At 45.6% G+C, this 72,089-nt stretch overlaps 2 protein-coding genes, 1 non-coding gene and 1 pseudogene across 3 annotated transcripts; 2 read left to right on the forward strand and 2 right to left on the reverse strand.

Annotated features, from left to right (window-relative positions):
- Positions 1 to 34,286: 34,286 nt before the first annotated feature.
- Positions 34,287 to 43,626, reverse strand: LOC109773256 (DExH-box ATP-dependent RNA helicase DExH12-like; annotated as a pseudogene).
- Positions 43,627 to 52,068: 8,442 nt separating this feature from the next.
- On the forward strand, positions 52,069 to 56,656 carry LOC109773255 (pyruvate dehydrogenase E1 component subunit alpha-2, mitochondrial). Its single transcript, XM_020331952.4, has 8 exons — positions 52,069 to 53,068; positions 53,161 to 53,240; positions 53,374 to 53,451; positions 55,387 to 55,482; positions 55,572 to 55,643; positions 55,794 to 55,847; positions 55,935 to 56,000; positions 56,234 to 56,656. The coding sequence occupies exons 1-8, from the start codon at positions 52,375 to 52,377 to the stop codon at positions 56,276 to 56,278; spliced, it is 1,185 nt and encodes a 394-aa protein (XP_020187541.1). The 5' UTR covers positions 52,069 to 52,374; the 3' UTR covers positions 56,279 to 56,656.
- Positions 53,728 to 53,801, forward strand: TRNAV-CAC (transfer RNA valine (anticodon CAC)). The gene has a single exon. It is a non-coding gene; the product is annotated as a tRNA-Val (tRNA).
- Positions 56,657 to 69,030: 12,374 nt separating the features above from the next.
- On the reverse strand, positions 69,031 to 70,265 carry LOC109773259 (polygalacturonase inhibitor 2-like). Its single transcript, XM_020331956.4, has one exon. The coding sequence runs from the start codon at positions 70,246 to 70,248 to the stop codon at positions 69,247 to 69,249; it is 1,002 nt and encodes a 333-aa protein (XP_020187545.1). The 5' UTR covers positions 70,249 to 70,265; the 3' UTR covers positions 69,031 to 69,246.
- Between the last annotated feature and the right edge of the window lie 1,824 nt (positions 70,266 to 72,089).

Raw genomic sequence — 72,089 nt, forward strand, 5'->3', positions numbered from 1 at the left:
TGTCGCTTTATTGTATGAAATGCAATCGCCATGCAATTGCTTTACTTTATCACTAAGCGGTAGCGATAGTCGTAGAACCAATAGTTGGTGAGACGACAACGATGCTTCGATGGAGATCAAGGTGTCAAGCCGGTGACGATGGTGATCATGACGATGTTTTGGAGATGGAGATCAAAGGCACAAGATGATGATGGCCATATCATATCACTTATATTGATTGCATGTGACGTTTATCTTTTATGCATCTTATTTTGCTTAGTTCGGTGGTAGCATTATAAGATGATCTCTCACTAAATTTCAAGGTATAAGTGTTCTCCCTGAGAATGCACCATTGCGACAGTTCTTCGTGCCGAGACACCACGTGATGATCGGGTGTGATAAGCTCTACGTTCACATACAACGGGTGCAAGCCAGTTTTGCACACGCAGAATACTTGCGTTAAACTTGACAAGCCTAGCATATGCAGATATGGCCTCGGAGCACTGAGACCGAAAGATCGAGCGTGAATCATATAGTAGATATGATCAACATAGTGATGTTCAGCATTGAAAACTACTCCATCTCACGTGATGATCGGACATGGTTTAGTTGATATGGATCACGTGATCACTTAGATGATTAGAGGGATGTCTATCTAAGTGGGAGTTCTTAAGTAATATGATTAATTGAACATTAATTTATCATGAACTTAGTCCTGATAGTATTTGCATAACTATGTTGTAGATCAATAGCTCGCGATGTAGCTCCCCGTTTATTTTCGATATGTTCCTAGAGAAAAACTATGTTGAAAGATGATAGTAGCAATGATACGGACTAGGTCCGTGATCTGAGGATTATCCTCATTGCTGCACAGAATAATTATGTCCTTGATGCACCGCTAGGTGACGGACCTATTGCAGGAGCAGATGCATACGTTATGAACGTTTGGCAAAGCTCGGTATGATGACTACTTGATATTTTAGTGCACCATGCTTTACGACTTAGAACCGAGACTTCAAAACGTTTTGAAACGCCACAGAGCATATGAGATGTTCCAAGAGTTGAAATTGGAATTTCAGACTCATGCCCGAGTCGAGAGGTATGATACCTCGGACAGTACTTTGCCTACAAGATGGAGGAGAATAGCTCAACCAGTGAGCATGTGCACAGATTGTCTGGGTACTACAATTGCTTGAATCAAGTGGGAGTTAATCTTCCAGATAAGATAGTAATTAACAAAGTTCTCTAGTCACTACCACCAAGTTACTAGAACTTAGTGATGAACTATAATATGCAAGGGATGACAAAAGTAATTCCCAAGCTCTTCGCGATGCTGAAATCGGCGAAGGTAGAAACCAAGAAATAGCATCAAGTGTTGATGGTTAACAAGACCACTAGTTTCAAGAAAAGGGCAAAGGGAAAGAAAGAGGAACTTCAAAGAAGAATAGCAAGCAAGTTGCTGCTCCCATGAAGAAGCTCAAAGCTAAACCCAAGCCTGGAACTGAGTGCTTCTACTGCAAAGGAAATGGTCACTGGAAGTGGAACTGCCCTAGATACTTGGCGGATAAGGAGGATGGCAAAGTGAACAAAAGTATATTTGATATACATGTTATTAATGTGTACTTTACTAGTGTTTATAGCAACCCCTCAGTATTTGATACTGGTTTAGTTGCTAAGAGTAGTAACTAAAAAACAGGAGTTGCAGAATGAACACAGACTAGTTATGGGCAAAGTGATGATGTGTGTTGGAAATGATTCCAAGGTTGATAAGATCACCATCGCACACTCCCTCTACCTTCGAGATTAGTGTTAGACCAAAATAAATGTTATCTGGTGTTTGCGTTGAGCATGAATATGATTGGATCATGTTTATTGCAATACGGTTATTCATTTAAGTCAAAGAATAATTGCTATTCTATTTACATGAATAAAACCTTCTGTGGTCATACACCCAAGGTGAATGGTTTATTGAATCTCGATTGTAGTGATACGCATATTCATGATATTGATGCCAAAAGATGCAAAGTTGATAATGATAGTGCAACATATTTGTGGCACTGCTGTTTAGGTCATATTGGTGTAAAGCGCATGAAGAAACTCCATGCTGATGGGCTTTTGGAATCACTTGATGCTTGCGAACCATGCCTCATGGGCAAGATGACTAAGACTCCGTTCTCCGGAACAATGGAGCGAGCAACTGACTTATTGGAAATAATACATAATGATGTATGCGGTCCGATGAGTGTTGATGCTCACGGCGGGTATCGTTATTTTCTGACCTTCACAAATGAATTGAGCAGATATGAGTATATCTACTTGATAAAACATAAGTCTGAAACGTTTGAAAAGTTCAAAGAATTTCAGAGTGAAGTGGAAAATCATCGTAACAAGAAAATAAAGTTTCTACGATCTGATCGCGGAGGCGAATATTTGAGTTACGAGTTTGGTCTTCATTTGAAACAATGTGGAATAGTTTCACAACTCACGCCACCTGGAACACCATAGAGTAATGGTGTGTCCGGATGTCAGAACCGTACTTTATTAGATATGGTGCGATCTATGATTTCTCTTACCAATTTATCACTATCGTTTTGGGGTTATGCATTAGAGACAGCTGCATTCATGTTAAATAGGGCACCATCTAAATCCGTTGAGACGACACCATATGAACTATGGTTTGGAAAGAAACCCAAGTTGTCGTTTCTTAAAGTTTGAGGTTGCGATGCTTATGTGAAAAAGTTTCAGCCTGATAAGCTCAAACCCAAATCGGAGAAGTGCGTCTTCATAGAATACCCGAAAAGAAACTGTTGGGTACACCTTCTATCACAGATCCGAAGGCAAGATCTTTGTTGCTAAGAATGGATCCTTTCTAGAGAAGGAGTTCCTCTCGAAAGAAGTGAGTGGGAGGAAAGTAGAACTTGATGAGGTAATTGTACCTGCTCCCGAATTGGAAAGTAGTTCTTCACAGAAATCAGTTCCTGTGATTTCTACACCAATTAGTGAGGAAGCTAATGATGATGATCATGAAACTTCAGATCAAGTTACTACCGAACCTCGTAAGTCAACCAGAGTATGATCCGCACCAGAGTGGTACGGTATTCCTGTTCTGGAAGTCATGTTACTAGACCATGATGAACCTACGAACTATGAGGAAGCGATGATGAGCCCAGATTCCGCGAAATGGCTTGAGGCCATGAAATCTGAGAAGGGATCCATGTATGAGAACAAAGTGTGGACTTTGGTTGACTTGCCCGATGATCGGCAAGCCATAGAGAATAAATGGATCTTCAAGAGGAAGACAGACGCTGATAGTAGTGTTACTATCTACAATGCTCGACTAGTCGAAAAAAGGTTTTGGACAAGTCAAAGGTGTTGACTACGATGAGATTTTCTCACTCGTATCGATGCTTAAAGTCTGTCCGAATCATGTTAGCAATTGCCACATTTATGAAATCTGGCAAATGGATGTCAAAACTACATTCCTTAATGGATTTCTTAAAGAAGAGTTGTATATGATGCAACAAGAAGGTTTTGTCAATCCTAAAGGTGCTAGCAAAAGTATGCAAGCTCCAGCGATCCATCGATGGACTGGTACAAGCATCTCGGAGTTGGAATATACGCTTTGATAAGTTGAACAAATCATATAGTTTTATACAGACTTGCGGTGAAGCCTGTATTTACAAGAAAGTGAGTGGGAGCACTACAGCCTTTCTGAGAAATATATGTGAATGACATATTGTTGATCGGAAATGATGTAAAATTTTATGGAAAGCATAATGGAGTGTTTGAAAGGAGTTTTTCAAAGAAAGACCTGGGTGAAGCTGCTTACATATTGGGCATCAAGATCTATAGAGATAGATCAAGACACTTGATAAGATTTTTTTCAATGAGTACATACCTTGACAAGATTTTTGAAGTAGTTCAAAATGGAACAGTCAAAGAAGGAGTTCTTGCCTGTATTGCAAGGTGTAAAGTTGAGTAAGACTCAAAACATGAACACGGCAGAAAATAGAAAGAGAATGAAAGTCATTCCCTATGCCTCAGCCATAGGTTCTATAAAGTATGCTATGCTATGTACCAAACCTATTGTGTACCTTGCCATGAGTTTGGCAAGGGGGTACGATATTGATCCAGGAGTGGATCACTTGACATCGGTCAAAATTATCCTTAGAAGACTAAGGAGATATTTCTCGGTTATGGAGGTGATAAAAGTTTCGTTGTAAAGAGTTACGCCGACGCAAGCTTTTTCACCGATCCGGATGACTGTGAGTCTCAATCTGGATACATATTGAAAGTGGGAACAATTAGCTAGAGTAGCTCCATGCAGAGCATTGTAGACATAGAAAATTTGTAAAATACATATGGCTCTAAATGTGACAGACCCATTGACTAAGCTTCTCTCACAAGCAAAACATGACCACACCTTAGTACTCTTTGGGTGTTAATCACATAGCGATGTGAACTAGATTATTCACTCTAGTAAAACCCTTTGGGTATTAGTCACATGGCGATGTGAACTAATCACATGGTGATGTGAACTATTGGTGTTAAATCACATGGGGAGTTGCATAATCTCATAGTCAGAGGAACATGTATAAGTCATGAAGAAAGCAATAGCAATAAAACTTAACGATCATTATGCTAAGCTAACGGATGGGTCTTGTCCATCACATCATTCTCTAATGATGTGATCCCGTTCATCAAATGAGAACACATGTCTATGGTCAGGAAACATAACCATCTTTGATTAACGAGCTAGTCAAGTAGAGGCATACTAGGGACACTATGTTTTGTCTATGTATTCGCACATGTACTAAGTTTCCTGTTAATACAATTCTAGCATGAATAATAAACATTTGTCATGATATAAGGAAATATAAATAACAACTTTATTATTGCCTCTAGGGCATATTTCCTTCAGTCTCCCACTTGCACTAGAGTCAATAATCTAGTTCACATCGCCATGTGATTTAACACCAATAGTTCACATCACCATGTGATTAGTTCACATCGCCATGTGACTAATACCCAAAGGGTTTTACTAGAGTCAATAATCTAGTTCACATCGCTATGTGATTAACACCCAAAGAGTACTAAGGTGTGATCATGTTTTACTTGTGAGAGAAGCTTAGTCAATGGGTCTGTCACATTTAGAGCCGTATGTATTTTACAAATTTTCTATGTCTACAATGCTCTGCATGGAGCTACTCTAGCTAATTGCTCCCACTATCAATATGTATCCAGATTGAGACTCACAGTCATCCGGATCGGTGAAAAAGCTTGCATCGGCATAACTCTTTACGACGAACTTTTTATCACCTCCATAACCAAGAAATATTTCCTTAGTCTTCTAAGGATAATTTTGACCGCTGTCAAGTGATCCACTCCTGGATCAATATCGTACCCCCTTGCCAAACACATGGCAAGGTACACAATAGGTTTGGTACACAGCATAGCATACTTTATAGAACCTATGGCTGAGGCATAGGGAATGACTTTCATTCTCTTTCTATTTTCTGCCGTGTTCGTGTTTTGAGTCTTACTCAACTTTACACCTTGCAATACAGGCAAGAACTCCTTTGACTGTTCCATTTTGAACTACTTCAAAAATCTTGTCAAGGTATGTACTCATTGAAAAAAATCTTATCAAGTGTCTTGATCTATCTCTATAGATCTTGATGCCCAATATGTAAGCAGCTTCACCGAGGTCTTTCTTTGAAAAACTCCTTTCAAACACTCCATTATGCTTTCCATAAAATTTTACATCATTTCCGATCAACAATATGTCATTCACATATATTTCTCAAAAAGGCTGTAGTGCTCCCACTCACTTTCTTGTAAATACAGGCTTCACCGCAAGTCTGTATAAAACTATATGCTTTGTTCAACTTATCAAAGCGTATATTCCAACTCCGAGATGCTTGTACCAGTCCATCGATGGATCGCTGGAGCTTGCATATTTTTGCTAGCACCTTTAGGATTGACAAAACCTTCTTGTTGCATCATATACAACTCTTCTTTAAGAAATCCATTAAGGAATGTAGTTTTGACATCCATTTGCCAGATTTCATAAATGTGGCAATTGCTAACATGATTCGGACAGACTTTAAGCATCGATACGAGTGAGAAAATCTCATCGTAGTCAACACCTTTAACTTGTCCAAAACCTTTTTTCGACTAGTCGAGTTTTGTAGATAGTAACACTACTATCAGCGTTTGTCTTCCTCTTGAAGATCCATTTATTCTCTATGGCTTGCCGATCATCGGGCAAGTCAACCAAAGTCCACACTTTGTTCTCATACATGGATCCCTTCTCAGATTTCATGGCCTCAAGCCATTTCGCGGAATCTGGGCTCATCATCGCTTCCTCATAGTTCGTAGGTTCATCATGGTCTAGTAACATGACTTCCAGAACAGGAATACCGTACCACTCTGGTGCGGATCGTACTCTGGTTGACTTACGAGGTTCGGTAGTAACTTGATCTGAAGTTTCATGATCATCATCATTAGCTTCCTCACTAATTGGTGTAGAAATCACAGGAGCTGATTTCTGTGAAGAACTACTTTCCAATTCGGAGCAGGTACAATTACCTCATCAAGTTCTACTTTCCTCCCACTCACTTCTTTCGAGAGAAAACTCCTTCTCTAGAAAGGATCCATTCTTAGCAACAAAGATCTTGCCTTCGGATCTGTGATAGAAGGTGTACCCAACAGTTTCTTTTCGGGTATTCTATGAAGACGCACTTCTCCGATTTGGGTTTGAGCTTATCAGGCTGAAACTTTTTCACATAAGCATCGCAACCTCAAACTTTAAGAAACGACAACTTGGGTTTCTTGCCAAACCATAGTTCATATGGTGTCGTCTCAACGGATTTAGATGGTGCCCTATTTAACGTGAATGCACCTGTCTCTAATGCATAACCCCAAAATGATAGTGATACATCGGTAAGAGACATCATAGATCGCACCATATCTAATAAAGTATGGTTCTGACATCCGGACACACCATTACTCTATGGTGTTCCAGGTGGCGTGAGTTGTGAAACTATTCCACATTGTTTCAAATGAAGACCAAACTCGTAACTCAAATATTCGCCTCCGCGATCAGATAATAGAAACTTTATTTTCTTGTTACGATGATTTTCCACTTCACTCTGAAATTCTTTGAACTTTTCAAACATTTCAGACTTATGTTTCATCAAGTAGATATACTCATATCTGCTCAATTCATCTGTGAAGGTCAGAAAATAACGATACCCGCCGTGAGCATCAACACTCATCGGACCGCATACATCATTATGTATTATTTCCAATAAGTCAGTTGCTCGCTCCATTGTTTCGGAGAACGGAGTCTTAGTCATCTTGCCCATGAGGCATGGTTCGCAAGCATCAAGTGATTCCAAAAGCCCATCAGCATGGAGTTTCTTCATGCGCTTTACACCAATATGACCTAAACGGCAGTGCCACAAATATGTTGCACTATCATTATCAACTTTGCATCTTTTGGCATCAATATCATGAATATGTGTATCACTACAATCGAGATTCAATAAACCATTCACCTTGGGTGTATGACCACAGAAGGTTTTATTCATGTAAACAGAATAACAATTATTGTTTGACTTAAATGAATAACCGTATTGCAATAAACATGATCCAATCATATTATGCTCAACGCAAACACCAAATAACATTTATTTTAGGTTCAACACTAATCCCAAAGGTAAAGGGAGTGTGCGATGGTGATCTTATCAACCTTGGAATCACTTCCAATACACATCGTCACCTTGTCCTCAACTAGTCTTTGTTCATTTTGTAACTCCTGTTTCGAGTTACTAATCATAGCAACTAAACCAGTATCAAATACCCAGGGGCTACTATGAACACTAGTAAAGTACACATCAATAACATGTATATCATATATACTTTTGTTCACTTTGCCATCCTTCTTATCCGCCAAGTATTTGGGGCAGTTCCAATTCCAGTGACCATTTCCTTCGCAGTAGAAGCACTCAGTTTCAGGCTTGGGTCTAGCTTTGGGCTTTCTTCATGGGAGTGGCAACTTGCTTGCCATTCTTCTTGAAGTTCCCTTTCTTTCCCTTGCCCTTTTACTTGAATCAACACTTGATGCTTTTCTTGATCTCTACCTTCGCTGATTTCAGCATCGCGAAGAGCTCAGGGAATAGTTTTTGTCATCCCTTGCATATTATAGTTCATCACGAAGTTCCAGTAACTTGGTGATAGTGACTAGAGAACTCTATCAATCACTATCTTATCTGGAAGATTAACTCCCACTTGATTCAAGCGATTGTAGTACTCAGACATTCTGAGCACATGCTCACTAGTTGAGCTATTCTCCTCCATCTTGTAGGCAAAGTACTTGTGAGAGGTCTCATACCTCCCGACTCGGGCATGAGTCTGAAATACCAATTTCAGCTCTTGGAACATTGATACGTCTCCAACGTATCTATAATTTTTGAATGTTCCATGCTATTATATTATCTGTTTTGGATGTTTAATGGGCTTTAATATACTCTTTTATATTATTTTTGGGACTAACCAATTAACCGAAGGCCTAGTGCAAATTGCTATTTTTTTTGCCTATTTTAGTGTTTCGCAGAAAAGGAATATCAAACGGAATCCAAACGGAACGAAACCTTCGCGAGGATCTTTCTTGGAACAAACGCAATCCAAGAGACTTGGAGTGGAAGTCAAAGATGCAACGAGGCGGCCACGAGGCAGGAGGGCGCGCCCAGGGGGGTAGGCGCGCCCCCACCCTCGTGGGCCCCTCGTAGCTCCACCGACCTACTTCTTTCGCCTATATATACTCTTGTACCCTGAAAACATCCAGGAGAGCCATGAAACCACTTTTCCACCGCCGCAACCATCTGTACCTGTGAGAACCCATCTTGGGGCCTTTTCCGGCGATCTGCCGGAGGGGGATTTGATCACGGAGGGCTTCTACATCAACACCATAGCCTCTCCGATGATGTGTGAGTAGTTTACCATAGACCTTCTGGTCCATAGTTATTAGCTAGATGGCTTCTTCTCTCTCTTTGGTTCTCAATACAAAGTTCGCCTCGTTGTTCTTGGAGATCTATTCGATGTAATACTTTTTGCGGTGTGTTTGCAGAGATCCGATGAATTGTGGGTTTATGATCAAGATTATCTATGAACAATATTTGATTCTTCTCTGAATTTCTATATGCATGATTTGTTATCTTTGCAAGTCTCTTTGAATTATCGGTTTAGTTTGGCCTACTAGATTGATCTTTTTTGCAATGGGAGAAGTGCTTAGCTTTGGGTTCAATCTTGCGGTGTCCTTTCCCAGTAATAGTAGGGGCAGCAAGGCACGTATTGTATTGTTGCCATCGAGGATAAAAAGATGGGGTTTATATCATATTGGTTGAGTTTATCCCTCTACATCATGTCATCTTGCCTAATGCGTTATTCTGTTCTTATGAACTTAATACTCTAGATGCGTGCTGGATAGCGGTCGATGTGTGGAGTAATAGTAGTAGATGCAGAATCGTTTCGGTCTACTTGACACGGACATGATGCCTATATTCATGATCATGCCTAGATATTCTCATAACTATGCGCTTTTCTATCAATTGCTCGGCAGTAATTTGTTCACCCACCGTAATATATGCTATCATGAGAGAAGCCACTAGTGAAACCTATGGCCCCCGGGACTATTTTACATCATATAAGTCTCCGATCTATAATTCTAGTTTACTATTTATTTTATTTTGCAATCTTTACTTTCTAATCTATACAACAAAAATACCAAAAATATTGATCTTACTATCTTTATCAGATATCACTTTTGCAATTGGCCGTGAAGGGATTGACAACCCCTTTATCGCGTTTGGTTGCAAGGTTCTTGATTGTTTGTGCAGGTACTAGGCGACTTGCGTGTAATCTCCTACTGGATTGATACCTTGGTTCTCAAAAACTGAGGGAAATACTTACGCTACTTTGCTGCATCACCCTTTCCTCTTCAAGGGAAAACCAACGCATGCTCAAGAGGTAGCAAGAAGGATTTCTGGCACCGTTGCCGGGGAGATCTACGCTCAAGTCAAGACATACCAAGTACCCATCACAAACTCTTATCCCTCGCATTACATTATTTGCCATTTCCCTCTCGTTTTCCTCTCCCCCACTTCACCCTTGCCATTTTATTCGCCCTTTTTCGTTCATCTCTTTTCGCTTGCTTCCTGTGTGCCCGTGTGTTAGATCGTTTATTTTGCCGTCATGGCCAGTCCTTCTATCATTGTTAGTACTCCCGATAATGAAGTTCTTAATTTTAAACTAAGGGAGGGAGAAAATCTAAAAGATGCTTGGTACAAAATTTGCAATGCTCAGAATAGATCCACTAGGAAGCAATCTACTTCCATTCTTCTTCGCAATTTTTATGTAGGCATCACTCCTTGGAACAGATATATTCTTGATACCATTACCGGAGGGAATTTCTTGGATAGCCATACTTTTGATTCCTATAATGCTATGATAGATTTGTTTGGCCCACCACCTCTTTTGGTTAATGGAACTATTTTAACTTTGGAACATGTGATGCAAAGGCTTGAAATTATTGAAAATAAAGTTACCACTGTAGAGTTGATCGAGATTTTGGATAAAAAGATCCACAACCAAATTACCCAATATGGATCTAAGGTAGGAGTTACTCTGAAAAATCTTAGGGAGAAGGAACCCATGGTTAATGAGAAGATAGACCAAGATTCCACTAGAATTGATAAACTTGAAGATATTATTACCAATTTGGGATCCGCCTTTTCTTCCGTTAAAAATACTTCAAATCCTCCTCCTACCAAAGTTTCCAAGTTTATTTATGTTCCTAAAAATAAGGGTGAATCTTCTAGTAAAGAAAATGAAGACCTCAAATCAATAAGTGTTCACCCCAATTTTTTCGATATCATTAAGGAACCTTTGGCTACAAATGAATTTCTTGATTTCTTGCCTAGGAGTTTGATCATTAATAAAACCAAAGAACCTCCTAATGGTCATATGTGTTCAATTGAAGAATTGCATACCGAAGATGACAATACCTAGATCTATTCTTGTTTTATGCCTAGCTAGGGGCGTTAAACGATAGCGTTTGTTGGGAGGCAACCAATTTTATTTTTGTTCCTTGCTTTTTGTTCCTGTTTAGTAAGAAATAATTCATCTAGCCTCTGTTTAGATGTGGTTTTATGTTTTAATTAGTGTTTGTGCCAAGTAGAACCTTTGGGAAGACTTGGGTGAAGTCTTTGTGATCTTGCTGTAAAAAACAGAAACTTTAGTGCTCACGAGATTAGCTGCTATTTTTTTACTGGAGAGTGCTTTTTGGTTGATTCTTTTTGCATATGATTAATAGATAAATTCCTCACGTCCACCAATTTATTTCAGAATTTTTGGAGTTCCAGAAGTATACGTTTGATACAGATTACTACAGACTGTTCTGTTTTTGACAGATTCTATTTTTCGTGTGTTGTTTGCTTATTTTGATGAATCTATGGCTAGTATCGGGGGGTATAAACAATAGAGAAGTTGGAATACAGTAGGTTTAACACCAATATAAATAAAGAATGAGTTCATTACAGTACCTTAAAGTGGTGATTTGTTTTCTTATACTAACGGAGCTCATGAGATTTTCTGTTTAAGTTTTGTGTTGTGAAGTTTTCAAGTTTTTGGGTAAAGATTTGATGGATTTAGGAATAAGGAGTGGCAAGAGCCAAGCTTGGGGATGCCCAAGGCACCCCAAGGTAAAATTGAAGGACAACCAAAAGCCTAAGCTTGGGGATGCCCCGGAAGGCATCCCCTCTTTCGTCTTCGTCTATCGGCAACTTTACTTGAGGCTATATTTTTATTCACCGCATGATATGTGTTTTGCTTGGAGCGTCTTGGATGATTTGAGTCTTTGATTTTTAGTTTACCACAATCATCCTTGCTGTACACACCTTTTGGGAGAGACACACATGAATCAGAATTTATTAGAATACTCTATGTGCTTCACTTATATCTTTTGAGCATAATTTTTGCTCTAGTGCTTCACTTATACCTTTTTAGAGCACGGTGGTGGTTTTATTTTATAGAAATTATTGATCTCTCATGCTTCACTTATATTATTTTGAGAGTCATGTTTGACACGAGAAAAATATCTAAGACTCCGGGAGAAGGGAAGGGAGTGTATTTCTCTCTTGTGCCAGGAAAGGGAAAAGTAAATATGCGGGCGTGCCAGTGTACCGTAGTACACAAAGAAAAGATGTACGGGAAACGAGTATTTCATTAATCTCACTGGAGTAATAAAATTACAAGATCCCATAAAGAAAACAAATGCGCTCTGTGGCCTACTAGCGCGGCCAGCCTGACTTTGGCGATTGCGGTCTCCTGGTTCCCGGGGCCTCGGAAGGCTCCCGGTTAATTACTCCCGCGGGTTGCTCCGTGAGATACCTCCGATTGAGCAGTGTGGTCGTCTTCGCGTCGTGTTCTCCATGCATGATGATGGTGATGTGTGTGTGGGCGGCTGAAGAGCCCGTGTCCTCATCGGTACATGTGCCGCAAGTAGTGTGACCTTTGAGGTGGCCACGTCCGCCCTCGCCGTCGTGCCTTGTCGGTCTTGGCGGCATTGGAGTAGTTGTGGTCGGGGTGGACTGGGTCGCACTCAGTTCGGATTTCCCGATGGCCGGTTGCTTCATCGGGGTGTGCAAGGGGCTACACCTTGCGGGAGTGATGGTTTGGGGAGATCGGCATCAGTGTAAAAACTGACACACGCTCACATTGGCGTGGCCGGGGTGGTTGGCGCCTCGTCTCGGCTAGACGCCAAGTATTTGGCGGTCCGACAAAACAAAGGGCGCCGCCTTAGAGGGCCGTGAAAAGAAGGGCATCGTAAAGGCCACATCGCCTTGGCTGGTGTACATCAAAAAGTGACATGTACGCCGGCAACGCTATCGACCTGTACGCCAAGGACCCGTTCACCATGGTGGGTGCGCCTCTCAAAGGAGGGACCGGTCTCGGGTGCATCGTCGTGAACTTTGTTTCCGCCAATGTCGCCCGCTCCAAGAAATCATGGCAAAAGACTTGTACGCCGGTGACTTGCGTCACCATGGACCTGTACACCGGAGATCTGTTCGCCCTGGACTTGTCTCAGGCTACGTCGGCGGCGAGCTCCGGTTCCGCCACGCCGTCTCCTCCGGGCAGCAAAAGCTAGATCCATTCACCGCGATCGGGACGCCATGGACCTGTGCACCGGAGACCTATACGTCGCGACCTGTACACCAGGACCTATTCGCCGGGGCCATGATAGAGCACCGGGGCTAGCGGTTGGGCTGCGTCGTTGTCGAGCTCTGAATCGTTGTCTTCTACAAGACCATCGTGACGAAGTGGGCGCGAGTGATGACGGTGATCTCCAGGGACACCGTCCTCCATGGCACCGGTTAATGACATCAACAGTGGGCGGCGTCGTGGTGTGCCACATGTCATCATCTTTCGTGGCACCATCATGATGGAGTGGATGTGAGAGGTGATGGTCACCTCCGTGCCATCGACCTCCATGGCGCCATCGCTGCCATCATCTGGTGCATGGTTTGCGACCGCGCGGCAGCAGGCGCGCCGTCGCCTCCTGGGGCGTTGCTTCTGGACCCTCCCGATGCCTCTTAGTGCGAGGACAGATGGATGTATGCCACCATCTTCTCCTTGGGTTCCTGCCCGCTACCCAGACGAAGCACGCAGGGGAAGCTGCTGCAAACCTCCATGCCCAGGTGCTGCTCCTGGACCCTTGTACGTATACGCCTGAGGTAAATACACCGTTGGTGCTTGAACTTGTCACGGATGTTCACTTTAGTGCCTAAACTTGAAAAATACATTGAACTAGTTTCATAACTTGGCATGAGCGTGCAAATACAGTTCAAATCTCTTCAGCATACGCACACGATGCTGACAAGGCATTCCGGCGTGGCATGGGGCCCGCTGTCAGCTACTGAATGGCAGGGCGTGCGGCCTATTTTTTGGAAAACCCCTTAAAACTATTTTCTTAGAAATAGGACCTCACAGATAAAGGGCTGAAATAAAACTGAAAGCTAGACTGGCAGGGAATCGAACCAGTGAACTACTGTTAGCTCGCGGCTAGCCAGTCGACCGCAGCACAGTTGTATAGTCAAAACTGGATTCATGACCATTATGTACACTAGGCGAAACAACATAAATTAAAGGAATTTAATAATCCAGCAAAAAATAGTGTCGGGTTTGTGATCCAAATATCCGACAAAATGTTATATATCAGCCTTGGATACCACTTCTACCAAAAAGGTCTCATGTTTCTAAAGTATAATTAATATTTATGACTATATAACAAACATGATTTCAAAAAGAATTTAAATTTTACATGTCATTTTAAAAATAATTCATGTGTTATTTTAAAACATATACATACAATTTAAATATTTACGAATTATAAAAATGTCTATTTTATTCAAATATTATTCATGTGAGGATCTGCAATCTGAGGATGCACTAGGTTCGCTTTTTTTTTAAACACACAAACTTTTATATATTATATAAACTTTTTAAAACAACACTTTTTTTTCTTAAAGTATGAACACTTTAATGTACTACATAAATATTTTATTTATAACATGGAAATGTTTAGAATTATATGGGAATCTATTTAAATATACAAAACTTTCTTAAATTATTTTAATATTTCATTAAAAATGTGAGCACTTTTAAAAATTGTAAAATTAATTTAATTTAATATTTAATGTTTTTATTTTTAAAATTATTTGTGGAGATATTTTATTAAATCATATGAATTTTTAATGTACTTTAATTTAATTATATATATATCATTTATAACACACAATTATAATTTACATAGTTTTACAAAAACTGGAAAAAACTGAAATGTTGAAAATGGTCCATTTTACACCACACGAGCGCATTGTGTTATATAAAGAGAAATTTATCCTTTGTAAAATTACATGTTCTTGGTTGGAGTGGTATTTGTGGCCGCTATATAGTATTAGGGTGCAGGTTCAAATAATTGACCCGGCACCATTTTTGATCGAATAAATTAATTTGTTTACGTTGTTCAACCTGTGTATAAAAAGCGTGTGAATATATATATATATATATATATATGACAACAAATTTCACCTTGTTTGCTGGTTAGCCACTCCCACATGAAGGTACAGGTAACAGGTTCGATCCCTCACCACAAGCGTGTGAATATATTTGTTTCTCACCGAGGTCTTTTATGTAAGGAGAAAACAATTCCAGGGGTTTTTCCACATAAACCAGGACATTTGGGGTGCCTCGTCAGGCCGTGGACGTATACATATAAGATGTGAACCGTATTTGCACGTCCATGCCAAGTTATGGAACCAGTTCAATGTATTTTTCAAATTCAGGCACTAAAGTGCACATTCATGGCAAGTTCAAGCCCCAGTGGTGTAATTACCTCTATACGCCTGATACACAAGAGAGATAGATGAATGTATTTATTGTTAGTTAACCTCAAAGGTGGTTCTCCATGTTCATCCGCAAGCCGGTCGGCACCAGCGTGTTCCGCTTGCTGCCCGTCCTCCTTGTCACCGGCGCAGCCGCCGAACAGGCAAGGGTACGTGTGTGTGCGCGAGGGCACCGGCGCCGGCCACGGCCTCGCGTCTTGACGTGTGTTGCCGCCACAGCGGCGAGCGCATGACTCCTTTTGCCTCCATCTCCTTGTCGCAAACGCTGCCGCCGGAAAGGGCCAGGGCGCGTGGGTCCCCCGACGAGCGTCCTGCGCCATGGTTTCCCTTCGGCCCCTCAAGGCTCATCTGCATGCCGACGCTGCCGCCATCGGGCGCGTCTTCTCTTCCTCCGTCCAGCGTCCTTAGACATCCTTAGATGATGTTATGGTGCAGATGCATGTCATGTTCTTAGCCCGGCGCTCGCGTTGCCGCCGCGGGCTCATCCACAGAAGTAGTGTGCGCGAGGGCGCCGGTGTCAAAGTGGTGACGGACGTGTTGTCGCCGTCGGCGTTCCGTCCGGGTATCCTCGACGATGCTGGGCGCGTCTCCTCCGTGTGAGCTGCATGCCTGCGTACATGAGGTTCTGTGGCTGGATATGTTGTTGCGGTCTGGTCTTCAAGCCCTCCGTGAGAACCTTCCTTCTAGCCTTCTTCTCCGCGAATCCTCGTCTTGGTCTCCTCAGGTGCAGCCGCCACCCGCTACCTTTAGGCGCGGGGTGCTTCTTGGCAACCTGCGCGTCTGCAAGTCCTCCCGAGGGTGCCTCCCCGGTTCCTCTTGATGCGATCTGGTATATTAATATGAAAAGAAATAGGAACGAGTGATTGAAGGGAATAGCACTGTATGTGCCCTTGCATGCACGTGTCATGCAACTCGAGATGTCTCCAACCCTCTGAAGGGCTAGCTTGACTTGACACGCAACGGCATGTGTTGCTGTCGCCGTCGTCGTGCTCGGAGCGGGTGTCGTTGCTGCCGTCGCGTCCTCTCGCCGGTCTTCTCGCATGTGTACTTGCACCGTCGCGAGCAAGTCACCGACCGTACGCGCTCTCGGCTGGCTGTCATCTCCGTCCCGATCTTGCCGATGCTGCCGCCAGGGGCGCATCTCCTCTGCCCTCCTCTGGAGGTGCGTGAGTCCCTCTATTGCCCTGCCTGAACCCTGGTAAAACAACCACAAAGAAAAGGAAGAGGGTGATGAGGGCATCGTTGCCACTGCCGACGCGCCGGTCAAGATTGGGCAGCTAATTCCGAGTCGTCCTCCCGGGCGCTGCCGCTTCTCGTCGCCTGATCGGCCTCGGCGTTGGTGCAGCAGCATCTTTTATGTACGTCTCCTCCGACAAGATGCCAACTCCATCGACGCTGCCGCACGGGCGCGTCTCCTCTTGGGTGTCTCTCGATGCCTTCCTCCCTGGCCGTCGTCCTCTCCCAGTGTCCTTAGACATCCTGCAAAATAGATGATAACATAAAGATCATTGCTTCACTGCCGTGTCTCGTCGTCGACGGCGCCGCCATGGGGGCGTCTTCTTCGACGTGGTTTCGCCGGCTGCCTCTTGCTTGGTATGTGTTCGTGGGCTGGCTCTTCCCCTTCTGGCCGCGTGTTGGTGAATGGCGGCGGCCTTGCGGCGTTTCTCTCCCCCGTGTCTCCCCCTTCTGCCGGTCGTGCTTTGTATGTGTATATATAGGCAGCAGGGTGGCTGGATGGATGGCGACGCGTAGCAAGGCCACGGCCGTTCGGCTGTTGCCGATTTTCTTGGACGGGATATCAACTACAACTAATCCATCTACCTTCGCTGCTTATCCCTTCATTATTTTTCTTGGCGCATACTTCTGCAAAAACAAAACCCCACATACATACCAAAGATCTTCTCCCGTGTATTGCTTACCCTTTTCCTTTTTTGGCTGCATATATATGTGGGTATTCAGAGATGTATAAATACACGCCGGCCAGGGTGCCGGTATACGGGTACTCAAAGAGAGTTATGTATATCTATAAGTTATCTCACGCGTGCATGGTATAGACGTGGATTTGGCCTTCCAAAGTGTAAGCCTGCATGTATGTAAGACTATACCACCGAGTATCTAGTGCAAGTATACATTAGTTAGTAACGTGAGCAAAACTCAAAGTGCATGCATGCACGTACAGCCGAATCGAGGATTGCCTATTGCGTATATGTATGTGCATGTACACCCGATCATAGATGTGTATAACTTGCACTTAAAAAGAAACTAAAATTAAACTTAGATTTTCTGAAAGCAGGAAGCGCAAAAACACGTCAAACAAGTCCTTTAGAACAGCATGGTAATTTACTTTGGCTATAAAATTAGTCCTAATATGATGGGCATCCAAGATGGGTATAATAAAAACTTCCATATAAAGTGCATTGAATACTATGAGAAGTTTGATACTTGATGATTGTTTTGAGATATGAAGATGGTAATATTAGAGTCGTGCTAGTTGAGTAATTCTGAATTTGAGAAATACTTGTGTTGGAGTTTGCAAGTCCCGTAGCATACACGTATGGTAACCGTTGTGTAACAAATTTGAAGCATGGGGTGTTTCTTTGATTGTCCTCCTTATGAGTGGCGGTCGGGGACGAGCGATGGTCTTTTCCTACCAATCTATCCCCCTAGGAGCATGCGCGTAGTGCTTGGTTTGATGACTTGTAGATTTTTGCAATAAGTATGTGAGTTCTTTATGACTAATGTTGAGTCCATGGATTATACGCACTCTCACTCTTCCATCATTGCTAGCCTCTTCGGTACCATGCATTGCCCTTTCTCACCTCGAGAGTTGGTGCAAACTTCGCCGGTGCATCCAAATCCCGTGATATGATACGCTCTATCACACATAAACCTCCTTATATCTTCCTCAAAACAGCCACCATACCTACCTATTATGGCATTTCCATAGCCATTCCGAGATATATTGCCATGCAACTTTCCACCGTTCCTTTTATTATGACACGCTTCATCATTGTCATATTGCCTTGCATGACCATGTAGTTGACATCATATTTGTGGCAAGGCCACCATGCATATTTTTCATACATGTCACTCTTGATTCATTGCCCATCCCGGTACACCGCCGGAGGCACTCATATAGAGTCATATTGTTCTAGTATTGAGTTGTAATCCTTGAGTTGTAAATAAATATAAGTGTGATGATCATCATTATTAGAGCATTGTCCCGTGTAAGGAAAAAGAGAAAGGCCAAAAAAAGAAGAAGAGAAAGGCCAAATAAAAAAGGAGAAAGGCCAAAAAAAGAGAAGGCCCAAAAAATGAGAGAAAAAGAGAGAAGGGACAATGCTACTATCCTTTTTCCACACTTGTGCTCCAAAGTAGCACCATGATCTTCATGATAGAGAGTTTCTTATTTTGTCACTTTCATATACTAGTGGGAATTTTTCATTATAGAACTTGGCTTGTATATTCCAACAATGGGCTTCCTCAAATGCCCTAGGTCTTCGTGAGCAAACAAGTTGGATGCACACCCACTTAGTTTCTTTTGTTGAGCTTTCATACATTTATAGCTCTAGTGCATTCGTTGCATGGCAATCCCTACTCCTCGCATTGACATCAATTGATGGGCATCTCCATAGCCCGTTGATTAGCCGCGTCGATGTGAGACTTTCTTTTTTTTGTCTTCTCCACACAACCTCCATCATCATATTCTATTCCACCCATAGTGCTATGTCCATGGCCCGCGCTCATGTATTGCGTGAAAGTTGAAAAAGTTTGAGAATACTAAAGTATGAAACAATTGCTTGGCTTGTCATCGGGGTTGTGCATAATGAGAGCATTTTGTGTGACGAAAATGAAGCATGGCCAAACTATATGATTTTGTAGGGATGAGCTTTCTTTGCCTATGTTATTTTGAGAAGACATAATTGCTTAGTTAGTATGCTTGAAGTATTATTATTTTTATGCCAATATTAAACTTTTGTCTTGAATCTTTAGGATCTGAACATTCATGCCACAATAAAGAAAATTACATTGAAAATTATGTTAGGTAGCATCCCACATCAAAAATTCTGTTTTTATCATTTACCTACTCGAGGACGAGCAGGAATTAAGCTTGGGGATGCTTGATACGTCTCCAACGTATCTATAATTTTTGAATGTTCCATGCTATTATCTTATCTATTTTGGATGTGTAATGGGCTTTAATATACTCTTTTATATTATTTTTGGGACTAACCTATTAACCGAAGGCCCAGTGCAAATTGCTGTTTTTTTTGCCTATTTCAATGTTTCGCAGAAAAGGAATATCAAACGGAATCCAAACGGAATGAAACCTTCGCGAGGATCTTTCTTGGAACAAACGCAATCCAGGAGACTTGGAGTGGAAGCCAGAGACGCAACGAGGCGGCCACGAGGAAGGAGGGCACGCCCGGGGGGGTAGGCGCGCCCCCCACCCTCGTGGGCCCCTCGTAGCTCCACTGACCTACTTCTTTCGCCTATATATACTCTTATACCCTGAAAACATCCAGGAGAGCCACGGAACCACTTTTCCACCACCGCAACCTTCTGTACCCGTGAGATCCCATCTTGGGGCCTTTTTCGGCGATCTACCGAAGGGGGATTCGATCACGGAGGGCTTCTACATCAACACCATAGCCTCTCCGATGATGTGTGAGTAGTTTACCACAGACCTTCGGGTCCATAGTTATTAGCTAGATGGCTTCTTCTCTCTCTTTGGTTCTCAATACAAAGTTCTCCTCGATGTTCTTGGAGATCTATTCGATGTAGTACTTTTTGCGGTGTGTTTGCCGAGATCCGATGAATTGTGGGTTTATGATCAAGATTATCTATGAACAATATTTGATTCTTCTCTGAATTCTTATATGCATGATTTGTTATCTTTGCAAGTTTCTACGAATTATCGGTTTAGTTTGGCCTACTAGATTGATCTTTCTTGCAATGGGAGAAGTGCTTAGCTTTGGGTTCAATCTTGCGGTGTCCTTTCCCAGTGACAGTAGGGGCAGCAAGACACGTATTGTATTGTTGCCATCGAGGATAAAAATATGGGGTTTTTATCATATTGCTTGAGTTTATCCCTCTACATCATGTCATCTTGCCTAATGCGTTACTCTGTTCTTATGAATTTAATACTCTAGATGCGTGCTGGATAGCGGTCGATGTGTGGAGTAATAGTAGTAGATGCAGAATCATTTCGGTCTACTTGACACAGACGTGATGCCTATATTCATGATCATGCCTAGATATTCTCATAACTATGCGCTTTTCTATCAATTGCTCGGCAGTAATTTGTTCACCCACCGTAATATATGATATCATGAGAGAAGCCACTAGTGAAACCTATGGCCCCCGGGTCTATTTTACATCATATAAGTTTCCGATCTATAATTCTAGTTTACTATTTATTTTATTTTGCAATCTTTACTTTCCAATCTATACAACAAAAATACCAAAAATATGTATCTTACTATCTTTATCAGATCTCACTTTTGCAAGTGGCCGTGAAGGGATTGACAACCCCTTTATCGCGTTGGTTGCAAGGTTCTTGATTGTTTGTGCAGGTACTAGGCAACTTGTGTGTAATCTCCTACTGGATTGATACCTTGGTTCTCAAAAACAGAGGGAAATACTTACGCTACTTTGCTGCATCACCCTTTCCTCTTCAAGGGAAAACCAACGCATCCTCAAGAGGTAGCAAACATCTCATATGCTCCGTGACATTTCAAAACATTTTTGAAGTCCCGGTTCTAAGTCGTAAAGCATGGTGCACTAAACTATCAAGTAGTCATCATACCGATCTTGTCAAACGTTCATAACGTCTGCATCTGCTCCTGCAATAGTTCTGTCACCTAGCGGTGCATCAAGGACATAATTCTTCTGTGCAGCAATGAGGATAATCCTTAGATCACGGACCAAGTCCGCATCATTGCTACTATCATCTTTCAACTTATTTTTCTCTAGGAACATATCAAAAATAAACGGGGAGCTACATCGCGAGCTATTGATCTACAACATAGTTATGCAAATACTATCAGGACTAAGTACATGATAAATTAAAGTTCAATTATTCATATTACTTAAGAACTCCCACTTAGATAGACATCACTCTAGTCATCTAAATGATCACATGATCCATATCAACTAAACCATGTCCGATCATCACATGAGATGGAATAGTTTTCAATGGTGAGCATCACTATGTTGATCATATCTACTATATGATTCACGTTCGATCTTTCGATCTCAGTGTTCCGAGGCCATATCTGCATATGCTAGGCTCGTCAAGTTTAACCTGAGTATTCTGCGTGTGCAAAACTGGCTTGCACCCGTTGTATGTGAACGTAGAGCTTATCACACCCTATCATCATGTGGTGTCTCAGCACGAAGAACTGTCGCAACAGTGCATACTCAGGGAGAACACTTACACCTTGAAATTTTAGTAAGGGGTCATCTTATAAAGCTACCGTCGTACTGAGCAAAATAAGATGCATAAAATCACATGCAATCAAAATATGTGACATGATATGGCCATCATCATCTTGTGCCTTTGATTTCCATCTCCAAAGTACCGTCATGATCTCCATCGTCACCGGCATGACACCATGATCTCCATCATCTTGATCTCTGTGAACGTGTCGTCACATGGTCGTCTCGCCAACTATTGCTTTTTGCAACTATTGCTTTTTGCAACTATTGCTATCGCATAGCGATAAAGTAAAGCAGTTACATGGCGCTTGCATCTTATGCAATAAAGAGACAACCATAAGGCTCCTGCCAGTTGCCGATAACTTTACAAAACATGATCATCTAATATAACAATTTATATCTCATCACATCTTCACCATATCACATCACAACATGCCCTGCAAAAACAAGTTAGACGCCTCTACTTTGTTGTTGCAAGTTTTACGTGGCTGCTATGGGCTTTAGCAAGAACCGTTCTTACCTACGCATCAAAACCACGATTTTTCATCAAGTGTGCTGTTTTAACCTTCAACAAGGACCAGGCGTAGTCAAACTCGATTCAACTAAAGCTGGAGAAACACACACCTACTAGTCACCTGTGTGTGAAGCACGGCGGTAGAACCAGTCTCATGAATGCGGTCATGTAATGTCGGTCCGGGTCGCTTCATCCAACAATACCGCCGAATCAAAGTATGACATGCTGGTAAGAAGTATGACTATTATCGCCCATAACTCTGTGTTCTACTCGTGCATATAACATGGTGACGGTGATGATGAAGTTACCGGCGCATGCAGGGCCTCGCCTAAGCACTACGACGATATGACCGAGGTGTGTAACTGTGGAGGGGGGCACCACACACGGCTAAGAAAAATCTTGGAGTGCTTTGGGGTGCCCCCTGCCCACGTATATAAAGGAGGGAGGAGGAGGAGGCCGGCCTAGGAGGGGCGCGCCTATAGGGGGAGTCCAACTAGGATTCCCAATCCTAGTTGGAGTCTCCTTCCTTTTCCAAGAGGGGAGAGAGGGAAGGAGTAGGAGACGGAGAAGGAAAGAGAAGGGGCACCGCCCCCTCCCTAGTCCAATTCGTACTTGCCATGGGGGGGGCGCGGCCACCCCTTGAGGCCCTTCTCTCCTTTCCCGTATGGCCCATTAAGGCACACTACTTCCCCCGGCGAAGTCCCGTAACACTCCGGTACTCCAAAAAATACCCGAATCACTCGGAACCTTTCCAATGTCCGAATATAGCCTTCCAATATATCAATATTTACCTGTCGACCATTTCGAGACTCCTCGTCATGTACGTGATCTCATCCGGGACTCCGAACAACCTTCGGTCATCAAATCACATAAACTCATAATACAAATCGTCATCGAACGTTAAGCGTGCGGACCCTACGGGTTCGAGAACTATGCAGACATGACCGAGACACATCTCCGCTCAATAACCAATAGCAGAACCTGGATACTCATATTGGCTCCTACATATTCTACGAAGATCTTTATCGGTCAAACCGCATAACAACATATGTTGTTCCCTTTGTCATCGGTATGTTACTTGCCCGAGATTCGATCGTTGGTATCACCATACCTAGTTCAATCTCGTTACCGACAAGTCTCTTTAATCGTTCTGTAATGCATCATCCCCCAACTAACTCATTAGTCACATTGCTTGCAAGGCTTATAGTGATGAGCATTACCAAGAGGGCCCAGAGATACCTCTCCGATACACGGAGTGACAAATCCTAATCTCGATCTATGCCAACTCAACAAACACCATCGGAGACACCTGTAGAGCATCTTTATAATCACCCAGTTACGTTGTGACGTTTGATAGCACACTAAGTGTTCCTCCGGTATTCGGGAGTTGCATAATCTCATAGTCATAGGAACATGTATAAGTCATGAAGAAAGCAATAGCAATACAACTTAACGATGATTATGCTAAGCTAACGGATGGGTCTTGTCCATCACATCATTCTCTAATGATGTGATCCCGTTCATCAAATGACAACACATGTCTATGGCTAGGAAACTTAGCCATCTTTGATTAACGAGCTAGTCAAGTAGAGGCATACTAGGGGTACTGTGTTTGTCTATGTATTCACACATGTACTAAGTTTCCGGTTAATACAATTCTAGCATGAATAATAAACATTTATCATGATATAAGGAAATATAAATAACAACTTTATTATTGCCTCTAGGGCATATTTCCTTCAATCATGAGTGCATATAATCCAAGTAGAGAAAGTATGTTAGCTCATGCCTCTCCCTCATATAAAATTACAAGAATGATTATCGGTACTTGTTATCGATTGCCTAGGGACAAATAACTTTCTTGTTGACACAAACCCTTTTACTAAACACCTAACTTTTATTATCTTGCAAGGTCCTTGTAGTTTTATTCTTGCAAAGTAGTTCTAGCATCACACCTACAAACTAGTTTCATACTTGTTTCCGGTAAAGCAAACGTCCAGTGTGCGTAGAGTTGTATCGGTGGTCGATAGAACTTGAGGGAATATTTGTTCTGCCTTTAGCTCCTTGTTGGGTTCGACACTCTTATTTATCGAAGAAGGCTACAAACGATCCCCTATACTTGTGGGTTATCATCAGTGCATGCACGCACAAATACAAAAACTCCTTGTTCCCCAAGAGGTCTAGCGAGGTTGTCAATCTCACTAGCTACCCTAGTTACAAAATAAATTAAATGCAACAGTGGAAAGATTGGATTGAAATTAAAAGGAAATTAAATGCAAGGAATTAAAAGAACGTGAATTGATATTAAAAGCTTTATGGGTGAAGATGGACCGGAATCCATAGGTTCACTAGCGGTCTCTCTCAAAAGATAAGCAATGGTGTGGTGAACAAATTATAGTTGAGCAGCAATTAAATTACAATATTTATGAGTATAAATAACCATGGCATAATCAACATGTGAGCATCACACATGTAAATCTATAGACTGTTATCCAACTGCATCTATATCTAATCTCCATCCCAAGACCACTATCCAACATGCATCTCAAAGTATTAAGTAAAACATAATATTGCAATAAGAACGGTGATATGAAGTAGATGATATATTATCTTCACCTTGCGTTCAATGTACAATTACCCAACCATTTTTTATCCCTAGCAGCAACAACACAATACAAGTATTTTCCACTTTCTGTCATTGCAGTAGCTTAGTTGCAAGATTGAACCCAACTATCATACACAACTCCATCCGAAGATCAAACTCCAAACTTGGCCAGAGATAGAGAGAATAGATCGAAGATCATATATGAATGAGAATTATGCAGCAAAGAAACCAAATAGACCTCAAAATAATTCATGAATAAATTTGATTATAAAGTGACAATTCATCGTATCATATCATAGCAAACACACTGCAAGAATTACATCAGATGGATCAAGATCATGTAGGACAGCTCATGTGATCTTTGTATTGAGAAGCCAGAGAGAGAGAGAGAGAGCCATCTAGCTATTGTTACAGACCCATAGTCCAAAGGAAACTACTTACGGGCGATCATGATGGCCTTCAAGTTTGATGGAAATGGCCACCGAGATGATTTCCCCCTCCGGGAGAGTACTAATAAAGGCCTTTAGATTGGACCGCGAAGAAATAGAGGTGTACAACGGCGAAAAAATAGGGCGATAAATTCCTGAGGGTTTTCGGAAGTGTATGAAGGCACAGAGACTGAGAGGCGGTAAATTGGCGCACCAGGGGGCCACGTAGCACAGCCACACACTCCCCTGATGTGCGAGGGTGGCACATGGGGCCCATAGACACACCCCTGGCTTAGGTCGGTGACCCCCAGAAGCCTCTGGACTTGAAACTTTTGCTGATTTTTTTGAGCCAGATAAAATCAATTTTCATGAAAAGTCCAAAAAACATCATTTGGCATTAGGCATTGGATTAATATTTTAGTCCAAAATAATAATAAAAATGATTTAAATTGCTTCCAAAAGTATGCTAATTTAATATAAATATGGCATGGAACAATAAAAAATTATAGAGACATTTGAGACGTATCAGCATCGCCAAGCTTAATTTGTACTCGTCCTCAAGTAGTACATGACAAAATAAATATTTTGAGTGTGAATGCACTTGCATAAAGTATAATCAATCTGATGTAATTAGGCATGATTTAAAGGATAGTGATGCACATCAATAAAATATAGTTGATACAAATTAAGTAAGCAACATCAAAATATGAAAGAAAAATCATTCTCGTGTTTTATGGATCAAGGCTTTCACATCAATGCTCATCGAACACTATAAGGTTTAAAACGAGTGTCAAGTGTATCATGAGACTTGATGCACAAAGGTAAATACAGTGGAGTAAATACAAAAGGCTACATGGCTATATATAAACACTCTAACAAGGTGAACCAGGTTTCTAAAATGAGTAGGAAGTGCGCTTATTCCCTTTATCTTTAATTGTCATGGCATTTTCATGGTTTGATGCTTTACTGAAGGCTATATTCTCATATACTGCAACTAGAACAAAAAAAATCATGTTATTTTTTATAGCAGCGATAATGAGCTTAAATTATCACATCTTTCATCAGTTAAACAAATACATGACGAATCAATCACCAATTGCGTGAAAAGGTTTAAAGATATAAAACCACATTGTTATAGGTTAGTACTCCCTCTGTTCCTAAATAGAAGTCTTTTTAGACATTTCAAATAGACTACAACATACAGATGTATGTAGTCATATTTTAGAGTGTAGATTCACTCATTTTACTCCGTATGTAGTCACTTGTTGGAATCTCTAAAAAGACTTATATTCGGGAACGGAGGGAGTAATAACTATGAGAGACTTCAGATCTTCTGCTTAATGGCATAAAACTCGCATTAAAGAAATGTTAGAAGGTTATGAGTTTTTAAGTATTAACCAAGTCTTCTAAAAGGTTTTGGATCTAAGTTGCTGAAGCAAATAACTTGAAGAAATTCATAGTCTAAACCTAATCATTGTAAAATGCATATGGTTGAATGTGATCATGATAGTTCATACAATGAGGTTGATGTCTATGCAGCTGAGTCTGCTTGGATCTCAAAGGCCAAACCACATACATGCAATGCTCTTAAGCCAATTCGCATGAATCATGATGAAGTGAAATTCAGTTTTGGTATATATAAATGTGGCAAGATATTTGATGATTGCTGCAAGATAAATTTATTAGAGTATAACATACCTTTTCATTGCTTGAAGAGCTAAAACGGCGAGTTTATTGCAAATATCATAATTCTTTTTTCTCATGTAATTAATGATTGTGATATTTTTCAACGACAAATACAATCAACTAGTATTAATTATGGATGTTTTAATTTCTCTTAAATGCAAGTGATAAGCATCCATTCCCAATGAACACTGTGAATTTGGAGGGGAAGAATGTTTTAATTTCACCCGGTGTAGCCGATTTCGCCAACAAAAATAATGTCATTGGTGAACCCAAAAAAATCAAAGAGAGCACTAAGAGCATCTCCACTCACGCCCCCGATAACCCCCCAGGGCGAGTTTTTTTATGCCGGCGCCGAAAAAAAAACCCAGTCGCCCCCCAGGATGCCGAATTCCACCGGCTAGGCCCATTTTTTGGCCCGGCGATCGCAGGCTGAACCCAGCGCACTAGGGGCGCTTGGGGGCTTCGGGGAAGGAAAAACGGCGCATGGGCCACCACTGTCAGGAGAAAAATGTTTTTTGCACGTCCAGCTTCGCCCCCCGCACGTACTACCCCTTCCGCCACCGTGCCGATCCCGGTGAAGCTTACCTGCCCACCGCCGCTAAGAAGGCCATTTTCCTGCCGGAAAAGAGAGGGTTCACCACCGCATCTCCATTCCGCTCCTGGAGCTTTCCGGCGCTCCGGCCAGGCAGGCGGGGATACCGGCGGCTTTGCGCCTACCATGCCCGCCAGGCATTCGGCGGTTTGTCTGCTCAGCAATGGACTCGAACGACAAGGAGGCGTTCGCGGCGCTGCTGGAGGAGGAAGCCGAGGCCGACGTTCAGGACGAAGAGCACCTCATGGTCCTCGCCGCTCTAGTTGGTCTATTCGCGAGCAATGCAAAGTCGCGGCGAGGTGGCTCGGCGCCAGGCCACTAGAAGAGCAAGCAGCGGCATCATTTGGAGGGCTATTGCTTGCTCTACGCCAACTATAGCTACTTCGCTGACGCTCCACTGCACTGCGAGAAAGTATTTCGGCGCCGTTGTCGGATGAGCCGAAAGCTCTTCCTTAGGATTGTGAATTCCATCCGGGAGTTCGACAGCTACTTCAATTGAAGAAGGATTACACCGGCACACTTGGATTCACCTCACTCCAGAAGTGCACGACAACTATGAGGATGCTTGCATACGGAGCTCCCGGTGATATACTGGAAGACTATGGACGCATGGCCGAGTCCACCACCATTGAGTGTTTGGACAAGTTCTGCAGGGTAGTGGTGGCAGTGTTTGGACCACAATACTTGCGATCACCCAATGCTGAAGACACTGCTCGGATCCTACCACAGAATGCAACAAGAGGATTTCCTGGGATGCTTGGAAGCATCGACTGCATGCACCGGGCATGAAAAAACTGTCCATTTGCTTGGCAGGGGATGTACAAAGGCGCCAAAGGAGTTTGCAGTGTGGTACTTGAGGCAGTGGCCACATAGGACCTCTGGATTTGGCACTCCTTCTTTAGTATGCCAGGAACTCACAATGACATCAACGTACTGAAGTGCTCGAATGTCTTTGCAAAGCTTGTTGAAGGTCATGCTCCTCCGGTGAACTTCGAGGTCAATGGGCACCACTACAACAAGGGATACTACCTAGCAGATGGCATCTATCCGAGATGGTCCACATTTGTGAAGACTATCTCAAACCCTGTGCCAGGAGGCAAGAACTCCTACTTTGCCAAGTGTTAGGAGGCTTGCAGGAAGGATGTCGAGCGGGCATTTGGTGTGCTCCAATCTCGATTTGTTGTTGTCTGGTACCCTGCTCCGACCTGGTCGAAAGATTAAATGTGGGAAGTCATGATTTGATGTGTCATCTTGCACGACATGATCATTGAGAGCAAGCAGGAAGAGACAGTGTTTGACACTAAACCATATTACAGGCAGGGTCCTCTTGCCCAAGTTGATCACCAGCTACCGGCAACCTAGGCTGCCTTCCTCAATATGTGTCAGGAGATCCGAGACCCACGGGTGCATCAAGAACTGCAACATGATCTGGTGGAGCACCTATGGAGGCTCAATGGCAACGCCTAGCTCGACGTGTGATGAAATATGAGTTTTTATTTGTGTTTGAGTTATGACTTTGATTCATTGAACTATTTGATTTGTATTGATTTCTGTGATGAACTATGCGATAAAAATTAGTTTTTTGTGAATTTGTGTCGAAACATGCCGAATGTGGCCCGCATTTGGGCCAAAATCGGCGGCTGCGGGGGGGGGGCGAACTTAGGGGGTCGGCTGGAAACCCGAGCCCCCCCCCCCCCCCCGCCGATTTTACCGCCGGTTGGCCCCCAGGTGGCGCTATTTCAGGCCCCTGGGTGGCCGAACAGCTGGAGATGCTCTAAGGTTTTGAGAAGGGAGGCTATACTCGACAAGCAACCCTGTGGCAAGGAGACATGAATATTACGATAAAAAAATCCTACACTTTGGCAAGCCAAATAGTCTAGAAGTGAATTATAGGATTTTTTATATTCAATGTCTTCCTTTCACCATGTTGCTTGTTAAGTACAACATCCCTTCCCAATGCCTTCTCGCCTTCTTTGGTTTTATTGGTTCACAGATAACAACACTATTTTTTGTTAGTGGGTTCAACTACATCGAGCCAAATTAATATCTGCTTCCCCTCCAAATCCATAATTTTCATCGGGAAGTGCAGCTTATCCACTTGCGTTTCAACAAAATTCAATCATCAATCATTAATAGCCGATTGTATCTGTTGTTGAAAAACATTGCACTCATTAGTCGCATGAGAGAAAGAATTATGATATTTGTGAAGTATGTGATATTCTAATAATGTAGCTTGCGGCAAAGCATCAAATATCTTATCAAAAGCAAATTTCATTTCTTCATCACAATTCTTGCCAATCCATTTAAAGACATTGCATGTATGTGGTTTGGCCTTTGAGGACCATACAAACTCAACAGCATATACCTCAACCACATTGCCCGTGCTATCATTACCATATTAAACCATATGCATTTTAGAACTATTGGATTTAGACCTACGAATTTCTTTAAGTTGTTTTCCTCATCTCTTTTGAGCCAAAACTTTTTGTAAGACTTGGTTAGTACTTATAAACTTATAATCTTCTAACCTATTTCTAATGTGAGTTTTTAAGCCATTAAGCACAAGATCTGTCAAACGTCTCCCAGTTATCACTAAGTTATAACATTGTTTTTATATATTTAAATCTTTTGACATGATCAGTGACCGATTCATCATGTTATTGGTTAATCGATGTAATATATGATAAATCAAGCTCATTATCGTCGTTGCTTAAAAATTATAATGAAATTTTTGTTCTAGTTGTGACCATATGAGAACAGGGTCGTGTGTAAAGCAACAAACCGTGAAAATGCAGTGAAAATTAAAGATAAAAGAAGTAAACACACTTTCAACTCATTAAAAAACACGCTTCACCTAATTGCACCAAATATTGGCTAGCATGCTCCCATGTTTTTTTCGTACCCTCACCATTAATCTTAACAAAATTGGGAACCTGATTACCCGAATAATATGAAACTTTGAAATACCTTACTCATAGCCTCCCTAAGTTTAGCCAAAGCTTTAACTTTTTTTAATCAAACGCACTTGTAGTGACGACATAGGTGGGGCCAGACTACCAACCATGGGTTTGGCGGAGTCCTAACCAAGCTCATGCATAGAGGTGGTGTAGCTAAATCTTGGTTCAACATTGCCACCAGACCTGACACACTCATGATTGGACTCCAGGTGCCAGGAAACGGAGTCCTACTCAAAGGAAGGGGAGTGCACAACCACTGGTGGAGCGCTGGGCATGTAGGGGGCAAAGCATCAAATATCTTATCAAAAGCGAATTTCATTTCTTCATCACAATTCTTGCCAATCCATTTAAAGGCATTGCATGTATGTGGTTTGGCCTTTGAGGACCATACAAACTCAGCAGCATATACCTCAACCACATTGCCCGTGCTATCATTACCATATTAAACCATATGCATTTTAGAACTATTGGATTTAGACCTGCGAATTTCTTTAAGTTGTTTTCCTCGTCTCTTTTGAGCCAAAACTTTTTGTAAGACTTGGTTAGTACTTATAAACTTATAATCTTCTAACCTATTTCTAATGTGAGTTTTTAAGCCATTAAACACAAGATCTGTCAAATGTCTCCCAGTTATCACTAAGTTATAACATTGTTTTTATATCTTTAAATCTTTTGACATGATCAGTGACCGATTCATCATGTTATTGGTTAATCGATGTAATATATGATAAATCAAGCTCATTATCGTCGTTGCTTAAAAATTATGATGAAATTTTTGTTCTAGTCGACCATATGAGAACAGGGCCGTGTGTAAAGCAACAAACCGTGAAAATGCAGTGAAAATTAAAGATAAAAGAAGTAAACACACTTTCAACTCATTAAAAAACACGATTCACCTAACTGCACCAAATATTGGCTAGCATGCTCCCATGTTTTTTTCGTATCCTCACCATTAATCTTAACAAAATTGGGAACCTGATTACCCGAATAATATGAAACTTTGAAATACCTTACTCATAGCCTCCCTAAGTTTAGCCAAAGCTTTAACTTTTTTTAATCAAACGCACTTGTAGTGACGACATAGGTGGGGCCAAACTACCAACCATGGGTTTGGCGGAGTCCTAACCAAGCTCATGCGTAGAGGTGGTGTAGCTAAATCTTGGTTCAACATTGCCACCGGACCTGACACTCATGATTGGACTCCAGGTGCCAGGAAACGGAGTCCTACTCAAAGGAAGGGGAGTGCACAGCCACTGGTGGAGCGCTGGGCATGTAGGGGGCAAAGCATCAAATATCTTATCAAAAGCGAATTTCATTTCTTCATCACAATTCTTGCCAATCCATTTAAAGGCATTGCATGTATGTGGTTTGGCCTTTGAGGACCATACAAAATCAGCAGCATATACCTCAACCACATTGCTCGTGCTATCATTACCATATTAAACCATATGCATTTTAGAACTATTGGATTTAGACCTACGAATTTCTTTAAGTTGTTTTCCTCATCTCTTTTGAGCCAAAACTTTTTGTAAGACTTGGTTAGTACTTATAAACTTATAATCTTCTAACCTATTTCTAATGTGAGTTTTTAAGCCATTAAGCACAAGATCTGTCAAATGTCTCCTAGTTATCACTAAGTTATAACATTGTTTTTATATCTTTAAATCTTTGACATGATCAGTGACCGATTCATCATGTTATTGGTTAATCGATGTAATATATGATAAATCAAGCTCATTATCGTCGTTGCTTAAAAATTATGATGAAATTTTTGTTCTAGTTGCGACCATATGAGAACAGGGCCGTGTGTAAAGCAACAAACCGTGAAAATGCAGTGAAAATTAAAGATAGAAGAAGTAAACACACTTTCAACTCATTAAAAAACACGCTTCACCTAATTTCACCAAATATTGGCTAGCATGCTCCCATGTTTTTTTCGTACCCTCACCATTAAACTTAACAAAATTGGGAACCTGATTACCCGAATAATATGAAACTTTGAAATACCTTACTCATCGCCTCCCTAAGTTTAGCCAAAGCTTTAACTTTTTTAATCAAACGCACTTGTAGTGACGACATAGGTGGGGCCAGACTACCAACCATGGGTTTGGCGGAGTCCTAACCAAGCTCATGCGTAGAGGTGGAGTAGCTAAATCTTGGTTCAACATTGCCACCAGACCTGACACACTCATGATTGGACTCCAGGTGCCAGGAAACGGAGTCCTACTCTAAGGAAGGGGAGTGCACAGCCACTGGTGGAGCGCTGGGCATGTAGGGGGCATCCCCCCCCCCCCCCCCCCCAAAAAAAAAACTTGGTCAAAATTGTGAAGAAAAATTTTCTAGGGTCCTCAGATTGGAAAAAATATCGTCTTTGGCCCTTTCGAACATCTATATATTGTGATTCGCCCCCTCAGAAGATTTGGGCTAGCTCCGCAAGAGCCGCACATTCGAGCAACTTCTCCCACTACTCATGGTAGATATTTGACGATTGTGTGTTATACAATCATCCGTCATCTCCTACATACTCCCCTATAAACTAATATAAGACCATTTAAATCACTACTTTAATGGTCTAAACGAGATTGTTGGACTTTCATACAAGAAAATGACTTCAATATTCGCCCAAAACCTACCCTGACTCATAGTAAGTTGGACAATCCAACCTACAAGGACCTCTGGTCGCTGGATGGCGGCCACTTGCCCGGGTCACTTGGTTCATTGACGAAAGCATATTCCCGTGCACGAGCATAAACAAGCTGCTGCTGGTATGTTGGGAGCTGTGACAAATGGATCAGCATGACATGGCTTGAATCGCGAAGATAAAAACACCATGGAAACAAGCTGCAGCTGGTTGTTGCGGGCTGTGGCCAACACCCGTGACATGACGTGAATCGCAAAGAGAAGAGCATTGTTTTTAACTGGACAAATTCTGTGGGTAGAGTTATCCCCTTATCTTTTTTTGGAACAATCCCCTTATCTTCATAGTCAACTTGCATCCTTTCGTCACCGTGGCTACACCACTTTAGATATTGCGTACAAGCAGTATACTATAGTAGACGCGTCACCCAGCGTAATCAGAAAGCACTGTCCCCAACTGCCGCTAAAAATAAAAAAGATCAGAGAAGAGGCTCACCGCTCAGGAGTGCCCCAGGCACTGCTAGTTTACGTCGATTGTTTCGTACTAATTCATCTCACTTTCGTCAGTTTTTGCCATAAATTCAGATCATTTGGCATCTTCCCTTGGAAACAAGTATTGTTGCTAAGTTCCCAGAGGACCCAAATATAACCTCAGCTACTCCTATACCAAGATTTCATCGACTTCATGAACAATTGCAGTCACCGATCCATGAGACTGCAAGTTGACCGAACAGATTGAAATCCGAAGCAAGGCGTTCTTTAATTTATTTTGTATAGGTACCACGGTGCATATTTGTGCCTAAAGACTATTAGGAACTAAATAAATGCCAGCGATCCAATGAAACATGGAACTGATCATCAAACCACCTCAAGTTGGCCTTTGATCAACAAAAATGGCAGGCCATGTGGCCGTGAGCTAGTCAAGTAGGAGTACTTTCTCCGTTGCAAACCGTGAGGCGCCCACACATCGCAAGACTTAGTTTTGACCAAAAAATTAGATAATTAATATGTGAGTTGACACACAAGTGATATTAACTATTCCAACAAGATCCTTTCTGTATCACTTGCTGGTCAAACCTAAATTTTGACATGCATGAACGGCCTTACATTTTGCCACGAATTAAGTACTGCGTGCACGTTCAGTCCTGCCACTCCTTCCAAATTCCAAAAAATGGAGGTCTTCTAGCAATCATCAAACATTCAAGAAAAGACGGATAGTAGTGTATTCTAGCAACAACGGAACATTCTAGAAAATATTGGCTAGTGTAATACAGTTAAGAATCCCTGCACAAATTCAGCTAAAACCAATAGGAACATAAGAGAGAAATTGACAAGATTCAGTTGTGCATTTGTCTTCTTATTTCAGATTCCAGTTTCAGTAGATTTTGATAGTTTTTTATTTTTCCAATTGCATCGAGTAGACTAACCCTTGAGATTATGTGCCAATTTTCTTTCAAAATTTTCATGACCATTAGAAAAGCTTACCAGAGTCGATACTTAGGAAAAACAAAAAAGGTGTTTGTACCAGTGGCACCCCCTCTTGACTGTTGACTTGACTCCACACTCTGTGCATTCTGCTATGCATCCAAAACAAAGAGGTGACTACTTTCGGAGAGAGAAAAAAAATAGTTGCAACTTTCAAAAAAGAAACGGTCGAGCACTTAACTAGTAGCTCATCACTATTTTAAACATCCGCTGCACCTCAGATCCTTGTTAACCTGTTCAAATTAGGATAGCATCAAGCCGTAGCATATGGACAAGTTTTGACACTATTCGAAGACCATAGTTATACAATTCGCGAGGCCTGTTCGTTCAGAGAGTTGTGGGAAATGGCTACACTGTAGAGTGCAGACGCCATGTATCAAACACATACATTGCTCATCCAACAGCGCCAAAACACTATACCCATGCACTATCATTCATGTTTTGACAGTTCAAAAATATATATGATTCAGGTTTTATGTTCATAAATCTGTTCTAGTATATCCACTTCGTGTCACAAACAACCCTAACAGACCAAGAAGCAACACCATGACATGCAAGAATATAGATCTGGTGGTGCAAGTATTGAGCCGTTTGGCTTGCATTCTCCAGGAATAGCAGTGCATACAAGAAACTCAGCATCAGACGTTACCTGAGCAACTACTTCTCTTCGGATCAATCCCCTCCGGCATCCTTCACGTTCACAGTGAACACGTATTCCTGATCAATGCCCAGATAGGAATCTGACATCAAGAAAACCATGTAATCCTTCTTCCCTGCTTCTGCAGGAGCGACGAACTCGAGCTTGAGGCTAGCCCTTTGCAGCACTGCAACCCACTTGATTGCCAGCAACTGGTCGCTGGAGCTATCACCAATCACGAGCCACCAGCCTTCCAGCCTGGGCTTAGGATACCTCGGGGCATGAACTGGCCCAACCTCAGATGGCAAGTTCGTCATGTCACGCTCTAGAGTAACCTGCAAAGTTACAATGCCACTGGCTCTAATATCATCACCTTCACAGACTTCATACGACATTCCGATATTCGGGAGCCGTTCGATGAATCAGTGATGTCCTTGAGCTGAGAGTTTGGTAACTGCAGCAGGTTCTGCATCTTGTCTGCACTCAGCTCGGCAAGATCAAAGATGCTCTCAATGCCATTTTCCTGCCATCTCTCAGTTAACTCCTTGGTGAAGTGGGGGAGTTGAAGCAGCATAGAATCACGATCCCACATGCCTTGTGTCACCATCTGACTAAGCTCCATTGCCTTAAGAGCCAGGCTGAGCCATCCATTGCTGGAGATAACATCAACCAATGACTTGATCAATCTAGGTGCAGGAAGGAGTATCTCCCGTTGGCCGGCTGCCAGGTTCCCTACAACCGTTTGCCTCGAGAAATGTGCTTGCAGCAGCGCGTTCGCCTTGACGTGTACATCATCATTCTTAGAATTCTCAGCAGAAAATCTCTGGTGACGAACTAGCGTCTCAATGGATTCTTCCTCACCTCGGCAACTTGGAAGCTCTGCATATTCTGATGCAGAAGCTAGAATCTCCAGGAGACCTTTCATCTTAGTCTTCTGGGTTATCATTGAACTGAACCGTTCGATAGTCTTGTAGCTGATGTAGTAGTACGAGGCTATGAGACCAAGGTTGAGGGGCTTCAGAAACGTATCCTCTTCTATAACCACACACTTGCTTGACTCAAGGTCGTCCAATACTGTCTCCACTAGCTCAGAAAGATGATCAGACACATGCCTGTGACCTGTTCCCTGCAGATTGTAGTAGTTAGGGTTCTTGGTCAGCCTCCGGTACATGAAAGTCCAAGTAAGATAATCCACAGCAGCTTGCTTGTTTTCTACAACACCACAAACAACTTCAGCATTCATATGATCATGCAAATTATGGTGAAGATGGCTCTCAACAGGGAAGGCCTCTGAAAGGAACTTCCTGTGGTATTCCTTGCGAGGTGCATGGCACAATATAAGATAGTTTTAAATAGCGCGCTAAGCCTCTTAGCGGCGGACCTTTTCTAAATGCTATAGCGAGCTATTTAAAATGTTTGTTCATTTGTTTGGATCAAAGTCTCTCAGCGCAAGACCTTCTGTAAATGCTATAGCGTGCTATAGCGGAGCTATAGCGGGCTATTTAAAACAGTGAATATAACACATTTCCCTGAGTTATCTTGAAGAGGCCTGCTGGCATGACCCATCATTTGTAGCAGATCACTGACTGGATAGTCAGTGACACTGCCCCACCCATCAGAATACTGTGTTCCCATCACAACAACCAAATGGGAAGGCAGTGATCTTCCCCAGCACATTGTGCTGCTCACGACACACACTTGGATCTTCCCACAAAGGAACAGCTGAGTCACAACTTCCTGATCAAGATCACTTAGAGCCTCATGCAAGTAGCCTACACCACATTTCAGCATATTTACAAGCGTTTCTTCATTGACACCTCTCGTGTACGTATCCATCTCATCTTCTGACCCAAGAAGGAAAGGTGTTCCACAACCTTCAGCATTTGAGTATGCGCACAAGTCCAACGCAGTAAACCTTGCGTGCTTCATTGCCGGTACAAATACCAGTGCAGGCTTACCATGCTTTGCATGTTGTCTGATAGCATTGTACGTAGGCTTTGCCATTGCTTGCATCCTTGCTTCAAAGTTTGCTATGTCCACACCCTGAATGTGTATTTCTAAAGGTACCGCCGCACTGCTGGAGGGAAATTGAAAAGGCCATGAGAGGTGGCACCAATCCACTCTCCGAGATCTTTAGCATTCGCAAGTGATGCTGAAAGCGCTACGATCCGGATGTTGCTGCAGGTATGATTTGCAATACACCTCATCCTTGAAACAATGATATCCAAAACATGTCCCTTCTCAGATCCAATTAGGTGAAGCTCATCGACAATGAATAAACCGACCTGTTGGATGTGTTTCCTCTGTTTCCACCGGCGTGAGAGTGAATCCCACTTCTCATGAGTGCTAATAATAATTTCCCCTTTATCAAGAAGCTTCAAATCACGTGCAGTTTCACCAGTTAGCTCAACTACACAGGCGAATTCTCCAAATTTCATCTCCCAGTCCCTGTATCTTTCTTTCGCCAGAGCTTCAATAGGCGCTATATACACAATTCGCATGTTGGTTTCACCAGATACTGCCTTTTGGTGGTTCCTTAGTATCGCAAACTTCGCACATATGGTCTTCCCGCTGCCTGTTGGAGCAGCAACCAAAACACTATGATCACTGTTATACAAGACACTGAACACTTGAGTCTGGATGGGGTTGAAATGTTTCCAGGCACTATAAAGGCCTTCATATCGTGCATTCCTCAGTGCGGTAACAGGTAGTGGTTGCAGATCAAGCAATTCGGTTGGTGGAGCATGTTTGTCTGGAAGAACCAAGTGCCTAAATGAGACTGGAAGAATTGTCCGAGATCCAAGCCACTTGTCAGATACGACGTGTATAAAGTACAGAGGGGGCAATGGCTCATATATTGGCACTGTGAAATTAAGTGTATGATCTTCATTCAGTCGTTGTTTCTTAAGCGTGAAGTATTCATGGTGAAGAATGCACTCGCTGTCATTGTCCTCAACAAGAATCCAAAAAGGTTCAACATATCCATGTATCTTATCATCCCACTGGAAATCAGGTGTAAGAGTCAGCTCAAAACCCAAAACTGTACGAGTAATTGGTTGGACATGGGCTGAAAGGTTCAACTTTGGTAACTGGTGGATGCACTGGTATAACCGCCTCCCCATCTTGGGATAACGGATCAGCTCACCAATTTCCTGTGATGATAGGTCAAAGTACCTCTCCCAAGCCAATTCCTTTTTCTCCAGTTTCATCAGGATTTCATTTGGAATGCCAGGAAACTGGCGCAAAGGAGTTTGGACACTCCACATCTGCTTATCAATCATCGTGCAAAGATTCAGAGCCTTCTCTGCTAGTTGAGACCATCCTCTCTTCAAAACTATCTCAAATATTGCTCTTGAGAGGCGACCAGCACTCTGCATCATGGAGAATAAAAACAAATATGTAAGAACAATAACTAAATAAGCAAGCAATTCAAATCAGGAGCTGCATTCAGAAGAAGGAACATGTTACCTGTTTGATATAGACCATATCAGAGCCAAGGGAGAGGCCCTCTAGCTTAAGCCCAGAAATATATGCTTGGAGCAGAACATTGATCTTTGTGCTGGGCTCCTCCAAGCTCTCTTTCACAGGAATCGGCACACGATCCAAAATCTTTTCCAGCTCCATCTTCTCATCTTTTCTGACACTAACATACTTAAATTCCTCACTAAGAGAGAACAATTGGCACAGCTCAATGTAACCCATCGTAGGCTTCAGGTACTCGTTGTAAGTTGAAATAGTCCTGTGACTAATATAGTAATAACTAGAGATCCTCCCTAGGTCAGTAGCCTGAAAGTATCCAGTTCTCTTATCATACTTCAAATTATTCCTATCCAATAGATTTGCAGCTGAGTGTACCTGCAGCAGCACAGAAGTACAGGAATCAGCAATGGAACAGGAGAACAATATTAAAGCACAAGCATACAACACCTTACGAATATATGGATGACACTTCCCTACAGCTTTGCACCAGTATCAAGATTGCGAGTTCAATACTTCCATTAACAGTGTTTCTTTGCTACCCTACAAACACATCTGGTGACAAGACTCTGCTCCAAAGAGACAACAGAACAAAATATGAACCCACGCAAGCAGACGCGCTTTTTGCTGTTCCCAGGGGCAGCATCCAATTATAAATCACTCTCCCTCCGTTCACTATTATAAGATGTTCTAACTTTTTTCTAAATGGGATGTATGTAGGCACGTTTTAGTGTGTTTGTTCACTCATTTCAGTCCGTATGTAGTCCATATTGAAATATCCAAAACAGCTTATGATAGTGAATGGAGGGAGTACCTTTACTATGATGCTACTGTCTAATTTGATGTAGCCATTTCACTGCATGGGAAATAACTTCACACCAATATAGTACTCCCTCTGTACCAAAATATATGACGTTTTTTGGTTTTGCATAGTGCATAAAAAACGAATTATATTTTGTTACGGAGGGAGTATCTTATTGTAATGGCCCAAGGACGACATTACTACATTCCATTGAAAACACAGTATTGTATGAACGTAACATTTCAATGTACCCAGGAAAATTTTCAGGAGAGATCATTTATGCTCAACAACTGTTCGACACTAGGATTTGAAGACACCACAAACATATTCGGACACAGCTTAGAAAAAAACCTAGGAAACAGGTGGCAATATAAACATGCAATTAGAGGATATATTCAAGCACAATAGCCAACACGATGCTGGATAAATAAAATAAAAGGACATGTAATTACTATGAACCTTCAAAAAACAGAACATAAGTATGGCATGTGCTTACCAAGTCAGCTCTCCTTTCATCTAGTGTTCTGTCTCTCTCCATGATATCTTCAGGTAGGCCATACAATGTTGGATTCCGGAGCATCCGGATGTAGAGGTAAGTGTATCCAAGCCACGAGCATGCCTCCTGGGCATTCTGAATAGTTCCAAGAACAATCTCTGCATTTAACTGATCGGCCAGTTTGGATATAAACTGACTCTCAATAGGCAGCTGTTGACTCATAAGAGACAGGTAGTATTGCAATTCACTGTGGCTTGTTAAGATTATACCCTCTCCATGTGTGTCATACTGAGGCCTGCCTGCACGACCAAGCATCTGCATGACATCCAGCGGACTTAGTTCTGTCCAAGCGCCCTTTTCTGAATTGTAAATCTGGGTACCCTTTATAATAACAGTGTGTGCAGGTAGATTGACACCCCATGCAAGGGTGGCTGTCGAAATAAGGACCTGTATATGCTTATCAACAAAAAGTTTCTCAACAAGTTCACGGTCTACCCTTGCCAACCCAGCATGATGAATAGCAAACCCATATGGCAAAAGGTCTTTAAGGTCACTACTTTTGACAAGTTCTGCATGAGCACAAAGGATCTCTTGACTTGCACTGTCATCCTTCAGAAAGCGAGCCAACACGTCATTAGCCAATGCAGTGTCTCTGATGGCACGAGCAGTTTGCGCTGTCTCCTTCCTTGAGTGCACAAATATAAGCACTTGGTGCTTACCAGCAGCAGCCATAACCTTCTCATAACAAATCTCATTCATCAACTGAAACCTCTGCAGTGGCTTCCTCGCTGTGATTCCGATGTACTGTTGAGCTAGAGGGCAAGGTCGGTAACTGTTATCAAAATGGAAGAGACCGCCTGAGCAAACACGCAAGAATACCGCAATATCTTCATAATTTGGGAGAGTTGCAGAGAGGCCAACTAGGCGGATATGTTCCCTGGTCATTTCAATCTGCCGTACTGTTCTAGAAACAATACTCTCCAGAACAGGCCCTCTGTTATCATGGAGTAGATGGATCTCATCAATGATTAGAAGCTTTACCAGTTGAGTATAGATTCTATCACCTGATTTCCTTGTGACAATATCCCATTTCTCAGGTGTAGTGACAATTATCTGTGTCTCATCAATCTGTTGTTTGGTCAGGTTCTGATCTCCACTAAGCTCACTAACAGTGACATTGTACTCTTTCAGCCGCGCTGACAAATTTCCAACAACTTCAGCAACCAAAGCTTTCATTGGGGCCACATAGACAATTTTGTACTTTGTATTATCAAATTCACCATCCTTCATATGCAAACCAATCTGCTGAAGAATTGTAAGCACGGCCACATTGGTTTTCCCAGCACCCGTTGGAGCACAGAGAAGGATGTTATCTGGTTTGTAAAGGGCAGTATCATAAACCTTGCTCTGAACTCTATTAAGTTGAGTCATCCCAGCAAAAGCTGGTCGGGCCCACTCTGGCATATCAGATATCTTCACAATCTTCTCTGCAGATTCATATGGCATAGGTCGCAAGGCTGGCACATGGACTTCCTCGTAACCCCTCTGAGGGGTTCTAAATGATCCTGGAGGAAGTTCACATTTTTTGTTGGACATCAAGAGACTACCTTGGTGGAAAGAAAGGTTATCAAGATCAAGCAGCTGCCTCTGGCCTTTGAACCATCCACTTTTGATATCAACTGCCTTACTATCCCTCGCACCATCAGTCCCAGCGCTGTTATTTTTTAGGAGCCTCTTAGCCTCATCCCTGATACTTCTCTCCAGATTCTTCTGCCTCTCCTTTGCAGATGCTCTCGTTGCATGTAGCTGCTCCAAAATTGGAGCTAATCTTGGGTTACTCATCATCTCTTCTGCTATCTTCTTCCGCTGTTCCTGATCTTCAGCCCTGGCTAAGAAGGTACACCAAACTATCTTGAGTCGGTTGTGAAGCAGCAATTTAATGAGATCAAAATTCTTGTAGTCCAGCAGCGTGACAAGCCGATTCTCAACATCTCTGTCGTCACCCTCAGCGATCACCTTCAAGATCTCCTCGGCAAGCTTCTGGCTGTGCTGGGGGTCGATATCTTCATATGCTTGTGATATCTTCCTCTGAAGCCAGTAAGCATCAATGTCTTGCACGTCTAAAGTCAGATCCTTGTTGCAGCTCTGCAGATCATCGTCATACAACTCACCACCCGTTTGCATAGTTCCAGGAACGTTCAACTCGACAAGGTCATCTTCATTCTCACCATCCAGCTCATCTTGCACCTGATCAAGACAAGCAAATGAAAACCCTGTAAGTTCATGTAAGATGCTTCAGTGAGGAAAATCAACAGAGAAATTCTAGACAGAAGATTCAGCTAGATGTGCATACCTGATAAAGGTTATGCTCCTTATCATCCTCATCCTCTTCGAACTCAACAGTAATGCCAATATCATCATCGAATGGCATGTCTGTGCCATCACCAGAAGGCACACCGGCAGAATCATGGAAATCGTGATGAGCTTCCCAATGGAGACGAGCTGGTGGAACATCTGACCCGAGACAGGGTTGATGAGCTTCTCTATTACCTTCTTCTTGTCAGGGTTCCTGATCCTGTCGTCCTTGAGAGCGGCAAGCACCTCGTCCGCGGCATCGCCAAGCACGTCGAGGGGCTGCCCGCCGAGCTGCCGCTGGATGACGCTGAGCAGCGCCTCGTAGGCGGTGCGCGTCTCCCTGGTCCGGGGCTTGTAGAGGGCGTCGTGCGCGAGCGAGAGCACGTTGTCCTCGGGCCGCACGGAGCCGCGGCGCACGCGCTTGGCGTCGCGGTGGGGGAGGTCGGCGGAGGCCGCATCCCGGGCCTTCTTCCCGCGGGACTCGCCTCGCTTCTCCTCTAGCCCGGGAGGCCTGGTCCGGACGGCGCGGTCGCCGAAGCTCCTCGCGCGGATCCTGCCGCTGAGGGTCTGCGGCTCGCCGGTGGGCTCGTGATGCGCGTCGCGGGGGCGCGAGCCGGTGTTGACGACGAGGTTGGAGTTGGCGCCGTAGTCGTACTGCCTCGAGCGCGCGCGCGCATCGGCGCCACCGCCCGGGCTCTCCATGGCTGCAGCTCGGGTCGCGGAAGAGCGGGGAGGAATTAGTTGGGCACCGGCCCAATGTGGATCGAATCGGAGAGGTCGGGCTAGGATTGGGAGGGAGAGGAGGGAGGGCTCGTTACCTTGGGTTCGGCGAGTGGAGCGCCGGCTCGGCGCCTCCCCGTCGACGCGTGGCTCCTGGGGGAGGAGCTGCGGCGTCCGGTGGCAGCGCGTCGGAGGCGGGGAAGAGGGGTTTGGGGTTTGATCTGTGGCGACGGTGCGGGAGACTGGTGCTATAGGAGACGAGCCATGGTCGGTTGGAGGCGAAGCGCGTGCGGAACCGACTATGGCGAGCGGGCGCGCGGAACCGACTATGGCGCGCGGGCGTGGCCGGAGGCGGGGCAGCGGGTCAACGGGGTCGACCTCGTGGGCTCATGATCACCGGCATTTTTTTTTTGTTTGAGGAACCGGCACTTCTTCACTCTTTCACGAGCAGGCCATCCAAAGCCCAACAAGCCCAGAAGCAGAGGCCCATTTACAAGGTGATGGCCAGGCTGACCTGTTTTTTCTAAACACCAGCCCGTTTCCCCTTTTCCTTTCCTGACGTGCCTTTTTTTTTAAAAAAACAAGGTTTTCCACTGGTTCATATATTTTTTTTAAATGCAACCAAATTCCTAACAATTCATCTCCTCATAAGTGCCACAGCAGCACGATAACATCAACTTGTAAAAGCAAAAGGAGCAAAAACAAAACAAAGTTAACGCCATCAGCACGGGATCACAGATCTGAGAAGGAGATAAGTAGAGGTCTCGTTAGACCAGTTGGTGTTCTTATAAGAAGGTATCTTAGCGGGGCTTGTCTGTAGTAGATCACCAAGCGATCCTCAACAATTCGCCTCTCTTCTTGTCCAGATACATATGTTGGGTCCATTAGAGCGAAGTGTGCGGATTTGCATAACAACTCCACACACGCAACTCCCTTTCCATGCAGCAATGTACCTCCCTAATACTTCTCCAGGTCTGATGAGGACATGACTACCTTGAATACGACCAAAAATATTGCATACATGCATATTTGTCAGGTGATTTCTAGTGCAAACTATTCAATAATCTATTTATGTTATCCAGAACAAAAATACTTCACACACTTTTGTGTTTTGTCTAATTGCAGGTGTATGGGACATTTGTACAATCCACATATGAAGATAAGGCAAAAGGAGAAGTTTAGGTTCTGTTCAAAAAGTCCTCTCACGTCATTTTTGGGCCAAGAGAAGATAGAGTCCAAGTCTCTCACGTTCTGGATTCAGATTCGGACTGCACAGACATACCTGACTCAAAACGCCAACAACTTTTTCATACGGACTCCGAATTGGGTGATTCTTTTTTTGTTGGAAACTAGATTTCGTGCTCTTTCCAACCCAATTGGATTCACCTTTAAATTCGTCCGGAGCATTGAGTTATGGTCGAAACAATCTGACGTTGCACCAGAATCCGAGTCAAACTACAAGTCCAAAGGTGTTGCATCACCTCCACTTGGGCCCATGAGCCTTGTACGACCTAGGGTTGGTTTTAGGCTGCCTTGGGACGTCCTCCCACCTCCTTGGCCGCCACCCCTTGCTCCTATATAAGTAGATCCATCTAGTAGCTTTTTCCTTGAAATTTGTTTAGTTAAAAGTTAGCCATTGCAACTTCGTGTACTTCGTTTGTGTCCAACGACCAGACCAAAACCGCTTACGGATTCCCACCACTATCAATACTTCATATATATTCACAATATTCAGATTGCATTATCATATTCTTGCTCGTTCTTCGATTGCTTGCAGGAATAGACCTTCGTGGTCAGGCTGATCGTGCTTCCGGCATCGTCAGTAACCTCAGGAGATTGGTTTAGCGATTGATAAGGCGCAACGTCGTGCACGTTTGTAGTCGGATCGTCAAAGTCGTCTCCACCAAATCGATAGTTATCATCTCATCGAAAGATCGGGACACCTTTGCCTCTATCAAGGTCTCGCTCGAAAGCACAAGTCATTTTGATTTATTTTTTCGTAAGGTCCACATGGTAGTTGCGCTAAAAATGTTAAGAAAAACAAAATAACATTTTTTTTCTTATACTACCACTTAAAACTGAATGCAAGTTTCTACCTATAACAACAACAAAAAGATCAAAGAGGAACAACCACATATGTGTTGCGACACCATGATAAAAATATCTCGTGTAGATTCAAACTCCAACATAAAATACATGTCATGTCATCCACCTCTCGACATTTAGATAAGTTGTTTTTGATCATGAGACGTTTTTAACCAAAAGCCAGAATAAGATATGGGTTGTTAGGGGAACAACAATGTCCCAAATTTGTGGAGAATAAATTTGCATAGCACCACCAAAGTTAACTGAAGAGTAGAAAGACTGTGAGGTATAAACCTAGATGAGCTCACATCACAGATAATTTCATCATCTTTGTCCTAAAGTGGATAAAGTGGAATGTGTTGTTTAAGAGAAAACTACAAATTCACAGTTTCTTGATCGACACATTGTCAAAAGGATAATTTCAAACCATGTCCATCACAAACTTTAGGAACACTAGATCTTGTTCATTATTAGGAACACTAGAATTACTGATAAAACGCAGCTAAAAAGGGCAATAGATGCAGAAAATAATGAAACACCTCAGGTGCTTGAATTTTTAGTTCGTCTTGGTCGATTTTCTCTCTCCCTGTCCAAGTCATTGCATAAAAATCAAACGGTTGCTCCTCTTCGCCCTCCTCCATCCCCGTGCCACTTGTCATCCTCTTCCTCCGAGAAATGAAATTTCTTCGCCTAGCCACGATTTCACCTCTCCTCGTGCCTTGCCTAGATGAGTTCTAGTTTGAGCCTTCGTCAGTGATATTGCGGTGTCCCCTCTACTGCACAAGCTCATTCTAATCCTACTGGAGGTCAGAGCTAAAAGCCCTCCTATTGTAAGTGCATCTAGTGCCACCCCTAGTTGGTTTTGAAGTATTGACGACAAACCTGGTTGAGGGACTAATGTGTTTGTGAGAATTGTAGGATAACACAAGTAGTAGTCCATCATTGAGTCGGTTTACCTACCGGAGATGACCCCTAAAAATGTATGAAGACATTGAAGACAATGGTGGTATGTGAAGATATTCACATTGAAGACTATGACAAGAGAAGGCATTGCGTGAAGACTATGGAGCGCGAAGACTTAGTTGTTTCGTTGTTTCCTTTTCTTCTTTGTTGAGTCGTAGGAACCACCGTACTGTTAAGTGGGGTCCCAGTGAACAAAGTCAGAGTGACTGAAGTGATGCTCAACCAAAATCCTATGTCTTCGAGCGAAGACAATGAGAGCAAATCTTATCCAGAGCTGGATGAGTCAGCTTTACTTGTAGCCCAAGTAAAGTTGCCGCGTGTGTTTGAAATCTGACCGTTGGAACACGTGTCAGTTCCTTAGTGACCCAGGGTCATTTCGGACAAATCAGGTCAGGTTGCCTAGTGGCTATAAATAGCCCACCCCCTACACCATAAATTGGTGGCTGCTCAGAGTTAGTGCACGACTTTTGTCGTTTGAGAGCAACCCACCTCCGAAGCTTTTGAGAGAGAGAAATCCTTGCGAGGACAAAGCACAAACACCCAGAGCCAAAGAGTGTTAGGCATCACTGAAGTCTTTCTGTCCGCGTGACCTGAAGACTTGTTACACTTGAGGACTGTGAATCCTCCAGCCGGTTAGGCGTCGCGTTCTGAGCATCCAAGAGTCATTGTGGATCGCCGGTGAACGAAGTCTGTGAAGGTTTGGAAGTCTACCTTGAAGACTTACCAGAGTGATTGGGCGAGGACTGGGTGTCCTTAGCTCAAGGGGAATAAGGTGAAGACGCGGTCTTCTGAGTTGAATCTCTGCCTCCCTAACCAGACGTACAGTTGTCACAACAACTGGAACTGGTCCAACAAATCCCGTGTCCTCAACAAGTGACTGGTTCTATCCTCTCCCTCTCCTTACTTACAGTTCGTCTTCATGAAGTCATTGCCTATTTGCTTTACCTATTTGTCTTCACTGTGTGACTACTATCGTTGTTTGGCTTCATACCATCTTCCATCCTGATCCTTACTACCTAGCTGCTATTAGTCTTCGTGTTTTCACTTCATTGCATACTTGACTATGGGTTGCTTAGTGTAGTTTACCTTCCGCTGCATATCAATAGGTTCATTTCTATTGTTTGTCTTCGAAACTCTCATGTTTTGAAGACTTTCATAAAAATCGCCTATTCACCCCCCTCTAGTCGATAACTAGCACTTTCACCTATCCGAACCTGCTAAACCTCCGACTCACTTCCATCGTCGTAGTCGTTTTCTGTTCGTCCACGGCTCGGCCTAGCGAGAATGTCATTGTCTACCATGACACCCTTTTCTCATGCTCGGAGCTCTGCACGCCTGCCCTTCTTCCTCCTCTGGAAATTGACTGCCACCAAAAAAATTCCATGCACCTGATGATTAGCAAACAAAACATAATTGGACAGAGGATTATACATACGATTAGATATGATTGGTCAAGGAAATCTAGAGTTTGTGACCACTAGCATTAATCCTTTTGATCCAAGACCCCAAAAGCCTCGAGTTAAAATTGCAAAGGTTATAGAGGCCCAAGCCTATTTTGAGTTTTTACCAATCAAAGTCACGATGGGAATGGGCCGGCCCACTCCAGCTCAGACCTGGTCCCCTCCGGCCCCTTTGTTCTCCTTAGGGACATGCAACCGACCGAATGGTCCAATATCAAGTAGCCTCATGTTCCATTGGGCAACATCATTCGCCCGATTTTAATATTGGATTGCACAAAAACAATGAGCTTTCATACATCAGTATTATTTCAACTAGCATTATATAGTTAAAAGATTTTTAGTAAGTTAAGATATTTAGAATGTATTTGTTCAAAAGAAAAAGATGCAACTTCGTTAGTATTTCTACCATGAATCATTTGCAACATAAAATAGCATATTTGTAACTCTGAAACAAATGCAGTCTTGGATTCGTAGTTTGAAGAGATCATATAAGCACAAGGGTAACAACCTTGCAAAGGTATGTGCATTGCAACGACGAGACTTGATTTTCTACCATGCACGGGAGGTCCCGTGCATGGTCTAGTTGGCACTTTTTGTAGAATACCCTATTCATACGTCTAGAACTATGCATCAACATTAAGTGATACATGGGCCCAATAATGCAAATTAAATGTCATCCCTGTGCGGAGCCAGTCTATCTATACAAAAGCTAGCATTTTATTTTCTTGTGAGATATTAATTCATCAATATATTTTGAATATTAATTGCATATTAAAATAGTTTCAAATATTTAAATTCCTAACGACATGCTCTTTAAAACAAGGTTAATATTGAATATATTTTAATTGAATTTCAATTTCATCAGCATATTTCACTCATTTTTTTAAACTGATTTAACTCATTTTAAAAAGCATATTCCAGTCATTTAAAATAATCATGTATCTCAAAATGTTGACTTTACACATTCCAAAAAATGCTTTTACTCAGTTGGAACAAACTATTTGCTTAATTCAGAAAAACGATTTCACCAATTTCAATAAAATAATTTCACTCAATTTTTATTTGTATTTCACTCATTGAAAATCATTTCAATAACTGATTTAATCATTAAAAATTTCTAAAGGTTGAAATTATAACGTGTTTAGAATATATCCAAGGTTGATCTTGTTCTAAAGGTCTTGATGCGACGCGTTCAAATATATAAAAACTTCCAAAAAAGGAATTTTGGTTTCAAAGATATTAGATTTTGTAAAGGAAACTAAAAATGATGGATTTTGAGAGGAAGAGAGGAGATGTTGTCAGCCATGCATGTGTCACAGTTTGTGTGTGAGAGAGAGAAACGCATGCATGGCATTAAGTGGACTGACATGATACAATGCTATATTAATGCGAATGGCATACTCTATACGTAGCATAGTTTGCATGCACTCGAATCTCCAGCATAATTCAGCGATGGATGCATGCACTGGACCTCCGGTGCATGGGAGAATCGCTTTTCTCGCGACACTACAACCTTGAGCTACTAAAATTGGATCGACCCGCTTGTTCAGTTTTCTTATGAAGCCGACTCAGTGACCCATCGGCCTTAAAATTACGGAAATGCTAAAATTATGATATCGATTTTTAAGCATGGCAAAAAAATGTTTTAGGGCTAATTACGTACGTGTCGTGGGTATGATAATTTTCTTCAGCAAGCATGACAAGTACCGATAAAAAAATTGAATATGTTAGGATTTCCACTCTTGTTGAAGAGAATTGCCAGGCTCACAACTCGTAATTTGTTATAAAGACGTTTGATTTACCATATTTAAAAGTCTAACGTCAGATTTGCAGCGATGTTCTAAAATTTACAACTTCGAATGTAACGTCGGTCCATTCCCGTCGTGAGATCAAACCCAGTTGGCAAGACGACTTGAGTTGGCAGCTCGAAAGCGACATCCGGCCGGAGGCCAACGGAGAACGACCATGTGTCACAGTTGGAACTCTCTGGTCGCTTCACCGGCGAGACACCTGTGTACTCTGGCTCCTTTGTTTAGTGCTAAAGCGTCGCGAGTCACTCACGGGTTAGGTTTGATTCTCCACATGGATAGGAATGGCAGCATATGTTGTCAAGATGGTGAATTCAGGTATATTGTTTGTAATATTTTATAAGGTTCTCGAAAATAATCAATAAAATAGCCGATCTTCCGGATGCAGAGGCGAGAGGTCATCCTCCTTTTTTAAAAAAAAGTTTGATTCTCCATAAACTCGAAGGATCAAATGAGCAGCATAACATCACTCCTCACTCCTTGAACCGTGCCTACCGTTTCGTATGCTCGAATCACGTAACGGAGCTGGCCGCTTTAACGTCGTGTGTACTAGTACTTCACAGAACTCACGACGAGCGCTTGAAGTGCTGGCCAGAATGGACGATCGCGTCTCGGTTATTGAAGCAGACAAGGACAGCCCTTTCTCGTGTTGCAGCGTTAGGGCATCTACAACGCCAATCCTTTTAATACGCATGATTCAAGACATGTTTTGTTATCAAACACGGACCTGTATCGGTCCAACCCACAATGAGAAATAAACTATGAGGCGTCCGGGACACTGCCACGTCCGTTCCTAACTACTATTCTGATCCCAAAAAAAAAAATTCACCCGCCTCTCCCGCACATTTAATCCGATGCACGCGCCGTTTCCCGTGTCGCATCAATGCCGGCCTAGGGCATGCAACGGCCGGCATTGATGCCACGTGATGTGACCGGACAGGAGCTGACCGGCGCGACCTTTTAGGAGCCACCGCTTCAATATGGACGCAGCTTCCTGAAGAACCAACTCCAGCCGCTGCGCCGCATCGAAGCGGTTAACCGTCCGTTCGCATGGCCTGGCAGAGGCTATATAAGCCGTGCTCCGGTGCCGTCCACATCACACTCTGCATGTCCTTGTCCTCACCTCCCCTCTTCCTTCACAACTCGGCGATGGGTAAGTCGTGGGCCTCGGTGGCGGCAGGCGGCGGCTCCGGAACGGGGTCCGGAGGTTCATGGTGAGGCCGCCCTCGAACTCCGGGGCCGTCGTCCTTAACTGCAACTGGCTTCTTGGAGAAGGTGGAGATCATTATCTTCTCTGTCGATGAGGAGGACCAACCGCCGCAGCAGTCGCTGATGTTGCAGGGCGCAGTCTACGCCGTTACTGACGAGGAGTACGGGCAGCGGATGGAGCTCATGCTCCGTCGCTCCGTCCTTCACGTCAACGACCCGATGACGCCACCGGAGACGCTCCTTCACGTCAAGTCGGAGCCTGCATCCCCTACCCATTGTCCCCTGTGCAACCACGGCGGCCAAATCGGACGCTGCGTGAAGGAGGAGCGGCGCTCTCCGTTGCCCCGCCGCGTCAAGAAGGAGCGGCGCTGCCACCGCCCCCAATGCGACTGCCGCGAAGGCGGGTGGTCGCCTTCGCCACTACCTCTGCGGCGACAGCAGCTTGTCCTCCCGGAGTGCCCTAACGACGCCTGAGTACGCCGACAGGGAGCGACGACGACGGGACAGGCGCAACGCAGCGCGTCGGTCGGAGTTCGCCGACTTCGACGTCCCGCCGCCACACATCGAGGCGGACCCGGAGCAGGTGTAAGCCTGGGTCGTCGACCCCTCCTAGACGACGGCGGAGGTGACCAAGCGCCGTATCCGCCACCTCGACGGGGAGATGGGCACGACGAGGTGTGGTCTCTCAGTGACACCGTCGTCGCCACCGCCTCCTCCAAGGCCCGCCGCCCTCTACGTCGTCGATGGCCACGGCCGCACTGCACAAGGCGCAAGAGAAAGCGGAGATGATCATCCGCGAGCATTAGATTGCTGCCGGGAAGCCATACCGCGACGCTGCACCCTTCCGCCGTCCGAAACCCGACTTCGGCGACGATGGAGGAGGAGCCGCCGGCCAGTCCGGCATGGCCTACGAGGCCACCGTCAAGTATAAGTTAGTGTAGGTTAGATCCTTTTTACGGTTTTTAGTTCATCATACGAAATATCGTCCAGAGTTTTATGTAAACATTATCCTAGTTGAAATGAATATCGTGTGGTGTGTTTGAGTTTACACCAAATTTATTCATTTTCGTTAAAATTCATTTAAAATATAATCGGATATATGTGGATAGCTTTGGATGATCGGCTCTCGTATCAGTGTTCGCGGACAAGTCCCTTAGTCACGATCGGATGTGGGAGAAAATTTACGGGTGAGCGGTTTGGGATGCCATTCCCCGACCCCGGCCCCCGTGATACGGCGGCACGGCGCCGTTGAAGCTGTCGGCGCAAAGCTGGACCGTCGATCGCGTACGTGCTCCTGTTTGGCGCGCTTTCCACCCTCCCGTCGACGTTCGACACGCCACGCGCCCCACCCCGCCGTGCCACGCCACCGCGCGCCCGCGAATCCGCACACCACGCGGCGGCTCCACGCGCCCCTGCCCCGACCCCAGGTTCCCCTCCTCGCCTCCCCAACCACCTCGGCGACGCTCCACTCCGCTCCCGTCCCCTCCAGCCCGCCTAGTGCTCCCGTGCCCCGTCACAGAATCCCGCAGATTCCCCTGAACCCGGCGAGGGCGAGCAGAGCAAGCCCCGCCATGGCCGCGGCGATCCTCCGCCGCCTCAGCCCGGCCGCCGCCCAGCGCGCGCCCCCTCGGCTCCTGCCGCCGACGCTCGCCCGCGGGGTCTCCGACTCCACGGAGCCGCTCACCGTGGAGACCTCGGTCCCCTTTACGTCCCACATCGTGGACCCGCCGTCGCGCGACGTATCCACCACGCCGCGCGAGCTGGCCGCCGCCTTCCGCGACATGGCGTTGATGCGGCGCGCGGAGATCGCGGCCGACTCGCTCTACAAGGCGAAGCTCATCCGGGGCTTCTGCCACCTCTACGACGGCCAGGAGGCGGTCGCCGTGGGCATGGAGGCCGCCATCACCCGCCGCGACGCCATCATCACCGCCTACCGCGACCACTGCCTCTACCTCGCGCGCGGGGGCGACCTCGTCGCCGCCTTCGCTGAGCTCATGGGCCGCGTCGACGGCTGCTCCAGGGGCAAGGGCGGCTCCATGCACTTCTACAAGAAGGACGCCAACTTCTACGGCGGGCACGGCATCGTCGGCGCGCAGGTGCCCCTCGGCTGCGGCCTCGCCTTCGCGCAGCGGTACCGGAAGGAGGGCACCGTCACCTTCGACCTCTACGGCGACGGCGCCGCCAACCAGGGCCAGCTCTTCGAGGCGCTCAACATGGCCGCGCTCTGGAAGCTGCCCGTCATACTCGTCTGCGAGAACAACCACTGTCAGTTCTTCTTCAGATTTCAGACTCTTCAGATTCTTCAGAGTGTTCGTCAGTGCAATTTCCAGTTATAATCAACTGTTGGATTTGTTCAGATGGGATGGGGACGGCAGAGTGGAAGGCCTCCAAGAGCCCCGCGTACTACAAGCGCGGGGATTATGTGCCCGGATTGAAGGTACTACAGAGTCGGAAGTGTTCTGCTTGTGATAAAATTTCTGAAGCTGAAAGTTGGTTGTGGACAGTGGCGTTTGTGTTTCATTTTAGTTTAAAATTCTGGTAATGGTGTGATATAATTGTGTTTGATGCAGGTTGATGGGATGGATTTTCTTGCGGTGAAGCAGGCTTGTAAATTTGCCAAAGAACATGTTCTTGAAAATGGACCTATTGTAAGTATTCAGTTAACTTGTCACTATCTACTGTCTAGATTCTGTGCGTGTGTGTACTTCTCGGGATCCATCGGGGATGGATTGGGTCAGAAATTCAAATACGCTGCTGGTTGATAATTCCTCTGTTGGATTGGTTCGACACTAATAGCTAGCAACTGTTGATAATTTTGAATTTTCATGTGTCTTTCTGGTGCTAGCTTAAGATTGACTTCTGCCCTGCTTCAGTAATGCGATTACTAGATTAGCTGGTATGTACAGATTCAGTGTTGATAGCTTGTCTGGGTGGTGTAGTTGGTTATCACGTTAGTCTCACACACTAAAGGTCCCCAGTTCGAACCTGGGCTTAGACAAACCGCAAAAAAAAAGAAAAAAAAAAGATAGCTAGTTGACACAATAAGAGCATGCCTTTTTTATTTCCCATGTGTAGTTTTTGTTCTTGTGAGATCCATCAACTTTAAGTTAATTGGTTTTGCATGGCCAGGGGAGCTGTTTCTGTTTTTTTCCACTACTTGTTATCTATATGGTTTTAAAGAATGAATCGCAGATCTGCACACTGTCCATTATAATGGATCACTCTATATTTGGTCACCACGAACAAAAAAGAAAGAAAGAAAGGAAAGTTCACCTATGTTACAAACTTGTTGATTGTTTGTCTGGCTCATTGTGCTTTTATGTTACTGATCTCTTCTCCCTGCCCTGGGAAGTGCTGATTTTGCACCTGCGATCTTGTGTACCAAGTGTAATGGTACTCAGTGTACTTCTAATTGTCTAGTTTCTCAATTGGCCATTAAAAGAGCATGCTAAAATTTTCATTCTGGTTGTAAATGCGATGTTACAGGTTGCAGTAACTTTTTCCCTAGAGATTATATTTCTTAAGATAGCTCCTGGGTGACATGTTTTTGTGTGTTCTCCTTTTTTATTTCCCATGTGTAGTTTTTGTTCTTGTGAGATCCATCAACTTTAAGTTAATTGGTTTTGCATGGCCAGGGGAGCTGTTTCTGTTTTTTTCCACTACTTGTTATCTATATGGTTTTAAAGAATGAATCGCAGATCTGCACACTGTCCATTATAATGGATCACTCTATATTTGGTCACCACGAACAAAAAAGAAAGAAAGAAAGGAAAGTTCACCTATGTTACAAACTTGTTGATTGTTTGTCTGGCTCATTGTGCTTTTATGTTACTGATCTCTTCTCCCTGCCCTGGGAAGTGCTGATTTTGCACCTGCGATCTTGTGTACCAAGTGTAATGGTACTCAGTGTACTTCTAATTGTCTAGTTTCTCAATTGGCCATTAAAAGAGCATGCTAAAATTTTCATTCTGGTTGTAAATGCGATGTTACAGGTTGCAGTAACTTTTTCCCTAGAGATTATATTTCTTAAGATAGCTCCTGGGTGACATGTTTTTGTGTGTTCTCCTTTTTTATTTCCCATGTGTAGTTTTTGTTCTTGTGAGATCCATCAACTTTAAGTTAATTGGTTTTGCATGGCCAGGGGAGCTGTTTCTGTTTTTTTCCACTACTTGTTATCTATATGGTTTTAAAGAATGAATCGCAGATCTGCACACTGTCCATTATAATGGATCACTCTATATTTGGTCACCACGAACAAAAAAGAAAGAAAGAAAGGAAAGTTCACCTATGTTACAAACTTGTTGATTGTTTGTCTGGCTCATTGTGCTTTTATGTTACTGATCTCTTCTCCCTGCCCTGGGAAGTGCTGATTTTGCACCTGCGATCTTGTGTACCAAGTGTAATGGTACTCAGTGTACTTCTAATTGTCTAGTTTCTCAATTGGCCATTAAAAGAGCATGCTAAAATTTTCATTCTGGTTGTAAATGCGATGTTACAGGTTGCAGTAACTTTTTCCCTAGAGATTATATTTCTTAAGATAGCTCCTGGGTGACATGTTTTTGTGTGTTCTCCTGGTGTTTTAGATTCTTGAGATGGACACATACAGATACCATGGTCATTCTATGTCAGATCCAGGCAGCACTTACCGTACTAGAGATGAGATTGCAGGAATAAGACAGGTCAAGATGGCTATTAACTCTCTGCTTGAATTTTGTGTTCTACCAAAGATTGACCTTACTGAGCTTAGTTGTTTGTCATGATATAACAGGAGCGTGATCCAATTGAGCGGGTCAGAAAGCTATTATTGACCCATGACTTGGCAACAGCCCAGGAGCTCAAGGTATGCATTGTAACTAGAAAATTAAGTATCTGAAAGCATATGACCTAGGATGATATCTCATAGTATCCGTTTTGGTGGATTGCACAATGCAGAAAATCTTAAGTAGCTGCATGCTCTTTTTTCACTATGACAATCTATTCTTTCTTCTAGGACATGGAGAAGGAAATCAGGAAGGAAGTTGACACTGCAATTGCCAAAGCAAAGGTATGAAATGCAGCTACATGTCTTGTTATTCGGTTTATTTGAAATAATTGTGCTCATGAGGTGCCTTGTACAATTCAATACCTGCAGGAAAGCCCAATGCCTGATACGTCCGAGCTGTTCAAGAATGTATATGTCAATGACTGTGGTCTGGAGGTAAGCAGATGCCAATGATGATATGCTTCAGTATATTATTTTTCATATAGAACCGATTCATGTATATCATATTTTCAAAATGTGAAATCACACTATTATTCCAAGTGCCTTACTTAGATCATACCTCATTTGACAATAACTAGACTTGACAGTTTCAATTTAGCTTCAGTTAACCTTCTGAACTGGATAGGATAAGTATCTTAACAACCAATCATCTCTTCGCCATGATGCAGTCTTTTGGGGTGGACAGGAAGGTGGTGAGAACTGTTCTTCCATAGGCTGCCAAACGAGAAGCTTGGCTCTGTCAGACTGTTCGCCTGCTGTATGATACGTGCTGGGGAGACATAATAGAGACCAAGGAATCCGTAGTTAGCTGTATTGTGGACGTTTCTGTCCCTAAATAAGTCTGTATATAGAGACGCATGAGCATTCGGATCCTGTACCGCATTGCACTAGTCATTTCCCAGTTTGTTGTGGACCTCAATTGGGCTATGCAGCTTAATTTTTGGTGTCGTCTGCTTAAGGCATTCTGTCGATTAACAGATCATGAAAATCTGATGATCGATGACGAAATGAGTTACTTTGCAAGATGCAGTTGATTTGTACTACCTTCATTCCAAAATAATTGAATAATTGAAATTCTCGATTTGTCTCAAGCCAAACTTGTATAAGTTTGTTCCAGTTTATAGAAAAATATGTTATCATCTACTCTCTCTGTTCCTAAATATTTGTTTTTTTAGAGATTTCAAATGAACTACCACATATGGATGTATATAGACATATTTTAAAGTGTAGATTCACTCTTTTTGCTTTGTATGTAGTCACTTATTGAAACCTCTAGAAAGACAAATATTTAGAAACAGAGGGAGTAGTAGAACATGAAATTAGTCTTCATTATGCCATATATTTTCGCAATGAAATTAGTCGTCATTATGCCATATATTTTCGCATTGTTCTGTTTCTGTATTTGGTGTTGTAAATCATAGGAAATTTTTCTGTAGAGTTGGTCCAACTTGGACAAACTTAGAACTTCAGTTATGTTGGAATCTGAAGGAATATGTAGTACACCAGTACTCTTGCTGTTCTCAGAGGTTAAGGGGCTGTTCGGCAATCCAGTGCTCCCTGAAATTCAAGGATCTGCAGAGCACCTGCTTCCCCGCTCCGTACTTTTTACCTTCAGCTCCGCCAGCTCCGAAAGCAAGAGCGTGGAGTCGGAGGAATGCCGAACAGGTCTTAAATCATGATTTTCGATGCTAGTATGTCACCACGAAGCCGCGACAGTTATTCTTTGGTACACCCCCTAAGATAAGAAAGTTTACGACTTACAGTGCAAAACTGCAAATCATGGTGAAGATTTACAACTTGCCCCTTCGGTTAAAAGGGCAGATTAGTACATTTAGTTTTGAGGTAAAATGCACAAAAGGCAATCAACATTGCCTGCAAGCAAAACTGAATGAGATTCAAGTGAAATTAATAATGGGTGGCTATTCACAGTGTGCTGATTGCATCTCCAAAGTGGACTGCAGTCCGCCAACGTGTCCAGATGTTCGTTTTCCTATAAACTGGAACCAAACAGAAGGGGGTTTTGCGGGAGTCCTGACAGCCGTCTAGTCAATCAAAAGCCACCATGTATCTCTCATTTCTCTCTATCTGGAGCACGGAAGGTCGTTGCTGACTATTTTTTCCTTTGCATTAGCGGAAGGCTTTGAAACCTCCTAACATGTTTGGCGGAAGCCACTTTATTTCATTTCTTTCAACTACTAATCCTTACATTAATAGTGCTAGTACGTGACATTTTTCATGCATGTGAAAGGCTTGAATAGGTCCGGCCGAACCACCCATATAGATTTTTTTTAGACAAACTCACAAAGCTTTTATTCATCCGTCACAATATTTACAGGGACGAAAACAAGATCTCCGGATAGACCTAACCAAGCATGGCGGCCGATACCCAGCGTTAAAGCGTGCTTTGCGAGCTTGTGAGCCTCTACATTAGAGGTTGTAAATTCATGGCTAATCCTACAAGAAGAAAAAGACTTCGATCGTTCAACTATTTCATGTACAATTGCTCCATAGGATGCCGATGTACCCGTCTTGATAGCTTCCACTACCTGTTTGCAGTCCGAAGCAACAGCAATTTTGTGGACATAAAGATCATCAGATAGAGACAAAGCTTCCCGGATCGCCAAGGTCTCCAGTACTGCTGGATCGTCGATATTTCTGAAGACTACCATGGACGCCCCCTGGTAGATCCCTGTGCTGTCCCGACAAATGGCTGCGGCCGCCCCAAGGCCCCCATGTCTTGCTACTGCAGCGTCAACATTCACTTTCACATGCTGGTCCGGTGGTGGGATCCATATCGTCGGCTTGATCACAGAAACAGCCGGAGACCCAGTGCCAGTTTTTTTTTTGAGGAACTGGCAGGTCACTGCCTATATATTAAGCAGGAGAAAAGTAAAATAAATAGTTCTTACAACACAGCGTTACAAAAAGGGTAGAAAGTCTAGTCTGGCTCAGGTTCTGGCTGGTTCTCAACATCACTAAGCCAGTGAGATGAAAGCATAGGTTGAAGAATTTCCTGGTTGATGAGGAGAAGCACACCCTGCTCAGCAAGAGTCTTATGCTCAAATACGCGTCTGTTTCGTTCCTTCCAGATATTCCAGCAGGTGTAAATGGCCGTGGTAGTGGTCTTCTTGCCAAGGGGGCAGATTACATCATTCCACCAGGAGATGATAGAGGTGGCATGCATGGCAGCCGTGGCCAGTCCAGGAGCAGAATGGAAGTTCTCCACCAGGTGCCACACAGAGCGTGCAAAGGGGCATTGCAGGATAAGATGGAAGGCAGATTCTTCTTCCTGATCGCAGAGATTGCACCTCGGATTGTGCGGGAGTGCACGCCTTGCCAAGTTGTCGTTGGTCAGAATTTTGCCTTTGAGGAAAAGCCAGAAGAAGAACCTGCATTTGCCCTCGACCTTGGCCTTCCACAACTTGTCGTAATTAGCAACCGGTGCAGAACCAAGAAATTGAGCGTGATATGCCGATCTGGCAGTGTATGTCGTCGAGACAGTGCGGTTCCAAGAGATACTATCTTCCCTGTTCGGGTCCAGAACAAAGTGCCGCAGCTTTGTCCAAAGAAAGGTGAATTGACGAAGCTCAGGCTCAGTGGATATGCGATGCAAACCCGACAACCAGCGCTGGTCTGCGAGTCCTTGTGCCACTGAGAAGTTCTTCCTGTAGCAGAGACGGAAGACGTCAGGTGCTAGTTGACAAGGCGCCTCACCATGAAGCCATCGGTCTTGCCAGAATCGAGCCCGCGAACCATTGCCCACAGTGATATTTGTAGCAACAGCAAACAGAGCCTCGTCATCTCGGTCACAGGGAGTGGGAGAGCCAACCCAAGGCCTGTTCTGGTCCCGCCACTCGAGCCACTTCCACCTAAGCCGCAGCGCCCTTCCAAACCGCTTCAGATCAATCACACCAAGACCCCCAAGGTATTTCGGGCGACATACCGTGGACCAGTTGACCAGAGCAATGCCCTTGTCTGCCTCCGGCCGGGAGCGCCACAGGAAGTTCTGCCGTAGCTTGTCGATTTGCTTGATGGCCCAAGCACCAAGCTTAAAAATGGTGATTAAGTACACCGGAATGGCGGAGAGCACGGAGTTAATAAGCCGCAGACGAGCGTCCCCAGACATGAGCTTGCCGCGCCAACGTTGAAGTTTGGAAGCCAACTTGTCCAGAATAGGTTGGATGTCAGCCCTGGTGATGTTCTTATAGTGGAGAGGGAGACCAAGGTATCGACAGGGGAATTGAAGCACAGGCACGGGGAAGTGCTGTAGAAGTGATTCTAGGTTTATGTGTTCACAGGAGATGGGGTAGATGCCACTCTTACTAATGTTACAGACAAGGCCTGAAGCAATGCCAAAGCTGGAGAGGATGTGTTTTGTGAGGAGGATGTCCGCCTCGTTGGGGGCGATGAATAGAGCCGCGTCATCGGCATAAAGACTAACCCGAAGTTGGGAGGGGGGTAACTTGATCGGGGACAAGGCTCCAGAAGAGGCAGCACGCGCAAAAAGCCAATGTAGTGGAGCGATGGCGAGAGTAAAGAGCATGGGTGAGAGAGGGTCACCTTGGCGTAGACCACACCGGTGGGAGAAGGGCTGGCCAAGCTCGCCATTCGCCATAACACGGGAAGACGAGGAGCTCCAAAGCAGCGAGACCATGTCGCACCACCTACTCCCAAAGCCTAGTCGTGGCATAAGCTCGAGCATGTAGGACCAGGAAACGTTGTCGAAGGCACCAGCGATGTCAAGCTTCAGAAGTAGAGCAGGATCGTTGACAGAGTGTAATTTCCGGACGGCATTCTTGACAAACAAGAAGTTGTCATGGATGCTGCGAGTCTTGATGAAAGAGCTCTGGGAGGGAGGGATCAACACTGATAGGAACGGAGCCAGGCGGATGGACAACATCTTGCAAACAATCTTTTCGACGGAGTGCATGAGACTGATGGGGCGGAACTCCTTGATGCGAGAAGCCTCATTGGATTTGGGCAGAAGAGTAATGTGAGAAGAATTCAACATGTGCCAATGATTACCGCGAAGGTTGAAGAACTGACATATGGCCGCAGTAAGATCATGCTTAATCACCTCCCAGCAGTGCTTGAAAAAATCAGCGGTGAAACCGTCCGGCCCAGGCGCCTTACCGGAAGGTAGACCAAAAACTGCCGCTTTAATTTCCTCCTCTGTGAACGGGGCATCCAGGGAGGAAAGGTCAAGTCTGGGAAGGTCCAAGGCATCCCAATTAAGCGATTGGTTCCTTGCTTTAACTGAGCCAATGTTGGCAGAGAAGTGCTTGTGAAGCTCAGCATGCTTGTCAGCTTGGGTGGTGAATTGGCCATGATCGGTCTGCAAAAGGGGAATATAATTGCGGCGGCGTCTCCCGTTGGCCTTGATGTGAAACAGCCGAGAATTAGCATCGCCCGCACGAAGCCATAAGACCCTTGATCTTTGCCTGATCCTGATGCGTTGGATTGCAGCAAGGCCAAGCAATTTGCGCTTTAGATAGTGCCTTAGACCGATTTCAGCAATAGTAAGGTCTCTGTGGTCTTGAGCATGGTCCAAGCCAAGGATAATCTGTTCCGCAGCGGCTGAGAGTAGCGTAATATTACCAACTGTTTTCCTACTCCAGCAACGCAAGGAGCGCCCAAGACGCGGCAATTTGTCGTGTAGGATCATCATGGTGTCCGTGTGAGTGCAAGGTTCACTCCAGGAGTTGCTCACCGCATCATCAAAACCTCTCATCTTTAACCAATAATTTTCAAAACGGAAGCCGCGGAAGCGCCGGTGGTTGATCTGTCCAGTGAGAACCATGGCACAGTGGTCAGAGACCGAGGAGGATAAGGCCCTCAGGTAGCATTGGGGGAAAAGCAGTCCCCAGTCCAAGGTGCAGAAAACATGATCAATTTTGGTCTTTGTCTGCAGCTGGCAAGAGCTCAGCCAGGTGAAGCGTCGACCGTGAAGTCGCAGCTCAGAGAGTTCCATGGAGTTCAGAGCAGAAGTGAAAGCATTGATCAGTCTGCGGCTGATGGTGGCGTTGCTCTTGTCCGCAGCCTTGCAAAGGAGGTTGAAGTCGCCTAGGAGAAGCCAGGCCGGCAGCATGGTGGGGCGGATAGCCTTGATCTCATTGATGAATGCCATCTTCTCTGTGTCCCCCTGCGGCCCATAGACGGCAGTGACACTCCAAGAAGCAACAGAGGCGCGCATGACAATAGTAGCAGAGACCGTGTTGGCGGTGGTGGAGGAGCTCTGGATGTTGAAGAGGTCAGAACTGAAAGCCAAGATAATTCCTCCCCTGGTTCTGTCCGCGGGGAGGAAGCAGAAGGCATCAGTGAACAAGGGGCCAAGGAGCTCCAAAATTAGCCTTTTATCCACGGAGTCCAGTTTGGTCTCTTGGAGACAGACAATGGAGGCGCGGTTGCGAACAACCAAATCACGAACAACTTGGCGACGTGCGGGGTTATTCAGTCCCCTCACATTCCAATTGAACACAACACAATTATGATCACTCATCGGGAAACAAAGGAGCTCTATTGAATTGAAGAGGAGCAGCTAGAAGCCTGACGAAACTGACGAAAATGAAAAATGGCAGTAGAGAAGGAACCACCAGTAGGACGGGTTCAGAAAAAGAAGATACAGATACATAGACTGCAGCGGCAGCGATGGGGACGCTCCGCGGTTGTCTGCGAGGGGCGATCATGGGGAGGGGGGCATCTCGCGGTGGGCGCGCGTGGTGAGCGAGCTCACTTGGCAGCAGCACGTTTGGCGCGCACCCTGCGGCCGGAGGAGGGTCTGCTCAGCAGAGCAGGCTTGGCCTTGGAGAGCTGGCAGGAACCGAAGAGGGCCTTGACGGCGTCGATCTCATCAGGAGAGAGCGGCTCCTTGAAAAGCTCCGTGAAGCGCTGGAGTAGCGCCTCCTCCGAGGCGGCGCCGTCTTCGTCATCGACGATTCCCCATTTCCTGCGAAGGACGCAGCGAGCCCTTTCGATGGTGCCAAGAGCGGACGCGGGCTTGCCGGCCAAGCGTCGGCTGGCGCGGCGAGGAGGGGCCGCAGGGGTGGCCGGGGTGGCGGTGGTCGGAGCCGTGGCGATGAGTGGCGGTGGGATCTCGACGAGGATAGAAGCTGCAACAGGTTCGCACGCTTCCGTGTCCGCTGCAGCAGCAGGAGATGTGGCGAGGGCGGTGATGGGCCCAAAGTCATCGGAGATGGGCCCTGAGTTGTTGGCGTGGTCGATGATGCTGTTGGGCTGCGAGAGGCCGACAACCGCGACCGCCACAGGCCCTCCCTCATCGCGGCCCAAGGGTGTGCTGCTCTCCTGCGTGACAGCAGGGTTCAAAATCGTGTCACCGGACACGGGCGGCAGCACTCCTGTGCCCGTCAGATGGTTGACTTGGTCATGCCGCTGGCTGCGCTGAGCCTGCTCGTCAGTGGCCACCTCCAGATTGCCAACAGGAGCAACCTGCAAGCAATCGATGCCACCGAAAGTGCCTTGGTCGTCCACCGAGTTTACTTGGCACAGAGCACGCATGCTGCATCCAACAGGCTGCATGGCCAGAGGAGGCAGAACAGCGACATTGGTGACGGAGGGAGACGCCTCGCCGTGAACCACCGGTAGCGGGGTGGAGGCCGTCAAGTCATGAGCATCAGCGGACGTGAGGGTTCCGTCGGAAGGAGGCGGCGTGTCATCTGCACCGTGACGGCGTCGACGATGGTCGGGGTGGAAGCCAGCGCCGGCGCTGTCGGACAGCGGTGGGCGGCTGGTGGCGTCACCGCGGCCCTGACCAGATATGGCATTGCCATGCGAGCCGCCAGCACCACCCTGGCCCCCGGGGCCATCCGGGGAGCGATCGCGATGGCGAGGCCCTAGCCGTTGGTGCGCAGGGCGTCGGTTGACAGGGCGCCAACCGTCCTCGAAGGAGAAGGACCAAGAGAGGTCCCTCTTCCGAGGGTAGTCATCGTCGGAGTCGCCGGATGGGATGCCGCTCTGGCCGGAGTCGCTGTTGCGCCCGGAGTAGCCATCGTGGCGCGGCGCGTAGTCCCATACCTTGTCGAGATGCAGCAGGATTGGGTAGGAGAGGAGGTTGGCCGGCCCCTCAACCGGCATAGAAGGCTCGTGGATGCCGAGCTCCGGGAAATCAAATGACGGCGTGGCAGTGAGGGGACATTCCTCCAGCGCAAGGGAGCCGCGACGAGCGATCATCTCCGGGTCCGCAGACCACACCCAGACGCAAAAGCACGCCGCGTCCTGCTCGGTGGGGTGGATGTCGTCGACGCAGTCCATAAGGCAAGACTTGCCAAAGAGGACGGCGACCGTCTCAAGCTGGCAGCCATGCTTGGGCACCCCTTCGAGGCAGACGCGAGCCCGGAAGGGGAGTGGCACCAGCTCAGCCCCGACCAGGCGAGTCCAAGGGCGAAAGGCGAGGGAGGCATAGCCGACGTGCAGAGTGTCAGGAAGGCTTATGGCGATGTTGCGGATGACGGGATCGTTGAACAGAACGAAGAAGTCACCGCCGTGTGCAAGCATGGTGACGGAGTACGTGCCCGGAGCGAGGGAGAAGCGCCGACCCACCTCCGCCGCGACCTGGCTAGCACGGAGGCGCGGCCTGTTCCCGATGGTGATCAACATGGCGCCATGCGCCTCATGGAAGCGCTCGGCCGACACCATGGCCGAGGTGAACGACGCGATCCCAGTGACGAACTCGGGCCGGTTGCACGCGTCGCCGGGCACCAGGTCTAGCTCCATGTCGACAGATGGTGACGGCGCAGGTCCCAAGATGGACGGCTGCGTGGACGCAACGGCGTGATGTGAGAACAGCGGGCGTGGCGGGGGAGCAGAAGCCGGCTGGTCAGGGGGAAACAGATACGGGAGGCCACCGGCTGCCGGAGCTGGTGGCCGGGAGGGAGAGTGAGGCGCGAGGAGGCCGGGAGGCGGGTGGAGTTGGGGTGGTCGGGAGGGAAAGTGAGGCGCGAGGAGGCCGGGAGGCGGGTGAAGTTGGGGTGGTCGGGAGACAAACGGAGGCCAGACGGGGGGCGGACGTGCTGATTGGTGCACCGGCGAGCCTTATGGCCAGGTTGCCCGCAGAGGAGGCAGGTGGGAGGCTTGGTGCAGCTCTTGACACAGTGGAGAGGGGAGAGGCAGTTGTAGCATTTTCCTTCGGCCGCCTCCTTAAGGAGAACAAGGAACTGCAAGGAAGGGGGGCTCCTGGCACGCCATGAATGCCCTGACGCGGACGATTATGGCGGCCATTTGATGCGCGCTGCTCCTCCAGGAGGCGTGCGCGCCGCTCCCGACGCCACCAGCCTTTCTTCCGCTGAACGGACCAGCCGTTGGGGCAGGGCGTGACCTGCCGCGTCGCACGCCGATCCGAGCCCATCACGCCGGAGGGGCCTGGGTCTCCGCCAGGACGCGGCCGTCCCTCTTGAATCCTGCCCGAAGAGAGTGGCGTGGTGGGGTGGACAGCGACGGCAGGTGAGGAGTAAATGCCCTTTCCCCTCACGACCGAAGCAGGGGGCGGCGCAAAGAGCAGGGCCTCCATGAAGGATGCCCTGACGGGCGGCGAGGCGGAGGGCGAGGACAAAGGGCTGCAGGATAGATCCAGCCCGCGCGGGCTGAGATCACGATGGGGAGGAGGAGGTGTACGACAGCGGCCGGAGTGGTCCGCCGTCGGTGTGGCAAGGAGGGTGGAGCTAGGCGGAGGAGGACTCGGGAGAGCCGGGCTCTCCTGACTTTTCTCCGAGCAGCAATGGCGCCCCATCACTTGCAGTACATGGTTGTGCTAATTTCCCCCAGTGCCTGTTTTCTTCAAGAACTGAATATCGGAGAGATAACTCAAGATGAAGCCATTCATGGCATGGGGCGTTTGATAAATTCCTTCATGTATCACCTTGCGCCGGGCAGACCAACTGGCCCACAAGGTTACGATCATGACAGTGAGTTCATCCTCCGTTACTAGCTGGCGCCGGGGTCGTGTTCCCCACTCCAGCGCAGGCCCGTCGGATTCTTGCCGGGCCGTGTAGTTGCTTGGCAGTGCCATCGATGCAAACTGACGCTGTCTCACAAGAGTCGGGATAGAAGATAGAGATGACAAGTAGGACAATGTAGTCAGTAGAGTAACAATCAATCCCGGCTGGGATCGTGCATTTGTTATTAGACTAAACAAGATTTTACTCATGCAAGACCCGGATTGACTAGGATATGTAAATACAGGGTATCAAACTCAAAGATTTAGAGCATCTCCGGCCGCGCCCCCAGAACGGCCTCCTCAGGCGGTTTATTCATGCCGGCGCCGAAAAAACGGCTCAGTCGCGTTCCCAGGACGCCGAATTCCGCCGGCTCGGTCCGTTTTTGCGCCCGGCGCTCGCAGGCCGAACCCGGCGCACTGGGGGGCGCTCGGGGGCTCCGGCGCAAGGGAAAAGCGTTCCTGGGGCCACATTGACAGGCGAAAAGTCAAGCCACCCGTCCAGATTCGCCTCCTACCCCCCGTGCTTGGCCGCCACCTTGCGCCACCCTGCCGATCCCGGCACCGACCACCGCCCGCCACAGCTAGGTAGACCATCCCCAGCCGGGAAAAAGAAGGGGTTTTGCCGAGGTAGCCTCCCCGCCGCCGCCCAGGCACCTTTTCCGGCGCTCTGGCCGCGCAGGGCCTGTACACCGGTGGGCTTGCGCCCACCTCGCCCACAAGGTGTGAGGTGAATTGCCCGGCCCGGCGATGGACTCCGAAGATGAGGAGGCGCTCGCGGCGTTGCTGGATGAGGAAGCCGAAGCCGACGTCCAGGAGCAGGAGCATCTCATGGTGCTCGCCGCCCTCGCCGGCCTGCTCGCGAGCAGTGAGAAGCCGCGGCGAGGTGGCTCGGCGCTTGGGCAGGTGAAAGCAAAGAACCGGCATCGTATGGAAGGCTACTGCATGCTCTACTCGGACTACTTCACCGACGCTCCATTGCACGGTGAAAAAACATTTCGGCGCCGTTATCGGATGAGCCGAACGCTTTTCCTCCGGATTGTGAATTTCATCCGGGAGTTCGACAGCTACTTCAAGTGCAGGAAGGATTGCACCGGCACACTTGGATTCACCTCCATCCAGAAGTGCACGACAGCTATGAGGATGCTTGCATACGGAGCTCCCGGTGATTCACTCGACGACTATGGGTGCATGGCCGAGTCCACCAGCATAGAGTGTTTTTACAAGTTCTGTCGGGCAGTGGTGGCAGTGTTTGGACCGCAATACTTAAGAACACCCAATGCGGAAGACACTGCTCGGATCCTAGCACAGAATGCAGCAAGAGGATTTCCTGGGATGCTTGGAAGCATCGACTGCATGCATTGGAAATGGAAGAATTGCCCATTTGCTTGGCAGGGGTTGTACAAAGGCGCCAAAGGCGGTTGCAGTGTGGTACTTGAGGCAGTGGCCACACATGACCTCTGGATTTGGCACTCTTTCTTTGGGATGCCAGGAACTCACAATGACATCAACGTCCTGCAGTGCTCCCCAGTCTTTGCCAAGCTTGTTGAAGGTCATTCTCCTCCGGTGAATTTCGATGTCAATGGACGGCAGTACAACAAGGGGTACTATCTAGCTGATGGCATCTATCCGAGATGGTCGACATTTGTGAAGACCATCTCAAACCCTGTGCCAGGAGGCAAGAACGCCTGGTTTGCGAAGATTCAGGAGGCTTGCAGGAAGGATGTCGAGCGGGCATTTGGTGTGCTCCAATCTCGATTTGCTGTTGTCCGGTACCCCGCTCAGACCTGGTCGAAAGATCAAATGTGGGAGATCATGACTTGTTGTGTCATCTTGCACAACATGACCATTGAGAGCGAGCAGGAAGAGCCAGTGTTTGACACTGAACCATACTACAGGCAGGGTCCTCTAGCCGAAGTTGATCACCAGCTACCGGTAACCTGGACTGCCTACCTCAGTATGCGTCAGGAGATCCGAGACCCACAGGTGCATCATCAGCTGCAGCAGGATCTGGTGGAGCACCTATGGAGGCTCAAGGGCGAGGCTGGTAATGACGTGCGATGAAACTTGAGTTTTTATTTGTTAAACTATATAATTTGTAGTGAACTATTTGTTGAACACGCCGAACCACGCCGAACTATGTGACGAAATAATTGATTTATATATTTGTATGCGAAAATTAACGCCGAAACACGCCGAACCGCACTGAATATGGGCCGATTCACGCAGATATAGGGCCGTTTTTGGGCCGAAAGCTGGGCTAAATTCGGCGCCTGGGGGCGACCGGGGGGCGACGGCTGGGTCCCGAACCGCCCCCAGCGCCGAGTTTATCGCCGGCGCACCACCTGGCCGCTCTTTTTCGGCGCCCTAGGGGGCTGAACGGCTGGAGATGCTCTTAGAGATGAGGGTTTATTTGCGCCGGTCTTGCTCCTCCCTCCTCCTCCCTCTCAACCCTAGCCACCCCTCCTCCTCCCTCCTCCTCCCTCGCCGCCGCCTGAGGCAGCCGCCGGGCAAGCCCGGGGCGCCAAGGATGGTGGCGGCGGGGCCTCGGTTGCCCTGCCTCTGCGTGGGAAACTCCGGATCTGGAGCGGCGGCTCCATTGGCAAGGCACGATCGGCTAGCAACCGTGCGGGCGGTGGATCTGGCGTCCCGGCCGCGCGGGCGGCGGGATCCGGTGGTCGTTGGCGGCCGGCGGCGGTTTCTGCGGTGGCCGGTGCGCGCAATCTGGCGCCGCCCCTCCTCCTCTGTTCGGCGTGCGGGCCATCCTCGTCGGGCCGCGCTTCCTTGGGTCGCCGGTTCTGTACAGGAGGCGCTGCTGGTGGCGGGGATCTAGTTCGGGCGAAATCCCTGGTCGGCCATGGCCGGCCGCGTCGACAGCGACGCTTGAGGGCGTCGTTCCCCTCCTTGAAGGCGTCGGTATGGACTGATCCCCTCACTTCCCCTTACCCTAGGTCTCCCGGGCGAAAGCCCTAACTTTGTTGTGTGGCGACGGCGCTCACGACACCGTTCCCTTCTTGAAGGCGCCGCTTTGGGAACCTTGGGGCTGGGTGGCGCTTGTGGGTGGTGGGCGACGGCGGTGGTGCAGCCCTATCCTAGCATGGATCTGCGTCCGTTGCTTGGAGATGGACTCAAGTAGGTGGAGTTCGTCGTTTGGCGTCATGGTGGCGTCGATGGCGGAGGTACCTGCCAAGGTTGGCACCTCAATCTGCTCTGAAGATGGACTAGTGGAAGATGGCGCGACGACACATATGAGTGCGTCGGACTGGTTTGTGACCCGGACCCGGTATGTGTCTCGGTCGGGGCCTCCGCTTTAGATGTTAGGCTTAGGTGAGAGGTCTGGGTATTTGGCCCAGCTTGCACTCTTCATCATATGGATTGGAGTAGCGGCAGATGTTGCCAAGATGGCGGATTCAGGCATATTGTTGTACTACTTTGTAAGGTCCTCGAGAATAATCAATAAAATGGCCGCATGCATCTCCCCGATGCAGAGGCCAGGGGTCATCCTCCTTTTCTAAAAAAATAAAAAATTGCGTCGGTCTCTACAACTTTCAGACTCCATTCTTATCTCAACAAATGTGTGTGCCTTGCAGCAGAGTTCAAAGATAAATAGACGGAACAAGAGCTAGTAATGTGAAATCACATATGCATTTGGCTTTATTTCAGCACATTATTCATCCAAAGATTACATAAATACATCTGGCCGCCTGACATCCGTTGACAGAAATGACGTTCAAATTATTTCTTGCATGGATCTGGGAGGGGCGCACCGCACAGGCACTTGTTGCCCCGGAAGCTGTAGGCATCCAACCTTGCCAAGGCGGCCGGAACCTGGCCGCACAGCTTGTTGTAGCTCACGTTGAACTGCCGCAGGTTCGTCACATTCGCCACCTGCGCTGGGATGCCGCCGCGGATGGCGTTGTGGCTCGCATCCATGGCTTGCATCTCCTCCGGGAACTCCACGCTGGAGAGGTCGAAGCTGAGGGCGTTGTGGGACAGGTCAATGCTTTGCAGTTCCTTTGTCCTTCCGAAGAACACGGACGCGTCGCCCGTGAGAGCGTTGTGGGAGAGGTCGACTTGCAGGAAGCCGACTGCAGCGAACTCTGCCGGGATGGAGCCGGAGAGGTGGTTGTTGGAGAGCAAAAGGACTGGGAGAAGAGTGGATTTGGAGAAGAGCGGCGGGATGGTGCCTGTGAGACTGTTGTTTCTGAGCTCGATGGAATCTAAGTAACGGAGGCCCCCGAGCGAGGCCGGGATGGTGCCGGAGAGGGAGTTGGAGAAGAGGGTGAGTTCTTTGAGCCTGGTCAGTTCGCCCAGGAAGGACGGAATGGGGCCCGAAACGGCGGTAAGAGCGATGGTGAGCGAGGTGAGCTTGGATAGCTTGGCGATTCCCTTGGGGATAGGGCCGGAGATGGCCGGGAGGTAATAGAGGTTGAGGACGAGAAGCTCGGTGAGGCCGGAAATGGCGTCCGGGATGGTGCCCGTGAGGTTGACATCCACGAAGAAGATGAGGGAGATGACGCGACCGGCGTCGTTGCAAGTGTCGTCGTGCCATTCGCAGCACGGGGTGGAAGGAGTCCATGAGGCGAAGTGGCTCTGATTGCCGAAGGCGGACTTGATGGCCAGAAGCGCGGCCTTGTCGCTAGGGTGGCAGTCTTTGTTATTCTCGGCGGAGGCCATGACCGCTCGGGCGAGGAGGAGGAGGACGGGGAAGGCATGTGCCGAGGGTGGAGTGCTCATGGTGCTCCGGCGGAAGTGACCGGTCTCTCGCTTCGGTTGGGTTCCTCTTCCCTGAACAGCCGGGCACATATATAGCCATTGGTACATTTGATTTGATTGGTTGAGACTGATGGGAATTCAGTGGCGATCGTTCATGCACGAGGACATATATGACCATTGCCCATTGGTGTAGTGGGCAACGAAAAAGACGATGATGGGAACTTTTTGGCAGCAAGCCTGGCGAGGCAAGCACTGGTTAAAACATAGTCAAAATCCTAGATGCTGACTGCTGGTCAAACTTGACGGGTAGGCATGCATGCATGCATGCATCGACTAATATGCATGCTCTCGTCGACTACTACAAAGTCATGGATGGGCTCATCTAGCACAAGAGACCTTCCCACGAAAAAGGAAATCCCACGTGTAGTATACTCCTTCAGACGCTTTAGATATTTTAATATGAACCACATACGAACTGAAATTAGTGAACAAATACATTAAAACGTGTCTATATACAGTTTATTTAGAAAAAAATTAAAATATCTTAAAATAGTGAAAGGTGGGAGTAGTCATGATCTACCTTCAACCTGGATTCTAAATTACACTTGTCATTCATATTTTCTCCTTTTGAGTCATCTCCTTCAGTGTAATAGTATCTTATAAATATCTGCTACATTTTGCTGTACCACTTGCTAAATGACCTAACTTAGACAACATATTTTATCACTAGAATGTAAATAAAGACAATAAGATTAGTAAATAATTTAATGGATTAGATAATTCATTAAAATTTGTTGTTTCAACAACTACTTGTTGTAATAAATATTTCTAAGGCACAAATGTTATTTATTAATGTTATTGATAATAAATTTACTTACAAATCCAAGTAGATTAATATACACGTTCATTTTCAACTATAGCAGTAGATAACATAAATTCAAACTTAAATATACACTCTTTCTATATGTAACATTCTTGTTAAGCTTCTATATATTTTTCATAAAGTTAAATAACCTTTCATATACATATGTAAGTACATGTATTTGGTTTAAGAGATAATAATGCATATTCTAAATTTACATTGTAGAAATATTTTAGAATTTGTGTTGATATTTCTTCTAAAGGTACAAGATAGTACATGTGTGCTATAAGTTTTTGTCTGATTAACTAACGTACTTGCATAAGTTTCAATGTCCCGAACGTACCTACTTTCCAAGTTTTTGATGTATACAATCACATCCTAGATTCGTAAACCTCATATCTACAAAATTTTTTTTTGTTTTAAGATGTATACACATTTTTTTATTCCAACAAAACTGGCTCAGCCAAAGCTTTGAGTTGTTGAAGGAGGACAAAGTAAAAGAAGGAAGTTAAAGAAGAAACGATCAAATAGCCAACAACCTTATGCCGACACTGTGTTTACAAAAACATTGGAAGAACAATAAAATGGGTATACATCATCGACTAACCTGTGCTGGATAATCTTACGCAATATTTCTCCTGCCTTTGAGTTGTCCCGGACTGTGCCTAATTCACAACAAATAGCTTCAGTCTGTTCTTGTCTACAACGATGCTTCTTCAACAACAGTTCTAAGAAAGTATTCTAAGAAGAGAAGCAGAGTGTACTTCAAGAGAACAATGAGATAGAAGAATAGAAGGAACACTTTAAGCACAAGGGTAACATTTAGTAGGCACTTGTTATTCATCAAAATATATGTATCTTAGAAATGGGACCCACAGAAAAAGATATAATACTTTAGCTTTACAATGTGAATACAGATATATGGGAAGTGATATACGCTCATGAATACACGAAATACAACCCCAAATTTCCAAATCTTGGTGCAGATCGATGGCTCACA

Source organism: Aegilops tauschii, chromosome 7 (assembly GCF_002575655.3).
Source record: "Aegilops tauschii subsp. strangulata cultivar AL8/78 chromosome 7, Aet v6.0, whole genome shotgun sequence".
Classification (NCBI taxonomy): domain Eukaryota; kingdom Viridiplantae; phylum Streptophyta; class Magnoliopsida; order Poales; family Poaceae; genus Aegilops; species Aegilops tauschii.

Bases quoted from the DNA above. Each gene is read 5' to 3' on its own strand.
- LOC109773259 (XM_020331956.4), bottom strand. From the start codon at position 70,248: ATGAGCACTCCACCCTCGGCACATGCCTTCCCCGTCCTCCTCCTCCTC.
- LOC109773255 (XM_020331952.4), top strand. From the start codon at position 52,375: ATGGCCGCGGCGATCCTCCGCCGCCTCAGCCCGGCCGCCGCCCAGCGC. The intron at 53,241-53,373 runs GTACTACAGAGT...TGTTTGATGCAG, and splicing joins ATTATGTGCCCGGATTGAAG to GTTGATGGGATGGATTTTCT. The intron at 55,483-55,571 runs GTCAAGATGGCT...ATGATATAACAG, and splicing joins AGATTGCAGGAATAAGACAG to GAGCGTGATCCAATTGAGCG.